We start from the raw sequence: 72,089 nt of genomic DNA on the forward strand, positions 1-72,089 counted from the left end.
ACAGAATCTCCACAGTGTGTTCTTTAGCAGCATTAAGTAAGTGTGCTACTACAAGGGCCTCACGGCAGCAGGTGTGTCACATCAGGACCAACACAAACGCACGATGCACTCTGTTGGGCCTTCTTTTTTTTTTTGCCAGTGCAATGGCCCCTGTCGTGTGGTGTGGCTGATGGGAGTGAAGCAGCCCAGCTGGTGCCTGCGAGAAGCTTGCCATCTTGCATGGCGAGCGAACAGGAACATTGGTGATGGCAGAAGGCGAGGAATGGGAGGAACCCCTTCACCCTCTTGACCGCCGTGTCGGTGCGGAAAACCCCTGAGACCTTTGAGCTCTCAGGTGGCCAAGTGCTAGCACGCAGTAGTCCGGCTTCCAAGCTGCGGAAAGCACATGCGTCCATTCACAATGCTCCCGTTGGACAGGTTGCTCACCTTACTCCCCTTGCTCCCATCGGAGGGAGGGAGCTCATCACCTGACCGCTGCTGCTGTTGCTGTTCCTCACGCAGAGGAGAATTATGTCCACAATGCGACGGTACCATGAACACTGACACGGGCGGATCACCAGCAGCCAAGCCCAAGGCTAGATCGGCCGCGTCCATGTCGGGATCATCATCGTCTTCTATCTCGTCAGAGAAACATCGCTGCAGGTGGTCTTCATCCATGTCGTTGAGTGACGACACGTCTGGCATAAAGCCACGAGGCCGCTGCTCCGAAGCGGTGCTCGGAGCGTTGCAGAGCGGAGTCTCTGCTGTCAAGTTCTCCTCCTCTTCTTCCTCGTCGAAGTCGCCAGCTGTGGCACCAGCACCATTCTTGTCTGTAGGCACCGAGGAGCGCCTCTCCTGGTGCTTGAGGTGGCAGGTGTGGTAGAAGGAGACCTCCTTAAAGTGAGGTCCCACGTCATTCAAGAGCATCTCGATGACTTGCGTGAAATTCGGTCTTGATCGTGGGATGCGCTCCCAGCACAGCTTCATGATCTGGTACCTGTGAAATCGCAAGAATAGAACTTTTACAGATTTGGACTTGGTCAAGAAAAACATTAGAGTTTAATTTCTGCCTTCTTTTTTCAGAACATATTAAGAATGTCTCAAGCAATAAAGTATTTCTTGAATGTTTTCTTAATAATTAAATCGTGTCAGACATTTCAATTTGTTTTCACAGTCTTGCCATGATTCAGGTGAGGTTTTACTAAGAAATATCTGTACCTTCAATTCGAAATAGTAAAAAGAATAAGACTATTTCACAAGAGCACCTGACACACTGCAAACCATATTCAGTGTTTCATAACAGAACAACAAAAAATGACACAAGAAAATGAAGGTTGAACAAGATATGACAAATCCTTTCTATGTGATCTCTTTTAATTTGTGTGAGTGAACAAACAACCATTATGACAAAGGAAGCTAAGACTATGAAGGAATCCTACTTACAATTTCTCAGGGCAGTTTTCTGGCTTCTCCATGATACCGCCACTGATGACATACTTTAGGACCTGCTCATTAGACAAACCTTGGTAAGGCTGGGAGGCCAGTGTTGCCATCTCCCACAACACTACTCCATATGACCTGCAAGCAGAGCAAAATTCCAGTGATGTCAAAGATGGTCTTCGAGGGTAAGATATCCGAAGCCTCTCAAGCATGGAATTTTTGCTTTAAAAAAAATTAAAGTATGCGCGTCATTTCCAATGGATTGTATACTTAACAAGATATGTGAACTGCACAAAGGGAAAATGGATACTATAGCTAAAAATAACATTACACAGAAAAAAAAATAAGCGTTCCATAAAAAGTGACACATTCAATATAAGGAGATTAGGCAGAAAGATAAGAAAGCTGAATGGACACATCTGTACCAAAGTGCAGTGTTCCTTTATTAATTAACATGGGTAAATTAATTATGTTAATGAACACCTGGCTAATAAAGGTTCGCCACCACCACTGCACTCCTGGCATTTTGAATGAACAGTATTTAGCTCAAGTGCAGAACCTAAGCTGCGAGTATTAGTAATAGCATATTGTTGCAAATACAGGTGCATAGACATTCTGAATGTAGTGATTATCACTCTTTATTCAAAGGGACACCGAAGTAAAATAATAAATCAGTTTAGATTGATAAAGTATACTCTAATAAGTCTAATTTTGCTGCTTTTACCATCGTAAGTTTGTAAGCAGAGAAGAAAATCAAAGAGAAAATTTTATTTTTAAATTTAACGCCGAAATCTCGGTGCGGGATGTGATGGATTTCAAGTGTTTTTTTTTTTCCTGTGTGCATTTTGGCCCCATTGATTTAACAAGCATTCCTGATGCTTGGTATGTCAAGTCCCTGGCTGCCTCGAAAGTCAACAAAGTTATTTTTCATTGATTAGGAACAACGTAGACCCCAGTAGGCACCGTCAAAATCTATGACATTTGAGCAAATTCGAAGTGAAGTCCCCACCTGAATTTTTCTTTCATGCGTTTTATTATTTTTCTAAATGTCGTCTTGCAACAAATGTGGTACTTTTCATATTGTGAAAGGGTAATTTACAAATGCGAGAAAAATAATTTTTCTCGTTAGTGTCCTTTTTAGGATCTAAACATAAGAACACAAATTAAGCTAATTTAACAAGCTGGACACTGTGAACATCAAAGCACTTATACCAGCCTGGCCTACAATGGTTCATTTTTGTATTTTAATAGGCCCTCCGGGAGTGGATTATGACAGATTGATTGCAAAGTTGTCAAAGTCCTAGAACGTATTTACAAGGCACTTGATATTAGATTCCAAGACGGAAAACGAAGTAATATGTTGTTTTGAGCGAGGTTTAGTAATGAATTGTAATTAGCATGTAATAAAAGATTTATTTATGATAGACTCTGAGCAAACAGAAATCTGTTAAACAGACCTGCTGCTTGACTGGAACATCTGCCTCCAGCACGATTGGTTTCATACTTGAATTGGAACCACCCCTTTTCATATCTCAGTAAATAAAACTATATTGTCATTTTCCTCGTCCCTTCAGGTTCCATTTAACGAGTCTACTGTATTTTCAGTCAATAATGCTTCATTTGTAAATAAAAAAATAAAGCTGTAGTATCAAAATACATATACAATTTGTTTTTGATTATATTAACTTAGACCCAAGAGAAATAATATGTTAGACGTTGGTCTTGTAACGCTGCATGCCAACCAAACCATCGAAAATCATGAGTGCCTTCATCAAAGCCTGTGGCAGCAGCCACGCACAGCACATTGAGGTTAAAGGAGGACACAATGGTTATGAAGGTTCACTTCATCTTGTGCGCAATGCATCTCGCTATGTAATGGCCACTAGTCCCAAGAACTGTCGAAAAACATGTTGCATCCAAACATGTCCGCCTCAAAGGGACGGTAAACAAGCCACTGACCACACATCCGAGTGGCTGGTGAAAATTCCATCCTTGAGCGATTCAGGGGCCATCCAGCGTACGGGGAGCAGGCCCTTGCCCCCTTTTCTGTAGTAGTCTGTTTCGTAAATGTCTCGTGTCATGCCGAAGTCACCAATCTTGACCGTCAGGTCTTCCGCCACCATGCAGTTACGAGCGGCCAGATCCCGGTGCACAAACTTGTTCGCTGTCAGGTACGCCATTCCATCTGCTATCTCGGCTGCCATCTGTAGGATCTGCTTGAGCGTGGGAGGAGCGCCTCGTGGTCGAGTGGCCTCATCGTTAGGCTGGTGTGTGAAACAGAAAAAAAAGCGTGCAAATATGTGATTACGTAATGAAAGAACAATATACAATGCACTACAGTGCAATACAGATTTATTTCCAGAAATACGAGAGCTTGGTGGTGCAGTGAAACCTCAATGATACGAATTCGAAGGGAGTACACAAAATATTCGTATCATCTCAAATTCGTATGAACCAAAAACAAGTTAAAACTGATAATGAAGATTAACAAGAACCTCATTGGCAATTACTTCTTGCTGAAGAAGTCGATAATGTTTCTTTTAACTTTCCTGCCTTCACCGTCTGCTCTATTAGGTGCCACGGTTTCCTCACTCATGCTGCTGGCACGAGGCGTTTACACTTGACACCGAAGGAAGCGAATGTGGCCAAACTCATTGGAAATGCACACACTTCGCCGCGCTTAAGTGGCCTAAGAACAAGCCGCAAAGACGACGCGGAAAAAAATCAATCCTGAAGAATTCACACTGGGGAGTTCAAGCGAAAACGCCAGAGCGACCGGAAAACCAGGTCCACGTCCGTCGAGAACGTTCACATTCGTTCTGCCCTGCGTACATGACACCGCCGCTGCTGACATAGCTGCTTGAGAATTCATTCCATTTTGCCCGTTTCCTCAGCATTAAAGTTCGCACCAAGTTCTAATTATAGGTACGTGCAAAGCAGAGAAAAGAAGCAGTTTGCACCTTTACAAATGTTGCCTTGGAAGATACGCCAGCAGAAACGACACGAGTGGACACAGTGGTGGCGACAGATTCAGCCGGCAGTGTAACGAGACATGTTTGGACGTGCCGATTCCCTGCTGCTTCATTTCTACTTCCAGTGTTCTCAGCGATTGTAATTCAAAGCAGGCTCTTTATTAACGCGTCCTCATCAAGGCCGTGAGCTTTGACGTGCTGCATGAACAGTTTGTGATAGCGCTTGCGCGATTGCCGGCACGTTGAGTTTGCGGCTGGTTGTTTACATCTCGTGGTTTGAGAGCTAGAGCAGCTGGTGTATCTAAAGCCAAAAGCGATCTGCTATAGCGGGAAAATTGGTCTCAAACCCACTTTTCGGCTTCAGCTTCACGGCGTGCCAGCCACTAAAGCGAGAAAAGTTCCGTCTAATTTTGCCGTATTCACTCTCTTTGAGGACGACAGTAAACACGCCTTCCTCCCACGAACAAGCAGCGTTGCGCCGCTTGCGTGCAGCGGTCAATCAAATATTCATATCATCTGTGGTGAGTATAGCACCGAATCATGGCGTACTTTATATAATGTAGTCTATCCAAAACAACCTTAGAATTTGTATCATAGCGAAATTGGCATAAACTGTAATCGTATCATCAAGATTATGCTGTACTATTGGCTAAAAGCTGTTGTAAAAACACCTTGACTGGCTGATTATTTATTACAAGGCACACGATGGTTACATGAAAGATATAGTAACATTGTTAGACACTCAAAATAAAGCAATAATTGACACAAATGCAAAAAACAAAATGAAAATAACATAAAGACCAATAAAAAGCATATTTGATACATAAAAAAGAAATATATGTAGTGAATATGTTTTCTGTCTCTATATGATGTCAGCCTTGTTTAGTACTTTCGTGTAAATATTTCATTTTGAGTGTCTAACAATACGATTCGCATCCTCCTCATCTGTACTTATCTTCAACAAGAGTACATATTCCCCATCTGTACAGTTTATCAGTAACCAGTATATTCTTTGTTCTTACAGCTCGAGCTTGTAGAGGAAAAGTGTAGTTTTTCATGGCACAAGTAAATCTATCTTGTATTGGTTACTTATTGCCTGCAATAAGTAACCAATACCAATGTTAACAACGTTACCAATAAGTAGCCGATACCAATGCAATAAGTAACCAATGTTGCAACCAAATAATAATGCGATTCTAGAGCAAAAAATACTAGACTTCATTGGAAACACTTGAGGCGGTGCTCAGGGCTGCATTCAAGAGTGAGCCAATAACAAAAAAAAAGAAAATCTCACAAAATGAAGCTTAATGGAATAACTCATAGTACAGCAAAACATTTTAATGCTCAAGGCTGGCTCATCCTAAGAGAAGCTTGCAATACATATAGCATATATTTTTGCGAAGCTGAGCGCAGAGCTAAAGCAATGTCAGAAGAGGCTAGAATGAAGAAATAAAGTAAGCCGCTTTTACAATTTTATGGTATCCAAAAAAAAAAGATGGTGTTGATGTAAAATGAATACCAGGCGAGAAAAAAAATTTCGACCTGTTGTAGGTCATTCCATTTTTTGCAAATCTGACAATCCGATGTAGGGGGGTAGACTTAAAATCAAAACCAAATCGTGTACCGCTAGTAACCGCAAAAGAAATGAGAAATCAGGGGCGCTACGTTGCGGTTACAACTTTGCACCTACGTTTCCATGGTTACGGTAAAAGCGTAGCATATTAATTTACCGTATCGCATACATTTTGACATCAATAAAGGTGATGCTGACTCTGAAAGAAGTTGCCCATTGTACTTGGAGCATTAAGGCTTCTACTGTCGCTTCCAGAAGTGTACTGAACAACGCCACAAGGCGATATGATCGCAGCTCACCAAATGGCGGGTATTTATAGTCGACGGAAGAGCCAGGAAACAGCTTCTCTTTGTAATAGCACTTTTTAAGCAGCCACGTTGCAGCGTGTTTCTGTCACTTTCGCTGCTATGTTTTGCTGAATCGTTGCGCCTGTCGGTGCTCTTCAATGGCAGCGTTCGAACGGCCTGCTTGACCACAGCAGCTATGACGGCAGCAGTACCAGTGAGAACGACTCCAGCAACGATGAGTAGTCTTTGTGAATAAATTTTCGTTTTGTGAACTGCGCTAACATTTTTTTCTCCTTTTGGGGGACACCCGATTTTGGGTCTGTCGACCTACATTCGAATCGACTTGCAATCGTGTAAATACGGTATGTGCACTTCTTGTTACGCTAACCTAACATGGAGCCAACCTAACAGCACTTGCGAATGTTGGTCTGAGCAGGTTGCTACGGCTGGTTCGTTTCAAGTCATCAACCGAAGGCACAGACACTACTCACATCATTGTCCGGCCTGTGTGAGCGTAGGTAAGTCTTCAGGTCACCGTTCAGCATGAGTTCCATTAGGACAAACACAAGCTGGTCCTTGGACACCACACCTAGCAGTTTGACGACATGCTGACAACTGAAGGCCCTGCAAATGGGCACAGACAAAAAACTTGTACACATTGACGATACTGCCATATATACAGAGGCGTTTTAAGAAAAAAGCAGTTGAGCAGGCAACTGTTTACCACTATAGGCACTTGATAAAGATGCAGTTCTCATGACTTGAAACAGAACAATATAAGGCTAAGTAATTAGCGTGTTTGCATTTAAACCATCTTCATTTCATCTGGCATCTGCGCAATTTTAACTCAAACACTTACAACAGGTCCAGAGTTACCTTCAGTGGACACATTCTTGACGACATGACGAAGTTATACCAGACAATGGCACTAAATGTTTTGACATCTCATTTCAGTTCGTGACCAGTATACACACCGCATGCACAGTCAGTCAATGTTTCTGATAGAGCTGTGCCAACAGGAAAGCTTTTGGTGCGAAGCCGTGTGCAGAGAACATGCAAGTTACATGCTTTAGCCACTCGATTAGAGCATTGAAAAATCCACACAGTTAGCAGTCATGCGCGCACATGTTGATGTAAAAGCAACAGCGGGTGGCACAAGCACAGTTGTACTTACTTCATGACGGATGCCTCTTGGAGGAATTCTATTCGTTGACGCATTGAGGCACTTTCATTGACCGTCTGAAAATGAGGAAATGGGAGTGCAATGAGCACAAACAAAAGTGCATTTTTACAGGTGCTTACTAGACACTTTCGCTTTTTCAAACAACGGAAAATCTCGTCCAGAGCCGTGGGTCTCGTGATAGACTGCTACAATCTACAACTCGTTACAACAGATCTGTACCTGTGTACAATGGACTTCAGGATAAACTGGACCTATATTGGACCCTGGATTTGACTACCTGTTTTAACAATGAAACAAACATTGCTTTTCACGAACCACGTTACTATGATCACAGTGGACAAAAACAGCGACATGTATTTTCAAACTTGGTGCATACAACATACTATTGTCGTGACAACACGAGCTGACAGCATATTTGACCAAGCTGCCAGCTTCAAGCCTGCCAAGTTTAAATGTGCTACTGTAAACATTGCTGGCCTCTAGCCACAGTAATGTTCCGTGCTACGCCGATGAATTTCCATTCAGGTCATGAAAATTCTCTATTTTGGGGATTTTTCCCTGCAACAATTGACGAAATTCCCAGACTATTTCTCTGCACAACAGTACTAATTTCCGCCTCCATCCACAAACACACATACTGTAATTACACGTGCCTGACATACTGACGACTTTTAAAATCACGAGTTCATGACTAGTCCCTCCTTTGCCGCATAACGAAAGCATGACTTTATTATAAATTTATATACTGTTAATACACTGCTCATTGTGGGCTTCAAGTCTAAGAGCAATATTGTAAATATCAAAAACAAGTCTCAAGGGCTATGCTTGCGTGGTGCATGCACCAGAGCCGATTACTGCAGATGAAACTGCACATTGACCGCTAATTATGGGTCGTTATATGAGAATTTAAACACTCTTAAAATTTCCTGCAATATCACAAAAATTCCCTTTATCCCTTTGGCTCAAAATGACAGGAGCAAATTGCCCAAAAAAGGGCTAATTTCCTGCACAAAACGTCACTGTCTAGCCAAGTCAGTCTCAGTTGACATTATGAATCTTGTGGCATGTTGGCAGTATTAGCTGACGTGCTTTCATGATAGCCAGCTGGAGCCAATTCTTGAGCAGATCCCTCGCAAAGATACTTTCACTTTTGTGAGACTCCCTGAATAAAACGCCAGACATGTCAATAGACCACAGAAGTCTCACACTGTGCCAACTATGCCCATACAATGAACCAGACATGTTATCACTTGTAATATAATATGATGTGGAATGCCTGAACACAAGCCACAAACCGGTGGTTGTGTTCTTTCCCTTTCTTAATCCTTCTGCCACCTTGCAGGTTACCGCAGAACTCATTTTCAGTACCCTTTGATTCTACATTTGCATATTGAAAGTGGTGTCTCAAGAAGATTTAAATGCAACAGTATTTCAGCAATTAGCGACTTCAAATAAAGTAGATTCATTATTTTCAGATAACAGCAATAATTGTCCGGATTTTACATTTCAAAGCTACGATGATTATGGGGGATGATGCAAAGGAGGGCTCCGGAAATTTTCACCATACGGTGTTTTTTAATGTGCCCCAAAATATAAAAAAACGAGCCACTAGCATTCTGCTTTTATCAAAATGTTGCCACCATAACCCTGATTCGAACCTGTGTCTTTCGGATAAGTCTTCAAGTGACATGACCACTAAACCACTGTGGTAGGTGTCAGTTGGAATATCTCGGTCCGTTGTTACGAGAGCAGATTGTATCAGGTAACACATTCTTGATAGATCTCTCTTGGGAGAAGCTGATTGGCTAAATCAAAGCTCAGAATGTTCTGGTTATGCCAATCAGCATCCCCCAAAAGTGTAGGTGTCATGAAAACTGATCAATTAAAACACGACCCCAGGATATAAACACACCATCATCTGGTAACATGCAACTAAGTACTTATTTTGACACAATGACAACACATCTCAAGGGCTTTTCAAATTTCTTTGAAAGACCCCAGACGGCATTCACACAGTGTTGCAAAAACCTTGTTTTAAAGCCTGAGAATTTCTGCGTATGGAGTTACAAAGAATTCTGAACTTATATGAATGGTTATAAACAGATGTTACAAAGAAGTTGTAAAAAAATGCCTATTACATTCCTTTCAGCAGGCAGTAAACATTTACCTCATTGATTCTTGAAGTCACTTTCACACTGCCCCCCAGTTTTATAGCTGAACTTGGACACGATGCTGTAAACTTGTAGAACAGTACATTCATTCATTCATCATTACTTAGAAAGCTTTCAGGAAACATCGTGTGAATATAATTGACGAATTTTGAAACACAGCAATGATGCACCTAAATTTACATGATGTTAATTTAGCAAATAATTGGAAACAAAAAGTGCTCACAATATATGAAGCATGACTGGAATACTAACAAGTGAAATAAATACCTACTGTGCAACGAAAATTTTACAGTTAGACCTGCATTTCAACTTATATCATCGATATTACATTGCAGTAGAAGCGAAGTTTTGTTGCAGTGAAATCACAGCATTATACTGAGGTTAAAGAATATACTGAGGTGTTCATAAACATGAAGTTATAAAGAGCTAAAAACTTCGTTATCTAACTGTTTCTAAAAAAAGGTAATAAAAGACAAGGAGATGTAAAAACCAAAACAATGCAAACATTCCAACATTAAAAAAGAAAATATACTTTTTAGATTACATATTGCTGAACCCTGCTACAACGAAACTGATGGGGCACGGAAAAAATTTCGCTGAAGAGAAAATTTTGTTGTAGCAAAATCGAACAAATATAGCTGATCTAAACTAGCAAAACAAAGGAACATTATTCCCAAAATTAAAAAAATGTTTGCTGCTTCCTGTTCTTTCCCAGCAGCATCACAACGTCATTCTCACCCATGCATAGTGAGGCCATGGTGAAAAGCACACTGAAACAACCCCTAAAACCGCCTTCATTAACGAACCAAAGTTGCATTAACACATTAAAATCAGCACCTGTCCGCCGTCAAAAGTATCCGACAACGCCGAGATGGAGGCAGGGTATCGTGCAGCGGCGACTTTCGCATTATTCTATGCCATTCTTATCATCCATCACTCGCGGCTAGCTGATTTTGTTGGTAATGCAGACGAACAACCACTCTGATTAATTACCACACTGGCCAAGCGCGAACATAATGATAAGCATCGGAATCGGAAAAAGCATCATTCAGCAGTTGCACCCAGCAGCTGCGTGAAAGAAACCATTAACCGAGTGACTGAGCTTCAGCTGCAGATCGTCTGCGGCTCAAAAGCAAGCCAGTGGCAAAAGCAGGGCCAGCGCAGTCTCATTGCCATCCCTATCGAGCAATGGCAGTGCCCACGCTTGCTGAACAGCGGCGGTTTTTTGTGGTGCCAACGTGTGTTTTAGACTTCGTTGACGCATTTTCAGGCTCTGAAAATGCGTCAGGCTGTTGTCGTGCCCAAGATGGTCGGCTCCATCGTCGGCGTCTCGAACGGCAAGGCTTTCAACCAGGTCGAAATCAAGCCTGAAATTATTGGCCACTACCTCGGAGAGTTCAGCATCATCTACAAGCCTGTGAAGCATGGTAGGGCCAGTATTGGTGCTACACATTCTTCTCGCTTCATCCCTCTGAAGTAGACTAATAAACTTGAAGTAGACTAAAATGCATCGAAATGTTAAATATTGAGTTTACTGCATAGCAATAAGTATCTGAGCCTAGAATTGCATCGTAAAGTTTTGTTAAAGCGGGACTCAAAAAAAAAAGTGTTCGCTGTGGTGAAAATATTTATGCATTGACTCCTATGGACTGCTGATGGGGAATCGTAAATTTTTCATTGTAGCGGAAATTTCGTTGAAACGGCGTTCGTTGTAGCGGAGTTTGACTGTGTTGCGCCTATAACCAGCAGTGTGGTTAGCAAGTACTACTTAAAAAGAGGCCATGGCGCTGTCGCCAACCAAATTGGGGTTTTCAGCGAAACACAGAAGTACAGTCGCCGACCGTTTATTTGAACGCCGAAAATTAGGGCATGCCCGTTTATTCGGACATCTTCATGGCACCCCCACTCTCCCCATTGATCCTAATGTAAACTCACGACCAAAAATTTGGACGCCCCATTGTGCGCCATTCGACTATTCGGACTGTGTTTGACTGACCGGATGTGTCTCCGTACGCCATTAAACACTGACAGCGACGTTAACAATACGTTTTCCAGGTTGCCAGCACTGATATGCTGCACTAGCTATGGATGGATGTCGGGCCAGTGTCAAAATGCACACAAATCGCCAGTTCCGATCTCGAAGGCTATGTGTGGCGACGCTTTTTATTTTTTAGCCAGTCGAGCGGCCAAGCGAAGCCACCTACAGAGTCAGTTCGCTGTGGCGTTTGGCGTGTGTCAGCAGTGCCAGCTGCTTCTGTGGCTAGGCCTGGTTCGTCTTGTTCTCTTTGTTCTCGCTCTCTTGCGTGTTCCGTGGCGTGCTGAAATGGCTCCGACGCCACCCGTTGCCCCGCCCTCGGGAGTGAATAAGCGCGGCCAACGTAGGAGCTACAAAGACGCTCACGATGACGAAGAAAGCGGAGATAGTTCGCCAGGTAGAAGGCGGCCGACCTCAGTCTGAAGTTGCTTGAGAATTTTCTAATTTCCAAGCAAACCGTCTTGAAAGCGTGCGTGTGTGCAGACATGACAGTTTTTTCGAACGATAGGGCCTATAAAAGTGCTTTTTTTAGTGAATCTGTTTTTTCGGACTCCCGATTATTCGGATTTTTTGGCGGTTCCCGTTGAGTCCGAATAAACCGTCGACGACTGTAATTGTTCTGTTATGCACACGCATCTACAAAAATTGACAGATCTGTGACAGGGTTGTACGCTGTGAGCACACACTACTAAAATTGTTAAATTATTCAAATGCCAAGATAGCAAAAAATCGTAAAAAAAAATTGGCTTTGACCTCATGTACTCGAACAGCAAGACACGTGGAGGCACTCAAGTAAGATGGGACGCTCACCTTTATTGCACACCTCGTTTCAGGTTTTTCCGGCTTCAAATTGTAGATGAGCCCCTCGTAGACCATGCCAAAAGAGCCCTGGCCCAATGCCTTCACCACTTGAATGGACTTGCGGGGCACTTCCCATTCATCGGGTTCATACACTGCAATAAAGAAGATTGGTCTAAGGCTCGACAGTGACTGTGTCAACAGACACAATCTGGTCATACTTTTATGCACCATTTCATAAAGCATCTTTAGTTCTTTAACAGCAGAAAAAATACTAATGAGCATGTTTGTAATGCAGTTGTCTTGATTCCAAGTGATACTGCTTGTTTGTACACGTTGTGTATTGAATGAATTTTGTATTTTCAAGTTTTGCATTTTTTGTAACAGTAGATTTTTTTTGCCTGTTATTTTAAAGGTTTTGATATCTGGCACCTTTTTATGCATTTTATCTTATCTTAAGCTACACATCAAGGTAACACAAGCAAGAACACTGCCAAATAATAGATTAATATTAAACCCCAATCTTCATTGAACAGCTACAAGAAATGTCATTAGTGAAACAGTAAACAGTAACAGTGACATACCAATGTGCTAAAGGTAGGCTTGTGCGAATATTTGAATGCTTCAAATATCCGAGCGAATAGTACAATATTTGAATTTGCTTCGATTTGAATTTGAATCACTGAAAAGTTTGAAGCATTCGAAATGCACCAATTGTATATTAGTCCACGTGTAACTCCTGTAAAGGTGGTTTCACTTCAGTAAGGGAGTGCTAAGCCACAAAAACACCTGAGTATTGAAATTTCGCACTGTCCCGAAACCCCACTTCGAGGTTAGATGAACATGTCGCCCTCACGTGAATTCATTATTTTTTACTTCAAAAGCTTGTTATACCAGCTTATATGCTCTAAATATATTAAATATTCAAAAGTAACATATTTTACAACTTAACAGTTGCATTCTATCATAAGTCAAATTCTTCTACTCCTCAAAGTTGTTTCCACTTCCTTTAAACAAAAAAAAAGGCATTTGCACAGGCCTTGTTTCAATTTTAAGATTATGCATAATGTACAGGTTAGTTAGGTCATTACAAATATGCCCATTTTCTTTTACAACATGTGATATATATTATTTAAATTCGATATGAAATTATTCGACCACAATCACTATTTGCTTCAAATTTGCTTCATTCACTATTCTTTTGCTTAAAATTCACTATTTGCAAAAGCCTCATTAAACATTCTATTAACAAAACTCAGCTGCTTTTCTTTCCTACAAATTCAATTTTCTTTCCTACTAATTGAATTAAATGTCTTAATATGTGCTGGGGCTGCGCACTACTGATGCTTGCACACTGCTCACTTGTTGCCACAAATGGCTTGCTTTTTGTGTGTTCTGTGACTCGCGTCAATCTCAATGTAAAATTTTTTGCTTAAGTTCAAGCAATATGAACTGCAGCTGTTTGCAAAAAAATATTAATAAAAAAGTTATGAAGTGTCTTGCGCAGCACTTGGGCAACACTGGAAGCATTGCCAAGTATTTTGAAAATTTGTTTTAGTACTCACCTGAACTGACATATTCTGGATTAGTTGAAGAGTAAAGAAGCCCATTGGGAACCTCCGGGTTTCGTCTGCATGATTTTTTTTAGTTATTTTACGGTGTTAATAATAAAACATAACAAAAGATGCACAACCAAACAACAACATCAAATAGTTTGTAAGAACTACAAATACAACAAGCAGAAGTACACATGCAATCACCAGTGCACATATGTACTGCTCTCGATTCTGAAGCGTATGGTAATGCAATACAGTCGAACTCCGCTAGAACGAAACTGACAAGGCGCGAAAAAAATTTTGTTGTAGTGAAATCGGAAAAAATATCACTGATCTGAGCTAGCAAAACAAAGGAACATTTATTCTCTAAATTCAAAAAATGTCCGCTGCTTCCTATTCTTTCCCAGCCGCGTCACGACGTGATTCTCACCCGTGCATAGCGAGGCCATGGTGAAAAGCACGCTGAAACAACCCCTAAAACCGCTTTCGTGAATGAACCAAACAGTTACATTAACACGCTAACACCAGCTGTACATCGTCAAAAGTATCCGACAACGCCAAAATGGAGGCAGGGTATCGTGTAGCGTCGACTTTTGCATTATTTTATGCTATTCTTATCATCCCTCACTCGCGGCTAGCTGATTTTGTTGATAATGCGAACGAACAGCAGCTCTGGTTAGTTACTACACTGGCCAAGCACGAACATCTGAATCGGAAAAGGCATCGTGCCGTGGTTGCACCCAGCAGCTGGGAGAAGGAAACCATGAACTGAGCGACTGAGCTTCAGCTTCGGATCATCTACGGCTCAAAAGCAAGCCAGTGGCAAAACAAAAGCAGGGCAGTCGCATTGTCATCACATTGAGCAATGACGGCGCCCATGCTGGCTGAACAGCGGCATTTCTGATGGTGCTAGCGCGTGTTTTAGACATCATTGATGCATTTTCAGGCTCTGAAAATGCATCAAAATGGTAAAGATTGGGTTTACTGCATAGCAATAAGTATACGAGCCTGAAATTTTGTTGAAGCGGGACGACCGAAGAAAAAGTGTTCGTTGTGGCGACGATTATTATGCATTGATTCCTATGAACTGCTGACGGGGAATCATAAATTTTTCGTTGTAGCGAAAATTTCGTTAAAGCGGCGTTCAACTGTAACCAATTCCATTCTCCCAGAAAAAAGTGTTGGACCTGGGTACATTTAATCTTTCAGTTCGTATAGCCCTCAGAAAGATGAAGACAGCATGAAGAAGTGAAAAGGACATGCACTTGTTCTACACGTCAAGCACTTGGGCTTCTGCGAAACACTGTTATCAAGGAAATGAGGTCCAAATCTACTGGAGCGTAAAATGCTCAGAACACGAGTGCAACAAATTGATAGTAAAGCTCGGCTAAGTCTGTTTCTAACTGTAGAAAACTTGGTTGGAATTTCACCGTAACGCAAAAATAATAGGTTCTCAAAATGTTTCAAGTCAAGCAAACTGCAGCTTGCTTTATTCTCCTGTAACCTCCCACAAACTCCCTCGCATAGTGAATACTTTGTGCAGATGGCCCCTGAAATGTTAAACACTCGAAACCAGATATATTGATTCTGAAGGAGCTCACAGAACATTCTATATACAAGTAATTCAATTTATAAAATATTTTATATATCAAAATATAGTCAGGAGATTATACAATGCTTAATATGCACAATTTTGCGCTTGTGAGAATATTGGAGGACCTTGAATATTTGAGCAAATGCATTATTACAGTACACAAATATTTTTCAGTTCGAACTTATATTATTGGAAATTTCAAATTGTTTGATAGTGAACGATTAAGGATACATTACTCAACATGTAACCCTCTGTAAAGGTGGTTTCATTGCAGTAGCGGGGTATTATGTGGTGAATACAACTACCCAGAAAAAAATCCATACTGCCGCAAAGCCCCACTTCAATGTTGCATGACCATATCATCCTCACATTGATTCGTAATCTTTTCAGTTTAAATGCCTGTTATACTGGGTACAGTCGAGCCCGCTTATAACGAACCTGAGCGTGACGCAGCATCTGTTCGCTGTATCCCGAAGTTTGTAGTAAATAAAACACAGCTTTAAAAAAAGTTGCGAGTGAAAACGCAAACTTTTTTTGCCCCAAAATGTCCGTGATGCACGTGTTTCGAAGAGCAGAAGCAATAAGGGCGGTCTCGAGTTCATTTAAAACGGCAGGGTGCTCGTTTGCAGAGGCACGTAAAAAAACTTAGAAAGAGTGCTTGCGCGCAGCGGTGTTCGAAGAATCGGCAGCCGTGGTGAAAAATCATTTTGTTGCGCCGACGGGTTGGCGTGGCCTCACGAACTTCGATATTTCGTGATTCGTTCTGCGCAAACTAACAGCCAATTTCGCGCTTCCGCACGCACGCGGAAGGCATGCTGAGTCGAAGGCGAAGTGAGCGAGAACAAGTCCTAAGCACGAAACAAATCACAAATTGTCAGAGTTGGTTGGGTAGCGTACGCGCGTGCACTAGATGCCGAATATCGGATATAGTCGGTGGCGGACGATGTCGGTAATGGTCTGGTCACTCCAGGCCGGCGACGCCAACGACAGTACCAGTGATAAAAAACAGCGTAGATGGCCGACCGGTCTTCGAAAGACCGGTGGCAATGTGAAAACACGGGCCTCGTCTGGCGATGCGGGGTGCTCAGAGAAGCAGGGAGGACAAAGGACAGAGGGGTGCCTAACAAAAAGCAGTCGGGGCATGGAGGAAGAAAACAGCTTTCCTTCCTCCATGGGTTGGGGAGAGCGGCAACTAGAGGGTCGTGGAGGCAGGGTCGGCGTTTAATAATAGGAATGTATGGCCACTTCACCGATGCCTGATCGGTGGTGTCGAAATTGGTTTCCCGGGAAGTCGGCAGACCGCTGACTCCATTCACTGTAACCGATCAGCGGCACTCGGAGACGTTCGTTGTAAGTGCGATTTTGTGCCATTGAACCAATGTATATTTTGACGGTCACGCGGATATTGTTCGTTTTAAGCAAAAGTTCCTTTTAAGTGGGGCCGTTATATGTGGGCTCGTCTGTATATAATCAGTGTAGAGTAAATATTAAATTTGACATGTTTTACAAGATATCTCTTGCATTCCTGCAAAAGTCAAATCTTGCTACTATTCAAAGTTGCTTCCACTTCCTTTGAACTTAGAAGAATGAAATTCGCACATGCCTCGTTTCACTTTAAAAAAAGAAATGCTGTGCAAGTTAGCTGGGTCGTCACTACCCTCATTTTTATTTATATTAGTGATATACACTATCCATATTCATTTAAAAATTATTCGACCAAATCGCTATTGACATTGAATTCGCTTCAACCTGAAATTTACCATTTGCACAGTTATATGTTGGCTCGATACATACATGCAGGTTCAATGGTATGCAAGATGCATCGATGCTATAGTGGCATTTTGACAGCCGAAAATGTCGCCACTTCTGGAGAACGAAGCTGAACTTGACAAGGTAGAGGCGGCGAACAAAAACTCTGCCAAGAGGGGATCAGTAGTGCAAAGAGACACTCACTTCTTCTTCTGGTAGATGAAGCACATGGCTGCATCAGCTGCGGCCACGATGGCCACGACCACCAGGCAGATGGCAATTATGGCTCCTTGGGAAATCACTTCTACCAGGAAGCACACGAGAGAGGAAGAAGAAACAAAACGGAAAAAGCAGAAAGAACAGGACAATGTTCAGATTCAAGTTTGAGCAGCAAATGTACAAGGAAAAGGACGCTTGTAGAAACAAGAAAGACAAGCGAATGACTTGCACACTGGTTAAACCACAGATACGGCTCATTCTTGGCCACATCAAGCTTTTACTACATTACAATGCCACGCTCTTTCTGTTTTTCGCTCTTTCTGCATTTTCGCTCTTTCTGTATTCGGTTCATGTCCACAATGACTCTCAGCGACTGTCAGCAGAAACCGCGACTCAGTGTTCTAGAAGATTCTCCATTGTTGCAGATCGTTCTGTCAAGATTGCGCGCACAACGCAAAGGTTACAGATTCTTCTGGAAGTTACGTGGCCACTGGCGATAAAGCTAGAATATTCAACGGCACATGTATAAAAGCCGATGCACATCACCACTTGTCACTTGATTGACAGCCAACACTCTGTTCGCCGCTATCGATGCCAGTGTGTATCGCTATAACCCGACTTTCAGTTTGCAGGCCACAAGTTCGGCCAAACAAACAGTTTCATTTTGGACGAGCCATCTCTGCCTTCGTCAGCACTACAACCCCGTGACGATATTGTACTGTGCAACATAAGAAGCCATGTGAACAGGGCTGGTACAGGTCTGCAAAGCGAAAACTTAAGGATATTCAAGGACTTTCCAGGATTGGTCACAGGCTTTTCAAGGACTAAAAGGGCCTAGCAATGTTGAAATTTTGTTACTCTAGAACTTCCATAAATGACTAATTTTTATTGCACTTATATACGAGCATATCACAGTTATAAAAAACTTGTCTAGTCTGCACCTAAGCTAACTTTAGCATCACTTGCTTCACCGCTTTTGCAATAGGGAAGGAGTCAGCACCCAAAAAGTGTTACGATTTTCTCTCTTCGTTTGTTCGTGGTTTGAAGCAGTGAAACTTTATTCCCCATGGAGTTTCGGAAAATGAAACCATATTCACTCACGCAAAATTACTGTTTCTGATATAGCAAATTTGTTAGGTTGATGCCAATCTACTTCATTAAGGAGGCTGCAATGTCGATTGAAAGTGCTCAGAAAATTCCAAGGATATTCGAGGACAGAAAAATATTCCAGGGCTTTCAAGGGCCTTAAAAACCCTTGAAAAGGAATTTTTCAAATTCAAGGGTTTTCAAGGACCTGTACGCATCCTGGTCAAGATAGAAAGAGTTCATTTCTTCTCTGCCCCTTGCACAAAGCAGAAAAATGTATAGCAGTGCACAGAAGAGTGCTTGCTGAGAGAGAGTGTGTCAAGCTTGCATTACGTTCTGTGTTCTGGCTGTTGACAATATGAATAAAGGCCCCATCTTTCCGACCTCAAGTAAAAATTTTCTAAGACACTAGTTCCATCTGCGAGCAGCTGATCACAATACAATCTAAAGCAGTCTTTATGGACAGGCCCACCAAACGTGTAATGGCAGCATTCTATCAGCAGACACTAGCCCTATCATCACAGCAGAAGCCGGCCTACATGTACACTTCAGACATCTGATCATTGTTACGTCACCTACTCATACACATAACCTTTCTGGCTAGTGACACTAAGTGACATTAGTGACACTTTTTGGCTAGTGACACCAAGGCATGTCACTGTTTAGAATTTTCCTTTCACTACCACTAATAAGATAATCTTATACCAGACAGTCATTTTGCAAGTACAGTTGACTCTCAGTACAGTAAAAGCTCGTTAATTTGGATTTAACGCGACCGAAAAAACTGTCCACATTAACCGAATGCCGAATTAACGAATGAACAGGAAAAACAACATTTAAAATCAAGCTGCAGAAGCATATCTTTATTTGTTGAAGTATTTTCTAATTGTCGTCTGCATTTTTGCGCAGATTCCGGCTGACATCACAATTTTTCTTAACTGTTCCAAATGGCCAACAGCAAGCAAGCTGTCGGGATTGTTCAGACAAGCGTCCTCTAATATTAACAGCGCCTCCGAGACTTCCCGTGAGGTGCGATGAGGTCGCGGCTGTATCTCCTCGCATGATTCTTCGTCGGAATCATGGTGTTCATGGGCGCCCGTGACATCATTAATAATCTCTTGATCGGTCAGGAGACCACTCGTGGCGACACCATGATCAATCGCGATGTAGTCCTGAAAGGTCACATCTGTGGGAAGGACAGCATCGAAAGTTGGGCAGTCATCGTCGGTGGACTCGGCTGACACCTCCTCAATGCCACCGTCAGCTACTGCTGCATGCTCGGGCCTCACAAAACCGCTGTGCCGAAAACAGTTGGCGATGACTTGCGGTGGAGTGTTTTTCCACACGTGGGCGATGATGTGCACTGCGCCGAGTAAGTCCACTTGATACAACTTTCCAGCTTCTGAGCATAGGATCATTCGCTCTAGCAGGTGCTTGCGGTACTTCGACTTCACATAGTGAATCATACCCTGGTCCATCGGCTGAAGAGCAGACGTAGTTTTGGGCGGCAAAAAAAAACTACTTTGATGCTCTTCAGTTCGACTGTACAGTTATGGGCACTGCAGTTGTCAACAACAATAATTATCTTGCGGTCCTTCGACGTGGAGTGCCGGTCCAACTGCTGCAGCCAGCCGCGAAAAATGTCCGATGTCATTCATGCCTTCCTGTTCGCTGTGTACTCGACAGGAAGGCTTTTGACATTCTTAAAACAACGTGGCTTAAGGGGGGACGCGGCCTTTGAAAACCGAAAAATCGCGAAAAAGTCGATTTTTGGCAAACCACATATTCGGGCAGTATGTGTCATAAACTACCTTTTCTGTAAATATCAACGTCTAATTCGTCGCGAAACCATTTGAAATAAAGTTTAGAACATGCCGCGGCGGCCGTCGAGCGGCGCGCGAGCGTTCAAAATACCCCAACTTGGCGTGATTGCAGTTTCTCGACCGCTCGACGGAGCGCCGCCATTTTGGTGTTGTTTTGTTTGTGAATTCTACCTCTTTCTTTCCCCGCCACCTGCGTCGCCAGCGGCAGCGCAGGAGAGGAGCAAGCCGCTCATGACTGGAGGGCTCGCGAGAGCTTTCAAGTTTCCCGCGGCTAAGGCGCGCAGCTGGGATTGGGCGAAGCGCGCGCTCCCCAAAGACGCGGGGGAGCCCGCGACTGCCATTGGCTGCTGCGCGCGATGACGTAGCGCTCTTGCGCATAATGCGGCCGATGCGGCCGCTCGTCTGCTGCTCCTCCGTCCGGCGTCTTTGTGTTCCGCTCGCTTCCGTGTATCGTTGCAGCCGTTCGCATACTCTCCACGTTTCAACTGTCTTCGAAACGATTTTCAACCGTCTTTACGAGACGATTTTCAACCGTCTATACGAGACCGTTGTTGTGTTCGCTCACGATGCGCCCAACGAGAAAGAAGACGCTACAATCATTCTGTGCAAGGAAGCGAGCTATGAAGCTTGTCCGCGCCGCGAGGCTCTCTGCTCGCACGTGCGCCGACGGTGATCGCGCCGACGGTGCCTGTGGGGCAGCTTCTGCTTCATCTACGCAAGAGAGTGGTCGCATCGACGCGCCTAGCAACGAACGGGACTCCTGCTCCGCCGGTGCAAGAATTTGTCGTTACAAGTGCGCCTGGTGTCTCGTGCTCATCGACAGTGGCTTCCGCATCTTCTCTTTCATCGGCCTCGAGTGCGATCGCGTCGTCAACTGTGCATTTGCGAACAAGTTTCCTGACGTGCGAGGAGAAAGAGGCGGCGGATCAACAACGCGCTGCTGTGCAAAGAGAACTTGGCGCTATGCCAGCGACGGAGCGGGAATTTCAGGCAATGAAGCGCGATCATGAAGCTGCCACCGCTACAAGTGAAGGCGAAAAATTTTTCCTTGTGCAAATGGATGCCCTAGACGACCTGCTATCTCGGACCCCGTGCCACCGGTGCACCGCGATTGGGATGAAGGTACGAGAAGGCACCCAACTTGGACTTGCTGCAAAGCTTGAGCTAGTATGCTTGCATTGTGGAGTAGTTTCAAGCTCATGGAGTTCATCTCGTCAGGATGACACAAAGGCCTTTGATGTGAATGTAAGAGCCATTATGGCAACAAAACAAATAGGCAAGGGACAAACAGCTCTCAACGACTTTTGGGCAGCGATGAACGTGTCCCATCGTGGCCTCCATCACAAGACCTTCCAGAAGCACCTGAAGAAATTCAGGGAACCGCAGACACAATGCATAGAAAATTTCTATGCAGAATCTGCTTCTGCTGTAAAATCCACTTACAAAGAAATGGATCAATATTTCACCAGGGATATAACAGTTTGTTATGATGGAACATGGCACAAGCGTGGGCACACATCCCATATTGGAGTCGGGGCAATTATCGAATACCATACGGGCCTTATCTTGGACGCCGTTGTTCTGTCTAATCAGTGCCTTGGTTGCCAAGTAGGGCCAAAGCCTGGAGACGCAGACTATGCATGCTGGCTGGAGAATCATGTGTGCCAGAAAAACACCGACTCTAAATCAGGGAGAATGGAGGTTGAGGCAGCTATCATCCTCTTTTCACGCTCACTGTCGAAGCACAACCTCCGTTACACAACGCTCGTGTCTGATGGAGATAGTGCCACCTTCTCTGTCCTTGTACAAGAAAATGTTTATGGACTGGTCCCCATTTCAAAAGAGGAATGCCTGAACCACGTTCAGAAGAGGATGGGGACTGCACTTCGCAACCTTGTGCAGAAAAGTGACAAGGCTTTGGGAGGGAAGGGCAGGCTGACAAAGGCCCTCATCGACAAGTTGACAGTTTATTATGGCTGGGCCCTACGGAACAATTCCGATGATGTGGCTGCAATGCGGCGGGCAGTGATGGCATCGTACCACCATGTGACGTCGACGGATGAGGAGCCGCACCACGACTTGTGCCCAGAGGGTGCAGACTCCTCGTGTCGTCACAATGCCAGCAAGATTACCGGTGTTCCACCTCCGAAGCATTCGTACAAGCTGCCACGCTATGTTGCAGATGCACTTCTACCCATTTATGAGAGGCTCTCACAGGCTTCTCTTCTGCAACGCTGCCTGGGAGCAAAGACGCAGAATGCATCAGAGTCCTTTCACTCAGTGCTGTAGTCCCTCATGCCCAAAGAGCAGCATGCGTCACTGATTGCTGTGGAGACCGCACTGCATGATGCAGTGCTAAGATACAATGCTGGCTGCTACAGGGCCACCCAAGAGCTAGCTTCATCAGTGGGGCTAACACCTGGCCACCTGGCCATTCAACGGGCAGCCGAGAAAGATTCTCTGCGCTTGAAAAAGGCTAAGAAGCGATCCCTAGAGAAGATGGAAAGGCGGCAAAAAAAGAGAGTGCCAAAGGACACCTCCAGTTACGCTGCAGGTTCATTTTAGAACTGCCTATGTGCTCAAAAATTTCAAACGTCGTTTTCTCAAAATGACTTTTTTGGCTAGTGAGGCTGCTTATTCCAGCCATATCTCTGGAACCACTCATTGGATTTCCATAAGTCTTTTTTTATTATGTACATGAATAAATTTCTGAGAAGTTGATTTTTTCAATATATTGTGTGTGTGTTATTTACTATATTTAATCAAAATTTGATTGATAATATCCTAATCACGAACACAAAGTTTGATGGTCTGCTAAAACTTTTCAGCAAGGAAATTCAAAAAAAGGGCTCTGTTACCCCCTGGAGTATCAATCTGGGAATCATCATAGTTAATTTCACAGTTCCAGGACCTTTTGAAAGTTCTCCAGGCCTGGAATAAGAGAACCATGTGCACTACCCTGATATTCTGCTTTAACTTGAAAACCAGTGAACATAACTTGATGAAATTTTGTAGTTCTTCTAATGCTTTTGCTATAAGTCTATCCTGAAAATTTCATTAAGATATCTCAATAAACAAAAAAGTTGGTATCCGATGGTAGCATCCCCCCTTAAGCGCCTTCCCGACGACAAGTAGTGGCAAGCGCTCCGTGCCAGTCATATTGGCGGCAAGAGGCACAGTTATCCTTTGCTTGCACTTCTTGCCACCAATGCACGCATCCCCTTTGAAAGTCACTGTCTTGTCGGGCAGAGCTCTGAAAACTAGAGCAGTTTCATCTGCATTGAACACGTCACGTGGTTCATATGCGGCGACGTGCTCCAGCAGCTTCACATTTCTCCACTCGGTGGTCACGCTTTCGTCAACACTGGCCTTTTCGCCGCACACACTCCTGAAGACAAGTTCGTGTCTCTCTCGAAACATCGCAAACTACCCTTCTCACACTTTTAACGATTCAGTGTTCATCATTGCAGCGTACTTCTCACCTTGCGCCATGATGAGAGGTCCGCTCAAAGGCAGATGCGCGTTGCGACAGTCAGTAATCCACCGGAGCAAAGCTTCTTCGAGCTGGGGATGAGCTGCGGTTCGCAACCGCTTTCTAGAGGCGTGAAACTTCTCGCTTTCGAAGGCTTGTCGAATCTGTTGTTCATTTTTCACGTACGTTCCCAACGTGCTCCGCTTCACGTTGTACTTGGTCATAACCTGCTGTCGCGATTCGCCGTTCTTCAGTGCTTCCAAAATTTCCACTTTAGTCGCCAAGTTCTTCGCGTCGTAGTTCTGCCGCTTTTTCGGCGTTGCCATCACTGTAGCGCACGATGGTGGTGGCATGCAAGTACGGTCACAAAGGAAGAAAAAGAGAACTCCGCAAGAAGAGATGGTTCTGACACAACAACACAAGGGAAAATTTCGTCGGAGGCGCTGAGTGGAGAAGAAAGAAGACGCCGACGTTCGGTGACGCTGCGATCGCCCCCACTAGTTGATGATGATGGCGATGCCATTCAGGTTTCGGTTTCACTCCAGTGGTGCCAGCGCTGCTTTATCACACTTTTGTGTAGCAGCAGCCGTCAGCATTTGTCCGAGTTAAGCGGTGCGGAGCCGAATTCCGACGAAATAACAATGGTTTGGTCCCATAGATTACCATGCACTTTGGCCGAGACAAATAGAGCCGTCCGAATTATCCGAATTAACGGATGTCGAATTAACGAGCTTTTACTGTAAATGAAAATCAGTTAAATGGAATGACCGCTTAAATGGAACAATTGTTTCTGACATGACTGGGCTTAGTACTTGTATTCAGCACACCTGTTCATCTTTCGATAAAGACTCCCGTTAAATGAAACATGTTTCCCTGGTCCTTTCAGGCTCCACTTCACAAGGGTCTACTGCACTTTTCTTTTTCTTTCTTTTCCAATTCACCATCACATCTATCCACATCTATTTTTACCTTCTCAGAATTTTGATACTGGTTATATTACATTACTTCGCTTTCCTTTATATTTATAAATCCACAATGATCATGCAGTTTCCATTTCTTGCCATTATGTCGTAACGCTCACCATATCTTCAATTCCTTCACCAATCCCCATATCTTCAAGTGTGATAACCAAGTTTAGTGCCCATCAGTAAAGTAGCCCAATGAAATTGTGGTGAAAAGCTATAGCTCACCCGTGCGTTCAGCAATGACAAAGTAAACTGGACGGGTCCAGTTTCCTGGTCCAGCCAGCGATGAAGCCATCACACGGAAGGAGTAGTTACCCGGTGCGAGACCATGAATCACACGCCCGCCATGTCTAAAGAATTCGCTGTGGAAGACGCAGAACTGGAACGGCTTGAACTGGAAAAGAAGAGGAAAGAAACATCCACTTTGTTCATCAGCCTTGTAAATAACAGATCTTGAGTAATTCCTAAGATAACTATTCTCAATGTCCATATTTCACAGAGAAAATATTCTAATTTCAAATACGAGTATTTACTGAAAGTAATTACGAACATATCTTGTTCCATTAGCTCCAAAGCAGCGTAGTCAACTGGACAGGTTGGGTCATAATTTCAGGTTCACAGCACAGATGAAAACGGGGTCTATGTCATGACTACTGTTGTCCCTGCTTTCACCTGCACAGCAAGCCTAAGGTACCGATTGGCTCAAGTGAAGCTGCATGTTAATGCAGAAGAGAGTGTCAAGATTCTCTAGTGCTACACAGAAGTCCAGCACTGGAAGCCTTCCTTGTTTTGCTTCAAAAAGCAATTTGCGTATACTTACTAGATGGCTTACATTTTTGCCTGAAAAATATAAATGAGGATGACGCGAACATTAATTATGACATCAGGGAAGCCACAGGAACTGTCAGCAGCATGAGAAAATAGCATCTAGTCTTTATTTATTTTTTTGTTCTTTTTTGTACTTCGATAGTAACAACACAGATTCCCAATGTGCATCAGCATCAATGTTGTTGACATGGAAATTCCATTAGCATTCTAATGCCATCATCCTACTTACGCACTTGCAATAGGACTTGAAGAATTGTCAGTATTCATATGCCCACAATGAATTCATCTTGTGAAGTGATGAAGCTGAGTACATTGCACTGTCGTACCGCACTCGACTGGCTCTGTTTCATACAGGGCCACGTCTACGCGGACCCTTCATCATTATGAGCCAGTAATCTTTAGTAATGAGCCAGTAGACGCATAACACGTCATGGTGTGCGAACTCGTAGAGTCAAAACGACTGACTATACGGACTTTTTGGTTTTTGTAAGGCATACATGTGTTGCCTCTTCAATAAACTTCCAGTAGCAAGTGTGCACTTGTGCTGCCTTCCTCTTCTCCAAGACTTGTAATGTACTGCGTCCCACTTCTTGCATTCACAATCAACCTTTTACCAACTAGACCAAATGACTTTTTTGCTACATAATCTTAATTTCCTAGAAATCAACTCTGCTCAATGAATTGCTTCTTTTTTTTTCTTTGTCACTATAGTTATTCTAAACTCCCAAAAATTGCACCCTACCTTGTATCAAGCTTTTTTTTTTCTTCAACTAGTTGGCATTCTATGATTTTGAGTAATGTGGCGAGAGGTGAAAGTTCCACTTAATGAGGAAAGAAAATAATAAAAGAAAAGAGGGGCAACAGCTTTGCTGAAGTGATAATGTCAAACCCAACTGCACTCTTCAGGACGCACGTGTGCAAGGCGTCCTTTTAATGCACAGAAAAAAATGAGATAACATCAACACATTATTGAGAGCTGTTTTCCGAGAAATATATATTTTTTTTGCCTCTTCATTTCCTTTGAAGGTTCCTTTGAAAGAAATGAAACGTGCCGAACCTTTTCTTGGTTGACCATTTTGTACTCGACTTGGTAAGACACAATAAAGCCATTGGGGTCTGGCGGTGGTGCCCACTTTACAAAGAGGCCGCCGACGCTTCCATCAGAAGTGGTAGTATTTTCGTGCTAGACCACCACTGAAGAGCTGTCGATATCGTCTGCATCAGCTGTACCACGCAAAAAAGAAAACAATATTCAAGTTCAACTTTTTCCTAAACTTATACCACCCAAATCCACCAACTTATCGTGGCAATGAAGTGCTACACAAAAATCTTTCAGCGGTATCACTGCATTTGAAGCAAGAGGTGCAAGCGAATAAATGGACACAATTGACAACATACCACTTTTTCACAAAGACGCCCCATAAGCTGCTATGCTATGAAATGCTAGAGGCAATGTGCAGATGAACGGTAAACCACGTTTCAACAACAATTTATCAGGTAGCTCAGTCAAAAAGGGTGTGCTATTCGTAAACACATGCACAACAATGATAAATTTTCATTTATATATCCTATACAGAGACAACGTACATCTGACAATGTTTCCCTTCTGCCACGAGGCACTGTACTATTGTTGGCTGCAATGTGGAGTTACGATCATTTATGCAGTGGCCAATTTTTGAGAAGCGATTAATGATCAATGTTTATCAATCCTGTTTCATTGATCTTTTCTCCAAAACGCGAAAAATACGATGACTCTTACGGAGGGGAAGTGTGCGGATCCGTGTGAGGGACTCAACGCTGCAACACATTGGCTCGTTCTCAAACTTTGAATCAGTCTCACAATTGTAGAGAGGCTGCTTGAGCCGGTTCAGCAACTTCTTGTGACAAGCAAGGACCTGTACAAAAACAGAAATGGCACTGAAATGCCAGACAACACTAGTAGCCGGGAATGACCTCCTTAAGCTATGGTCAGTGGCCACCAATGTAATATAGTTGAGAACATGTAAAAACGACTATACAGTGCAAGGTTGTGGCTAAACTGGAAACTCTGGATTAAGTTATACAGCTTGAGTTTTTTTTGATGTGTACCTTAATTAAGGAGGGACATGGGTATGGGAGGCCGAAAATTTTCCGAAAAACCGATTTTCTGAAGTATTTTTTTTTCATAATCATTAAGGTCTAAGGAAGCTGTTCCTAAAATATTATAGCCCTGTAATGCGTATTTGTCGAGTTATTGGGTCGCAAAGTCAGTTTGATGACTATTTTCGCTTCCGAAACCACCTCAAAAGCGGTCGTATTCAACGGCGCAGCGCGCGAGAACCGCACCAAGTAGCCCGGCCATTTTGGTCTCATTTTAAAGACGCATTCTTCTATTATCTGTTCCTAGCAGAAGAACGTTTTTTTGTCTAGCAACAACGCAGCTATCGCGCATAAAGAAAAACTGAATACTCGCACATCATTGGCGCGTTTTTGTCACGTGGGGCAGTTCCCGGTTTCCTATTGGACGCGAAGGGATTCGTCTGCTAGACAGTGGCGTGCGTGCAAGCCGCCATTTTGCGTAGAGGCCTAACAATGGCTGTGCATTCGGTGCAATGGCAGGCGGTCATCGGAAGTTCCGGAGTGCTCATGCGTTCGGAAAAAGGCGAAAACGGCGTCCGAGAGTCCGCACCTTATCACCAGCGAGACCTTCTGCCGCCGAGAACTCGGAAGAAGCAGGCTGTTCCAGCGCTATAATTGCCGCGGCACCCGCAATCGCGGACGCGATAGCCGCGTCCCAAGATCACACGAGAGCTGTGCGCGTTGACACTCCCCTGGTTTCCGACGCTGAAAAAGTGGCCATCGAGTGTCGTGCGAGCGATGTTCTGCAAGATCTTTCATCGAAGTCTGCCACAAAACGCAAGCGGTCTTTTTTTCGAGACTCGGATGGAGCCGCAACGCCTGGTACGCCGTTCACCGTCGTCAGCTTAGAGTTGGTCAACGAACTTCCTCAGTGTATGAAGTGAGGTGTGTGTGGCGGGCCTGGCAGAATCTCCAAGGAAGACCGCAAATATGGCATAGCCGCGAAACTTGTTCTCACATGTGACGAGTGCGGTAAACTGAGGACCATATGGAGCTCGCCGAGAGCAAGGGGGGACGCAGCGCACGGCCCCTTCGAAATTAACGTGCTCGCGGTTCACGCGGCAATGAGCACAGGAAACGGGCAAACTGCGCTCAATGATGTTTTTTCCGCCCTAAATATTTCACGGAGAGGCCTGCACACCAAGACATACCAGGATTATGTGAAATTGAAAGTCAACCCTGCCGCGCAGAAGGCTGCCGCACGCGTTATTGATGACTGCGCGAGCACTGTGAAAACGGTGTATTTCGAACTCAACTATGGAAATCCTGGAAATATCGCCGTTTCCTTTAATGGGACTTGGCTGACCAAGGGCCACTCATCCCATATTTGTGTAGGAACCGTGATTGAACTAATCACGGGTTATGTTCTCGACTTCGTCGTCCTATCGGACTTTTGTTTGGGCTGCCAGCTAGGGCCGAAGGAGGACAACCCAAGGTATGCCGAGTGGCTAGCTGGTCGCACTTGCCAAAAGAATACCTCCAGTAAGCCAGAACAAATGGAGGTGGAAGCAGCACAAATTTTATTTGGCCGCTCATTGGAGAGACATTGGCTCCGCTACACAACCATGTTGTGTGATGGAGACAGCCGGGCCTTCAACAGTCTGCAGGAGGCACAGGTATATGGCTTCGTGCCAATAGAAAAAGAGGACTGTGCCAACCATGTGCATAAGCGCATGGGCACAGCACTTCAAAACCTCTTGCAAAAACAAAGAGCCGAAGGAAAGCCAAGCCTTGGCGGCAAGGGCAAACTGACAGGCGAGCTGGTCACAAAGCTCACGTCATATTATGGATGGGCTTTACAAAGCAACCAAGGAAGCATTGAGGCCATGAATAATGCTGTCTGGGCAACCTTTTATCACGTAGCATCTACTGATGCAAGCCCTCAGCCCTCTCACTGCCCAACTGGTGAAAAGTCATGGTGCAAGTACAACAAGGCTGTTGCCAAGCAGGAGACTCCTCCGAATCATCGCTACAACCTGCCGGAGTATGTGGTTGATGCCTTGCGGCCTATTTACACGCGCCTCTCTGACAAGAAATTGCTGGAGCGTTGTCAGCGAGGCAAAACACAGAACCCAAACGAGAGCCTGAACTCCGTCATCTGGTGGCTCGTGTCCAAAAACAAACACGCGTCACTTTTCACCGTTGAAGGTGCTGTGGCCGAAGCTGTCGCAAGGTTCAACGCTGGCAAAGGGAGAGCAAATGCCGCCATATTGAAGGAGCTGCATCTGCAGCAGAGTGTTGTGGCCGCTGAAAGATGCTCAGAAAGGGACAGTCGCCGACTAGTGGCATCGGAGAAGAAGCATGAGCATGCTGAAAACTTCAAGCATGCCATGAAAAGAAAGCGCACCAAGGAGAATGATGATGACTACATTCCTGGTGGCTTCTAACATAGTTAATACCACGATTCACACCTTTTCTTGTTAAATATAAGTGCTCAGCATGTTCCTAAACTTCTTTTCTCGTTTTCTCGAAACAACATTTTTCATCACACCCTGAGCCATTGCCCACAGTATCTTTTGATGTAGCAGTCGGATTTTGATAATTCTTGCAGCATTTGAAAGCTTATACATGGATTAGTGCAAGAAAACGAAAAAAATGTAATATTTTTATTTAGAGTAGTGATTTAATTAGCAACAAACTTAAGCAACAGTTTTAGATTTCTATTGAGTATACTTGTTAAGGCCATAACTCTGGTACTAATGAAGCTAAAAATAAAATTATGGTTTTATTGCACTCCCTGGCCTTCATGAAATGCTGTCATATCAAATTTGTAGCAATATTTTATGAGGAATATGTCAAAAGGCTGGGCAGAATGCAAGTTTATGTAACAGTCAATATTTAAAAATCTAAAAGTGATAGCAAAAAACTAATTGCATATTTGTTTTCAGCTGTGAAACATATATATCGTATTAAAATTTCAGCTGGAAATACTGAAAATTAAAGAACATTTTTCAGACCAGTGTCTCCCCTTAAGCACACACGCTTCTTTGCATTCTATACCCACCGAGATGCCACTATAGTGGTGGGGAAACGAATCCACGACCCATAAACCATGAACAATAAGATCAATTCATGAACGATAAAATGAATCCTATGAACGATAAGATGAAACCATGACAAAATCTATGAACAATGACTGATGTTCAATACAGCTGTTCTGCCTCGAAACAACTTTTGGACAAGCTTAATGCCTTAATTTCTCCCCCTCTCTAGAAACATGTTATTGAGAGCATTATTGAGGTGTTGTGTTACTGAGGGTGACATTGACATGTGCACCCACCTTTGGAATCGATCAGCAAATATCAGGAATTGCAATCGCAAGCTCCTCTGTTTGCTTTCATTTGGTTATGGTAGTGTCATTTCTACTTTTCGTTCTGCAGCTTTTTTTCGTGTGCTTAACTAAACACTGCATGCCCCACATGAGCAACAAAGTGATGACATCGATTGTGCTTTCTTCATACCATCTTTCACTAACATGAGGCAGTGGAGAGGACTGTGCAAGTGGACATTCCCTCATGCTACATGCTGACGTTCAAATAACACCTTTGAATGTATCTTTCTGGTACATAATATCTTCGTTCAATAAACCAAGTTTCAGTCCGTGCTCGTTTGTCTCCTCCTTTGCGATCCATTAGTTTATGCTCACAATATTCCACTATGAATATTTATTTATTTTATTTATTTATGAATACTGCAACCCTAACATAGGGTTTTGGGCGGGTGGATATACATTTGATAAGTTTACAAATCGGCAAACAAATAAATATAAAACAGGTAAGGCATTTGCACACTTTTAGAACGAAAAAAAAAAGAACAGTGGTTTGTAATAAACCGGCATAAGAACATATCGAGAAATGAGCGCTAAATTCAAGATGATCACAACTGGAGAATGGTTACAGTGATTGAAATAAACAACAGGAGCACATGTCATATAAATTAGACACTCGCTGCTAGAGCTGCGCAGCAAAAAGGTTCAAGGATGACTGGGAAACAACTTCGTTACCAAGGTTACTCTATTTGGTAATTGTCCTAGGGAAGAACGAATACTTGAATGTGTTATTACGGGTGGAAAATGGGGTTATTGTAAAGGCATGCCTCTGCCGTGTGGTATATCCTGTGGACAAACGAAGTATATGTGATAAGTCTAACTTAAAATAACCTTTAACTAAATGAAAGAAAAATTTCAATCTCAATACTTTATTTCTTTGTGTAGGTGTTGGGAGGTTAGCTTTTGCTAATAAACATGTTATTGAAGTACGACCAAAACTGTTATAAATAAACCTAACAGCTCTCTTTTGAATTTTTTCCATTTCGCTGATATTCTTTCTGGTGTAAGGGTACCAAATTATGAATGCATAATCTAAAGTAGGTTGAACAATTGCATTAAATGCAACAAGGCGAACGGCGGGAGTAGAGTGCTTAAGACCTCGTCTAAGATAAAATAATTTGTAATTGCACGAGCTCATTACAGTGTTAATATGTCTAGTCCGGTTAAGGTCATTCGAAATCCAAAGACCAAGGTACTTGTAGTGTTGTACCTCCTGCAAAAAAACATTATTGGTCGAATAATGCAAAATGAAGAGTGTTACGTTTGTGAGAAATTTTCATGAAAACGGTCTTTTTAAAATTAACTGACATCTGCCATTTATCGCACCAACGAATGACCTTTTGAAATGCATCGTTTAAGTGAATTTGATCAGCATGGTTTTCTATTTCCGAGTACAGGATGCAATCATCCACATATAACTTAACTTTTACAGGTATATCATGTGATATATCATTTATAAACAATAAAAACAGGAGGGGTCCGAGCACAGAGCCTTGGGGAACACCCGAGTCAACCGGTACTGTACGAGAACAATGGTCATTGAAAGAGACGTACTGTTTTCGATTAGAAAGATAACCGGAAATCCAATTTAGAAGCTGAGTATTCTTAAGAATTAAACCCAATTTGAAGAGTAATTTATTGGGGGACCAATTAGCCCACCTATACGCCAATTAGCCCGCCTATACCCTTCTATACCGTAACCGTTTAACTTTCACTGGATCGCACTCACCCGTATTGAGTAATCCGTGAAGTGGTGCAGCCCTTCTTGCAGCATCTGTGTCTGATTAGACACCCAGGCACAAAAGTGGTGCTCCGATGAGGATGCATTGCCGTTAGACGAGTCGCATGCGTCGAAGACGTCCAGCATCTCTTTGACAGAGGAGCCTCCGTTTTGTAAGCCAGCTGCAGCAGCAGGTGAGCTCAAAGGTGTCGGAGGGAGCGCCGACGAGGGCAGAGACAGCGGCGATGGGGAAGTGGTGATTTCCGCAGTACTTGCACTCTCTCCCTCCAGGCCGTTGCCAAGCCCTGCCTCACTCCCTCCTTGCAGGTACGAGCGCTTATGCCTTTCTGTTGCAGCAATCGGGTCTGGTCTGAAGCAAGAGAAAGGAAAAACTGAGGGCTCCTTTATGTGTTACAAGGGCCCCTTACCAGGCACGACAGCGAATTTTGCTAAAACACCTTCAGTTTCAAGGTGCAGCTAAAATATTGCTGAATTCTTCAAGTGCATAAATTATCACACTGCGATTGTTGTAATGGTGAAATGCATCTAATGCGATTCTCCCAAATTTAGAAGAGTGCATACCTTCTCAGAAAGACAACGTTATGTATGGCGTCCTCAAAGCTTGCCCGATCCTCAACTTCTTCTTCATTGACCTCACGGTCCTGAGGGAACAGGCAAGGTGGGCAGGTGTCATTCGATGGTGGCTTGGCAGGTGAACTGTCAGGGGACTTGACTATTGGTTTTTCGGCAGGCTCTGACGGTGCTGGGGCTAGTGGATCTTTGCCGTCTGACTTGCCCCGAATTCCGAGTGCCGCTGCGCTCAACAGAAAACACGCAAACTAAATTAGATGTTGCACATACTGCCCTGAAACAAAGCTAGAGCTACCACAATGGCGGATTCTTTCTGGCCATCTAAAATCCTTCTATGAACACAAAGTGCTGTGCATTAAGCCTCACTGGAACGACTGGCATAGCCAAGAAACTAACTCGTGTTCTCCACAACACCAAGGAGTCACTGTGGCAAGTAAAAGACAGATACAGTGTCACTCAATCATCTCGTGTGATGCTAGTGACGATCGAGCTCCTACTAAATGAATCACAGCTAAAATTTAGCCCAGTGGACAATGAGACACTTGTATTAACCTTTACTTACTTCTAAGAGCTGATGATGTAGCCTTACTTTAAAGGTTTTTGAGGCAAGTAGTGCACTTAGCAGCCACAAGGGCGTTGTCTTTTGATGTCCGAGAAAGCCACTATAAAATAATTCGAACCAAGTCGTGCCAGACACGAATCAAGAGTTGGCTGTGGCAGTCAAACGCAGGAGAGCTTTCATTAGAGTGCTGTGTTTTACAGCCCTCTTACTGCCTGCTGAATGGTATGTGTGATATACGCGTAAAATACTTAACGTCAAGTTCCAAGCAAGCGCCCCTACCGAAGAAAGTGCCTTTCCCCCCCCTTTTTTTTTCCTGGAGACTTGAAGTACCGTATTTACTCGCATAATAGGCGCACCCCTAGTTTGGTCGCGGAAATTTCGATTTTTTTTAATTCCGCGAAAATAGGCGCACCCCGAACTTGGCCGTGATCAGAAACGATTCTACCCCCCAGCGGTACAGTTAGAACGCGGTCCCCGTACCCTGAAGAAAAAAGAAGGCAAATCGACGAGCAAATAAAAAAAATCGAAGTGCAAGGACCTAACCAACGTGTTTGTCGAAATAAAACTTGAAAAAAAAAGCGTTCATGAGCGAAAAAAAAAACGGCTGTTCCATCAATTACTGATACCCCCCAAATCGCTGCGCTTTTTGGAGGTCACAAGTACAACGCCGGGGGCTCAATCGCCATCACCACCATCAGAGAAAAAGAAAGAAACGCCATTTTGCAAGCGGTGTGCGTATGTTGTGGTCATGTATTGAACTTTGGTTCCACCATGGAGAAGTACGCGAGCTACACGGCTGGGTTTAAACTGAAGGCAGTGCAGTACGCGCTGTAGCACGGCAACCGGGCTGCAAGCAGGCATTTCGGCGTTGGAGAAACCAGTATTCGGTACTGGAGGGACCAAGAAGAAAAACTTAAGGCGACGAAGAAGACACGACGAGCTTTCCGCGGTGCCAACACCGGCAGGTATCTGAACGTCGAAGAGCAACTGACCCGGCATATACGGGAGCTAAGACAAGACGGCTGTGCTGTGTCGTTGGATATTGTGCAGACTGAGGCGCACAGAATTGCCCGAGCGCAGGGCATCGAAGCAAAAGAGTGCAAAGCCAGCTCCGGATGGACAACTCGTTTCATGCGGCGCCATGGCCTCGCAGTGCGAAGGCGGACCACCTTGTGCCAGCGCTTGCCCGCAGCATATGAGGACAAAGTGGTGGACTTCCACAGTTTTGTTATAAAACTCCGACAGCAGAAAGACTTCATTTTGTCTCAGATCGGCAACGCTGATCCGAACCCCTTTGCTTTGATATGCCGTGGAACACGACAGTGGAGGAGAAAGGTGCACGGAGCGTCATCGTCAGAACGTCTGGCGCTGATAAACAACGATGCACCGTAATGCTGGCGGTGACAGCGGATGGGCGTAAGCTACCGCCTTACGTTATTTCTAAACGTAAGACGCTCCCAAAGGCAAAATTCCCTCAAGGCATCTACGTCAGAGTCCAGGAAAAAGGCTGGATGAGCGCAGAACTCATGGTGGATTGGGTGAAAACAGTCTGGGGTCGGCGGCCGGGTGGTCTGTTGTTGCCGTCCATGCTTGTCCTGGACAGTTTTCGTGGGCACCTAGTAGACCGCGTACGAGATGAGCTAAAGGAGCTGCGCACAGATCTGGCAGTGATTCCGGGCGGCCTCACATCGATACTGCAGCCTTTGAACGTGTCCTTGAATAAACCTTTCAAGGACAATGTTCGAAGGCTGTACACCACCTGGATGGCTGGAGGACAACATCAGCTGACTACAGGTGGTAAGATTAAGAGGCCACCTGTGGAAATGCTGTGCGCTTGGATCGTGGAAGCGTGGCAGGCGATCTCCGACGAAGTCGTCAGGAAAAGCTTCAAGAAGATGGGTATCTCGAACGCACTGGATGCGAGTGAGGATGACATGTTGTGGGGTGCGGATGATTCGGACACCGAAAACGAATCCCCGCTCGGCGAGGATGAATGTGTGATCTCCGACTCAGACTCCGAATAGAGAAAAGGAGGTACAGCTACGGCTTTTGTGTAAATAAATTTTACGTGTGTGTGTGCAGTTGACGGCTCTCGCTTGTTCATTAAAAGGTACGCAGGTATGTTTGTTTTATGCTGAAATAATTGGTAAACGATAAAGTCGCTTTTTACTTGACAAGTGTGCAGATTTAAAGCGCGAGAACCGAGTTGAAAAAATTTTCGAAAATTTTACCCCGCGTAATTGGCGCACCCCTAATTTCGAGCCGCATTTTCTGAAAAAAAAAAGTGTGCCTATTATGCGAGTAAATACGGTATGAATCAATGAACCACTCAAACATTTTTTTTATCCTGTTCTCAGCTACACAATGTTGCAGCTGCACTTTTCCTAGTAATCCAACTTTTGGGAATCATTGAGTATGTGCACGATTTTTTAGTACGTTTATAGTGTGCTGCCTTGGAGCTGCATTCTCAGTTGTCCCGAACTGTCTAACACTTGAGAAACCTTACTCCTCACTTGCTGTAACGCACGAAATTTCACTCGAGAAATCCCTCTGGTTCCGTAGAACGGTAAGTGCACGCATGTTCAACAAAACATTTCCTTAGAAGAACGGGTGCCCATTCTTATTGGAGGGTCTTCTGCCACCATGCTGAATTTTTTTTCTGCAACCGAACAAGGGCCCTCTCTCCAAATCTCGTCCAATTATATTTCACCAAAGGAGGGGAACACTCCCTCGGCACGTTTTGGTAAAATCGACTATTGAACCTTATTAATAGTTCCAAAACTGCTCTTTTTAAACAAACTCAGAAGCACGTCTGAACAGTGATATGATGTCAGTGAATTTGCAATAATTCCTAGCCATCTGTCCAAAAGCAACCTTTTTATTTTTTCAACCTTCAGCATTTTTATCTACATGTGCCTCCCTCTTCAGAGTCTTGCCAACAGCTATTTGAAATAATCCTTGCATGTACTACATCTAACGCATTCTGAAACAATGGATGAAGTAGTAGATTGTGAGCTTCAGTTTCAAATGCGTTCGCCTTCGCCGGTCTTAATTATATGTATTTCATAAAAGCATGACATGCCTTGATGATTGATATGTAGTGTTTAACGCCCCAAAATCACCATATAATTATGAGAGACGCCGTAGTGAAGGGCTCCGGAAATTTTGACCACCCGGGGCTCTTTAACGCATGTCATTTCTAAATATGTTTCTGCAAAGAAAAAGTGATCAGGATAACTGTACTTGTTAAGGTAAGCACTACCCAGTGAGAAGCGATAATTACATTCGCTGTATGAATTGCTCGTTACTAACAAACATCTCATCTTACCTACAGCAAAAGGGGAAGCTGGTCTAGTTGGTTTGTATTCATATTGGAACAGCACAGAGACGAATCACGAAGGAAGACTGAACAACACGCCCCGCCGCGGCAGTCTAGTGGCTAAGGTACTCGGCTGCTGACCCGCAGGACGCGGGTTCGAATACCGGCTGCGGCGGCTGCATTTCCGATGGAGGCGGAAATGTTGTAGGCCTGCGTGCTCAGATTTGGGTGCACGTTAAACAACCCCAGGTGGTCGAAATTTCCAAAGCCCTCCACTACGGTGTCTCTCATAATCATATGGTCGTTTTGGGACGTTAAACCCTACATATCAGTCAATCAAACTGAACAACACGAGTGACTTGTCTCGTCGCTGCCGAATCTCATCTTACGTATCTGTACTACATGTCCCAAGGCTGGATTTTTCCCCCCTTGTTATGAAAGTGCTATCCAGGACCAGTAAGCGCAACACCGATTGTCTCGTTGTCATGCTCACAGTATCAGGACTGGTTGCTAACTATAAGCCCGAAACTACAAAAATAAACGATCTAATCTCAGTGATAATTTGTAATTATGGATCCTGACGGCAACAAAAAAAAACCAACAACAAAAAGTTTTAATGCCATGTGTAGCGCACGTTTTTCACTACCAAATATTGATGACGCTCTTAGGAAAACAAAGCTGTCACTGACAAAACAGTGTGATTTACTACTTCCAGTTAGCATTACTTCATGATGATATTTTTTACATATTCACTCTTTAGTGAATACTTTCAATTTCAATTTCAAACACCATCTCTGGCGTTATCACCATAACGAAAATGTATATAGCTGCGCTCGAGATTAAACAACACGGCTAACTGAAAGCTCACTAATATAATTTTAGGAGCTGTCAGTAGCATCTAGTGAGCAAATATTTGCATTAAACAAGCATGCGCAACGTTGAACGCATTAGCGAACGTGCACCTCACTCTGTACAACTTCACATATCCAAAGCAATTTTTCGTATTGAACAGGAGGATGATAGCCTGCTTTATTGCATGTTTCGCTATTTCGAACGGTTGCTATGGTGTAGAGAATGATCCCATATAGACAACAATACACAGAGATCGCATACAGGCACACTCACACTAGCACATGCACACACAAAGTAGTAACACATGATGTTTCTGTTTGGTGTGTAGTCCTGAATGACACGAACTGCGCATTCGCATCGCGTCGCGCAGCTGCTACTCTACCACGGGCTAAGTAGATGCCACAGTTCCAAGCTGGGACCACGTTGCAGATGCAGGGCTGTTTTCAGAACGTGTGGTTCTGCACCACGACGAAAACAACCACATACGGCCTGTTATAGGTCTTTCCTAGTATTACAGGTCGTGCGAATTGGAGAGTCCCACTGTTCCAGTTTTAGACAAACACAGCAAGGTGCGAATTAGTTGAAGTATAGATGTCGTAGGTTTCACAAGAAAGCATGAAGATCAAATAAATCGCACTCAGCGATATATTCTAACAAAAATAATGACAATATATTCGTAATAGCAACATACACGTAATAATAAGGTATCTTAACACTTTTATGCCTCCCAAATAAAAAGGCCAGACTACAATTACACGTTATAAGCATAATTCCATTCCAGTACTACCGCAAGCGACGTATTTTATTTTGAGGTAGAGTGTATCACCTGTGACTAGCATAAATAAGAAGTGTATGACGGCAAACAAGGGTTCAGGTTATGAGTGAGAAGCAGTCTTTGAGCGTACGTGACATAGCATTTATCTTAACGTAGGTCACAGTGTGTTACAGTAAAAACTGAGAGCCGCACCCATCGAAAATACATACGTGGCTGGATGGCCCTCAAAAAAGAGCGAATTTTGCACTCATGTTACTTTTAGCGCTAAAAAGAACGATTCGCGTGACTTCCCGTAAAGACGGTCAACAAATGACAAAAAGAAAGACAAAAGACAACATGACGGTGGTGTCGTAGCGTTAACATCGCGCCGTGGCTGGCACCGCGTGAAAAGAAGAAAATAAAGAGGCAGCTCGCAGACCGTCCTGACAAAATACCTGCCGGAGTGTTTGACAACGACAGCGTCCCACGAAGCGAGAATCGCGAAGGGGACGAATAAATGAGAGTAATCAAACGGGAGTGTATTGCGCGTGTTTGCGACGCGTTGTTTGCTGGCACAGCCATCCCCCCTCAGCCCTTCGGCGCTTCTGTGTGCGCGCCCGCCTGCCTTGTGTTCGTATGTGTGCGTGGGTGTCCGTGGCCACGCCCAACCTTGGCCCTGTCAAGCTTATCTCAACCGGAACTCGCATGAACATGGAACACATACACGGAAGAAAGATAGAGAATGAAAGAAAGAAGTCGCGCTAGGGAAAAGATAGTAATAAGTTGATAATGTCACAGAGCTTGTAAACAGATACGAGAAGGGCAACAGGGTGTTTGAAGGAAGGGGAAAAAAACGAAGGTGCACGGCACTCGTGAAAGCTAAGGAAAAAGTGCCGTGTAGTATGCTCACGCTCGTTAGTTCCTGCCACATTAAATTAGATAGATAGATAGATAGATAGATAGATAGATAGATAGATAGATAGATAGATAGATAGATAGATAGATAGATAGATAGATAGATAGATAGATAGATAGATAGATAGATAGATAGATAGATAGATAGATAGATAGATAGATAGATAGATAGATAGATAGATAGATAGATTTACAAAAGCAGATGGATATTTAGATATATCGAACAGTTACAGAAAGGGATACAAGTAGGCGGACTGATAAACCAAACAATGACCTGTATTGCATATGCCTTAGGGATGATGATGACGAGGAGGGTAAAACAAGCCCAGTCTGGAGATTTATAAGGGCGAAAGTGACAGCAAACCATTCTAACCAACTTTGAGCTGTTTAGTGCGGACAAAGGTAGAAAGAGAGAGAAAGGTAAATAATGATTTGGTAAATTGTAGGAGGACATATATTTGAATAAATATCCTGACGCAACCGGCAGTAAACAAAGCACTGCGGTGTATATGAAAGAAATGTCGAACAGAAAACACACACACACACACACACACACACACACACACACACACACACACACACACACACACACACACACACACACACGTATCGTTTCTAACCTTAAAAGCACGCAAACCCACTTAATGAAACTGACTACGCTACGGTCTCATCTCTCGCTTTTTTTTCTTCTTCGCATCTTCTCCACCACAGCACTTTTCAGACGTTATTCGAGAGGCACCCTTTGCTGGCCTCCTTCTCTTCTCCTCCCCTCTCCTATTGCTGCGATTGCTATCCATTCTTCTCCACGCCCTGACGTCGACACCCCATTCACCCCAGTATAAAGAAGCCAGCTTCTCTCATTTGCGTGAGCATCCGCTTCCATTTCCTTTTCATCCCCTTGTCTCGTGTTGGTTTCAGCAAACTTTCTTTTGCGCCCCTGTTTCAACCTACAGGAGACACAGTTTTTTGCCCGGAGAGATCACCATTCCAACGCAAATGAGTTGTGGAGCCGCAGAGGTTGTGATTAAAGACGCCTCCACCCTTCCCAAATTTCCTCTCCAACTTTTTTTGTTGCTCTTTTCATTTTCGCAATCAATGTCCTTATCCCCCACCCCCCCCCCTTTCAGTCTATCTCGTGTTTATTTTGCGGTTGGTTGATGTCCTTTTTTTTCGCTTATTTTGTCACGCGGTCCTTATTCTCGCCGTACGTGTACGGCCATTTTTCTTGTTTGTCCTGTATTGCGTGAAACCCTTTTTGGTTAATTTGACCCAGATATCGTAGCAGCTCACGATATATCTTTTTTTTTTAACTTTTACGTTTACTCGTCTCTTGAAGACTGTTTCGTGGAAAGGCTTGAGAAGAAGAGACGTGACGAGAAAGAAGAAACAGTTGCTTAAGATGCTGCCAGCGGCTTTGGAGTGCTTGCTTGGTAAACGCCCCGATGATCGTGGTCTGTTAGGGCGCAATAGTAGATATGTAGCGGGGGAAACATTGTTGGTAAAAAAGATGACGAAAACTGCAGACCAACAGTGCACGAAACGCGTCCCATAGCTTTCAGTTGGCGTCTCAGTTATCTATTAATAAGAAAAAGCAAATTACTTGTAAGCTTTAATAAACGGAACGTTCAGTGTTATTAGAGATATCTCGACCCGTATTTGGGGCGAAGCTCTTTATAGTGGCACCTGTTTGTCCCTCGTAGCTGTTGTAGTAGTGTGTAACGAGTATAACATTTTGACCTCCAAGGTGGTGCCGGTGAGAGATTTCTTCTGTGCGTTGTTGAACAATAAAAGACGGTGCTCAATGTACATGTCAATGGCTGCTAAGGGGGAATAAAAAACAGGAGCATTCGGTTTTTAGTTAACGCGCACGCTGCGATCTCCATTAGCAGCCATTGGAATGTACATTGAGCACTATCTGACAAGAAAGGGTTGCTACGTTATACTCGCTGGGTGTAACCTCCTCAGTTTTAGAAAGATTCAGCGAGCGTTGAGCCGCAGTGCCATAAATACAATGAACTAGTATATACCACGAATGAACACGAGGTGGTTAAAGGTGGGAAGTAGATACGAAGCGCAAGTCGTAAGAAAGTAAAAGCCAAATTCTCCTGCCTCTCATTTCCTATTAGCAGCCATTGGCATGTACATTGAGCACTATCTGACAGGAAAAGGTTGCTACGTTATACTCGCTGGGCGTAACCTCCTCAGTTTTAGAAAGGCATAGCGAGTGTTAGGCCGCAGTGCCATGAATACAGTGAACTAGTATATACCACGAACTCGAGGTGGTTGAATGTGGGAAGTAGACCCGAAGCCCAAGCCGTAAGATAATGTGCGTGTGCGACCTCTCGTTTAGTCCTTGGAATGTCCACTGGATGGCGGTGCTTCTATATGGAGAATATATCATGAAAAGATGCGAGATGATGGTACTTGGAGTGTTGAATATATGGACGAACGGACACCACACAGACAGATGCATGAATGGACGCATGAACGGACGCATGGGCGGATGCATGGACGAACGCAGGGACGGACGCCCGAACAGACGTATGGACGGTCACACAGACGGACGCATTGACGGACGGAAGCAACAACGAATGGACGGACGAATGCTTCGCCCCACTCTCCATCATTCACTCCGTGGATATGCTGCCATTTTTTCTAATTATTAACTGCGAACGTTGAAGATAAGGTCTTGTCAGGAGCGTTATCAAGTTATTGGCGAAGTTGAGAAAGGATATCTTCTACGTTAACACCTAAGTAAGACGGCCCCTCCTCCACAAGGTAAAGTCAGTGCGCATGCTCGAGTATCGCCACACTCCATACGAGACGAAAGCTAATTATTTAGTTTTACCCATTGTGCTTCAATTCTCTTTTCTGTCCCTGTTTTGTACGCAGCGTTCACCCGAGAGAGCAGATCTCGCGCTAATTTGCAGGCCCAGACAGCTGGGCGGGAAAGAAAAGTGTACCTCTAAGAAAAAAAAAGAAGAAAAACGAAGAAGAGGGTAAACGGGTGGAAGAGAAGCGTATAGGCAGCCTACAGCGCCTGACAAATGACTGGACCATCTCCTACAGGGGGCGCTGATTCTATTTCCTTAACGGAACGCCGCAAAAAGAATACGAAGAAAAACTTAGCTTGCTAATTCAATTCCATGACCGCATACCTTTTTTTTTCTCCCAAATACGCTTTTTTCGGGCCTTATTCTTTTCTTTAATCCTTGGCCTTGCCTTACCGGTGTCTTGATTCCTCAAGCAGGAATGGGCCACCTTGCTTGCAGCTGCTATACTTCTTCCACCGGGTTTGTCCTGCGCCGAGCACACCTTTCACTTGTTTCGGAAACAGGTGCGAACGAACAGGAGTTGGCAGACAGGCACCGGCGGCACAGTTGCACAGCGAGAGACAAATAATGATACAAAATGGCGTCACGCCTCGGCTTGTGAAAGAGGGCGTAGGCGAAGGTTGGGAAGGAGGATCGTGGGGTGCTGCCCTTTCAGGAAACGGGAAGAAAGAACGGTATTTAAAGACGTTAATACAGCTTGGGCATCTCACAATCATTTATCCTTTTAGAAGACTGGTGCGGCGACAAGCAGTTGAAATGGTTTGATCAGGTGACTCAAACCGAGAGACGCAGTATACGATATAAGAGAGGGCTCCAGATAATTTCGACCACCTGGAGTGTTTTAACGGGCACTGCACGGGAAAGGTGCGGTACGTGCACGGTCCTTGAGCATTGTATGTAAAGTTGTTTGTGGCCTCGTTGCGGCTGATATTGAATCCACGTTCTTCGGCTCAGCAGCCAAGGACCGTAATCGCTGTACCGCAGCACCACCACGGCGGGCTGCACTTGATTGGTTGATTGATTTGTTGGGTTTAACGTCCCGAAATCATTATTAGAGACGCCGTATATAGTGGAGGGCTAAGGAGATTTCGACCACCTGGGGTTGTTTAACGTGCACCCAAATCAGAGCACACGGGCTTACAACATTTCGGCCTCCATCGGAAATGCAGTCGCCGCCTCCGGGATTTGATCCCGCGACCTGCGGGTCAGCAGCCGAGTACCTTAGCCACTATACCACCACGGTGGGGCAACTGCATTTGAATTGTCTGTGTGGTACTGCGGTGACTGCTGCAGACTCGCACCTTTCCCACTGCTCACCTCGCTCACTTCGTGTACCTCTCTTTCAGCCCGGTCCCTTCCTCTAAATATTGCTGCACAGTGAAAGCAAATCTTAATAATGTTATGTTTTGGTGCCCTAAGCACCCTCCTTCTTTCGCTTCTCTGAAAGTATTATCATAAGGCACTGTGCAGTGGAGGTCTCCGGAAACTTCTTCAGCCTGGTGTTCTTTAATGTGCACTGAGATTGCATAGAGTACACAGACCAATCAGCATCTGTCAAATTGCGATCGCCATGGGTGGAGTCAAAACCACGGCCTTCGGGCCAGCAGCCGAGAGCCGCAACTATACTTAATGTATACTACCGTGGCGGACACACTCAACAGTTCTATAGTACGAACGTCGGTTGTACCACTGCGCCGAGAAGGAACGTGCTTGTTTTTTTACTTCAATATAAGAAAAAAAATTTCAGGCACTAAATTACCTTCTACTACCGCAATGACAGAAGCCAATACCCTTTACCGCAAACAAAGCTCGAATGCGCGCCAGAGGTAGCGTTTTGCATGCTACAAACTAGATCGTACCCATCACGGGGCCGACTGAGCCGTTGCAACTCGGACATAAGTTCACAATGCCCAGACCGCTCAGAAGTGTACTGTTCACTCGTACGCATGCTCTGGCGATGTACCGCGTTACCTCCAGGACCTCTCACCAGTGAGTCCGAATGGGGGAGCCCCAATTTCCGAAAGCAACGAAAAGCAGCCCAGAGGGCCCAAGAACTGGCGGAACGTCACCACGTTCCCGCCCGGACTCGGGCGTCGCCTACAGTAGCGGCTGCTGGGATGTCCCTCGTGGACACCCAGGTGGCTTAAATAAAGTTCTTGACTGACTGCAAATGTGAAGCTTCTGTACGCGTAATGTAACAGAAATCAGAACAACGTCGTGAACCAGGCTGCCCGAACTTGACGAATAAAAAAAAAGGCAGAATGCTAAAAAAGAAGAAAAAAAAAGCGCGCTAATGCATTTATTGGACATGTATGAAACTGATGAAAGAGATGGTAAATTGACAAAGATAGTGAAAGACAGAAAGGGCAAAAAAAACACCACAAATCAGCTTCTAAAGTGGGCTGAATGTTTACAGTTACCCTTTCATTCGCTTGGGCATAGCATACTACAGAGATGCTGCGGAAGTGAGGGAGCGCTCAGGATGTCTTTAATTTTCTCTTCTTCACGATACTAAAACAAAGAGCGAATGACAAGCAGGGAAACGGGAGGTGGAGAGGGTCATGGTTCCGGAGAACCCCGGGTTCTGTTGTTCTCCTAATTATGTGCCGGGGGCGTTTTCGTGACAAGCTGAAGCGTGGATGCCTCTCCCGCGGCCACCTGCCTCCTTCCCGCCTTCCCTTATTATTTTTTTTTGCTATATAAGAATAATCTCTCCCCTTTTCCTCAGTGACCCACGGAGCACTTCAACGCTTTTATTGTCAGCCCTGAATAAAGTAACGGAGTAATTGTTTATCTGATGATTGCATTTTTTTCTCCCCTGTACCTAAACAACATTCTGTTAAAATCAATAAAGAAAATAGCGCCACAATAAGACAGGACACATCCATATATGCGTAGTGACAGGAGCGAAGAAAGCCGATATAGCCTTTTTGAGGCACTGAAAAAGGGGATGGGGAAAGGAAGGGAGAGAGAGGTCGGAGGGTTACGGGAGCCCCGGAGGCGGAAAATGATTGTTAATTGCCTCCGGTTACAAGAAAGAAACGATACTTTTTTTTTTCTTTAAACAGACATTGAAAAGGTGTCCCGCGAGAGGCGTTGTATAATTAAGCGGGAGAAACAAGCCGCATCGACGCCCCACTCTCTTCGTCGTCGTCGCGTGAAAAACAAACACGTGCCACGTCTTATAAAACATGCCAGCGGCTATGCGCGCCCCCACTCCCTTCCTTTGAGCGAGTTATAAAGAGAACGAAACAAGAGGGCCTTCATTGCGCCAGACGCGTGTACGGTAAATCGCGACCCGCAATTGACGCTCGCACGAGGAAAGGCGAGGGCAGCTTTCGTTTTCGCAAAATTAACTTGAGGAGGAACCACTTTGTTTGTCGCATCCATCCACTCCGTTTCTTTTTTTTATTTGCACAATTAACAGTCGCAGTTGTGCGCTCTTGTTCCGCGAAAACGGATAGGTGGTAACTCGATAAATGCGCTACGAGCGTGTATATATATATATATATATATATATATATATATATATATATATATATATATATATATATATATATATATATATATATATATATATTTATATATATATATATGTATATATATATATATATATATATGAGATATAACAGACAGTAATGCCAAGGAATGTACAGGGGAAGTCATTAGAACCAATGGAATGCAAATAAGAAGAAAGAAGAAAGAAAAGTGGATGAAAAAATTACCAACTGTGAGCAGGAATCGAACCTACGACCTTCGAAATACGCGTTCGATGCTCTAACCACTGAGCTATCACAGCGGCCCTTCCTCCATCCACTTTTTTGGGTTTATTTGTGAATTTTAGAAGTAGGAGCGACAGTCAGCGCCATCTATAAGCCAAACAACGAGTGTGAAAACACTCTTATGCGCATGTTTGGCGTCACGTAGCACGTGAACTTATGAGCGGGCAGCTGATTAATTGTCCCTCTTATACAACCTAAACACACCAAGTCTGCCAGTACGAGACCCTCGTTCAATGAAATAAGGGAAAGAAGTGTATACCCAAGGGCTCGTTCCTCCGTGTTTTAACACAATATTAATGAGATTTAACAGACAGTAATGCCAAGGAATGTACAGGGGAAGTCATTAGAACCAATGGAATGCAAATAAGAAGAAAGAAGAAAGAAAAGTGGATGAAAAAATTACCAACTGTGAGCAGGAATCGAACCTACGACCTTCGAATTACGCGTTCGATGCTCTAACCACTGAGCTATCACAGTGGCCCTTCCTCCATCCACTTTTTTGGGTTTATTTGTGAATTTTAGAAGTAGGAGCGACAGTCAGCGCCATCTATCTATATATATATATATATATATATATATATATATATATATATATATATATATATATATATATATATATATATATATATATATATATATATATATATATATAGCGCGCCACGAAATAGCAGCACACAGATATCTTCTGTACGTGTATACACTGACGTCATGCACCGTCGTGTAGTGCTTGTAGTGTACAGAAATTAAACGCAAACGGCACTGACACACGAGTAAATCGCAGACGGAGACAAGCGAAAAAGTACAATGTTTCGAGTTGCGCCACTGGGAGCTGCACGTTTTGATGTACGGAACTTGTACACAAGATACTGGTGTCACTAGAGACAGAAAAGTACACGACGAAACAAGAAACTGTAGCTGAGGACACAACAGAAATGAAAAAAAAAATATGTGCATAATGATGCTGAACAATAAGGCAGTCGATGTGTGGGCTAATGTAAAGGTTCTTCGCATTGTTAAGTGGCTAGTGGTGTATTTAGTTCTGATATCTTTGTTGGTGAAAAAAAGAAGGAAACGAAAATGTGCTTGAACAGGGCCAAAGTACAATCCTGCTTCGAGTGGTGTGCCGTAAGCCTGCAGCCTTGTATTGCCTCTGTGAGAGCTCACGCCGGTTGCTATAGGTTGTTGCATTGCGTTTTTACCCGGGATGCGATCTCTTTCTTAGCAACTCAACACTTCCTCAGTTAAGCTATCATGGCTGTTATAGTAACAAATAAAGCTATAAGAAAAGAAGGAGAAGAATAAACGGGAAACAAAGAACACAGGAGGTTAACAAGACACATGCAGGGTTGGCTTCTGTACACTGGCGGATTGAGAAAGGGGAGTATAAAAAAGAGAGAAAAATAAAAAGAAGGAAACCATCTGTAAGTGCGCCGACGCGCATGTTGTTGTGGCACTATACAATAGTACACGCGCTGCACCACGCTTCCCACCGGCGGCTGCTGAAATGAGGCACCTTCTACATCTTCTAACCACTACCACCACCACCACTATACAATAGACAAGACTTTTTTTGTGTGCAACACACACACACGGACTACAAAGAAATAGACACTATGGGCGTGTGTTCGTGTTCGCGTGTGTGTTGCGCAAAAAAGTCGCGAATCAGTAGCATCTCGCCCCCTTGTCAGTATTGCCACTGTAAAATAGTCAAAGGTGTTCAGATAGCCCCGCGGTTAACCTCAAAAAACAGCGATTCAAGTGCTTTGTGCACCGACGAGCGATGGGGATGGTGCTCCGTAAGCACCCGCGCGGAGAGTGGCTGATCGCCCCGCCGCGGTGGTCTAGTGGCTAAAGTACTCGGCTGCTGACCTGTAGGTTGCGGGATCGAACTCCGGCTGTGGCGGCTGCATTTTTAATGGAGGCGAAAATGCTGTAAGCCCGTGTGCTCCGATTTGGGTGCGCGTTAAAGAGTCCCAGGTGGTCGAAATTTCCGGAGTCCTCCACTACGGCGTCTCCCATAATCATAATGTTACGGGGTAACTTATTTAATAAATTAAATATGATGCACCGTGCTCAGCGAACAAGATGGCGACAGTTCAACAACCAGGCACCAACGTCGTCTTTCTCTTTCTTGCAGCAAGGCTGTGCCGGCTGTTATGTATCATAACCCCCGGCGGTAGAAGCACCGTCTCGGAGCTTGAGCAACTCGGATGCGGTAGGAGGGTGATAAGGCTTGAGTCGAGCTATGTGCACGATGTCATTCGAAGGTGACGATGATGATGTTGAATCGGCTGGAACGATCTCGTATGTAACGTCAGTCACCTGGCGAACGACGCGGTATGGTCCAGTGTAGCGTGACAGCAGTTTTTCAGAAAGCCCTACACGCCGAGTGGGGGACCAGAGGAGGACAAGGGAACCCGGTGAAAAGTGCACGTTTCGATGATGGGAATCGTAGAGCTGCCTTTGGTGCTCCTGTGAGGCCTGCAGGTGGCTGCGGGCGAGTTTGCTTGCGTGGTCGGCTCGCGCGATGGCTTCGCCAGCATACTCAGTGACCGAGGGCAGCAAGGTGTCAAATGGTAGGGCGGATTCTCGGCCGTATAGAAGATAGAATGGTGAATAGCCGGCAGTGTCGTGACGTGACGAATTATATGCGAACGTCACAAATGGCAAATGTACGTCCAGGTTCTGGTGATCGGCTGCTACGTATTCAGAAAGCATGTCGGTTATGGTGCGGTTGAGGCGCTCCGTAAGACCGTTCGTTTGCGGATGCTACGAAGTGGCAAACTTGTGCTTGGCAGAGCAAGAGTGCAGGACTTCATCAACGATAGCTGACAGGAAGGTCCGGCCCTGGTCAGTGAGAAATCGGCGTGGAGCTCCATGTACTAAAATAACATCATATACCAGAAAGTCCGCCACATCGGTTGCGCAACTCGTCGCAAGTGCTCGCGTGATAGCGTACCGTGTCGCATAGTCAGTGGCGACAGCGATTTATTTGTTGCCTGAGCTGGAGATCGGGAATAGGCCAAGCAGGTCGAGGCCAACTCGAGAAAAAGGTTCAATGGGAATGTCGATCGACTGAAGGAATCCAGCTGGTAGGGAAGATGGCTTTTTGCGGCGCCTGCAGGGCTCACAAGCGGCGACGTAGCGTCGAACAGAGCGGGCAAGACCAGGCCAAAAGAAACGACGACGTACACGGTCGTATGTGCGAGAGACGCCCAAGCGGCCCGCCAAAGGAGCGTCATGAAGTTGGTTGAGAACAGTCGCATGTAGATGTGCTGATATGATGGTGAGCAAGTCATGGCCATATGAATCGATGTTACGGCGATACAGGATCCCGTCTTTTACCAGAAACATTTGTAGAGATGCGTCGCGAGGCATTGAATCAAGCTTGTCAATGATGGTTCGCAGGGAAGCATCCCGGCGTTGTTCGTGGCCTGAGTAGCTGAGTCACAGACAGGTCTGGAAAGGTGTCAGGATGGGCAGCCCCTTCCACAGGGTAGCGTGATAAACAATCCGCATCTTGATGTGACCGCCCTGTTTTGTACGATACGGTGAACGTGTATTCTTGTAATCGTAGGGACCAACGAGCGAGGCGTCCTGTGGGATCCTTGAGTGAGGCCAGCCAGCAGAGCGCGTGGTGGTCGGTGACTACCCGGAATGGATGCCCGTATAAGTATGGGCGAAACTTGGCGACTGCCCACACAAGAGCGAGACACTTACGCTCCGTGATTGAACACTTACGCTCCGTGGTAGAGAGCAGTCGGCTTGCATATGCTATAACACGGTCATGTACGCGTTGGTGTTGCAATAGCATTACCCCGATGCCGTGCCCACTAGCGTCAGTGCGAACCTCGGTTGGAACTGATGGATTGAAATGAGCTAAAATTGGCGGTGTTGTAAGGAGCTTCGTGAGCTGGGAAAAAGATGAGGCTTGATCAGCGCCCCATAAAAACGGGGTGTCCTTCTTCAGGAGGTTCGTGAGTGGGCTGCAATGATGGCGAAGTCCTTAACAAACCGTCGAAAGTATGAGCACAAGCCCATAAAACTGCGAACGTCCTTTGTTGACTTCGGAACAGGAAAGTCCGTGACGGCGCGAATTTTCTCGGGATCCGGACGGACTCCTGCGGCATCAACGATGTGGCCAAGTACGGTTATTTGACGACGAGAAAAGTGGCATATCGACGAGTTCAGTTGAAGTCCGGCTCGACGAAAAACTTCAAGAATCGTCGATAAACGCTTGAGATGGGAGTCGAATGTGGGCGAGAAAACGATAACGTCGTCTAAATAACATAAGCAGGTTGACCATTTAAACCCTTGGAGCAATGAGTCCATCATTTTTTCGAATGTGGCCGGCGCATTACAGAGACCAAAGGGCATAACCTTGAAGTGATAAAGACCGTCAGGAGTGACAAATGCGGTCTTCTCATGGTCCATCTCCTCCATAGCGATTTGCCAACAGCCAGATCGAAGGTCGATAGTGGAAAAATACGTAGCACCATAAAGGCAGTCTAAGGCATTGTCGATTCTAGGCAACGGGTAAACATCTTTCTTCGTAATTTTGTTGAGATGCCGATAATCTACACAAAAGCGCCATGTTCCATCTTTCTTTCTGATCAGGACGACAGGAGAAGCCCAGGGGCTACAAGAGGGCTCGATTATGTCTTTTGCAAGCACCTTTTCGACTTCCTGTTGTATGACTGTACGCTTAAACGAGGAAACACGGTATGGACGTCGATGAATGGGACTCGCGTTACCAGTATTGATGGATGAGTAACAACACTCGTTCGCCTTAAAGCCGTGCTGGCGAAGTCGAAAATGTCACTATAGGACTCCAGGACGTGACGAAGGGCTTCCACTTGATCAGGAGCGAGGTCTGATGGTACCATGTGGTCCACGTCGACGCCCGATGAACGTGATAGATTAACGATGAACGATGAACGTGATAGATCAGAAAGTAGAGGCATTTCAAGGTCAAGACAGCCGGATGAACAATCTATAAAGGCCGAGTGAGCGGTTAGAAAATCCATGCCGAGAATTACTTCATGACGGCAATTTTCTATAACGGTGAAAAGAACAGCAGTGTTTCTATCGGCGACAGTCACACGGGCAGAGCACATGCCAATAATGGCGGCAGTTCCCCCGTCGGCGACTCGAACGGCTTGGTTCCAGGCAGGTGTGATAACTTTCTTTAGGCGGCGACGAAGAGCAGCACTCATTATGGACACATGTGCGCCGGTATCGATCAACACGCGCACAGGTACATTGTCTAAAGTAACGTTCAACAGATTCCGGGTGGTCGGAAAGTTACACGAGTATTTCTTGCAGAGGTCGTCGTCAATGCAGCTTCACCTCCAGAAGCTGCACTGCCTAGTTTTCCGGTCGGGGGCGCTGCGAATAGGTCGGAGAGGTCGGACGGCGTTGTGGGGGCGAACGAGATTGACGGCGAGCAGGGGATGGGGAGCGGGCATAGCGAGGTCTCGTCAGAGGTGCGGCAGAATCAGTGGATGCGGTCGGCATAGGGGAATCAAAATCAAATGTTGAGGACGACTGGTGGACAGAAGTGGCCTGGGTAGGAGGCCCATAGTGTGCCGGCGGAGCCCAGTGATTGTGGCAGTGGCGAGCAATATGACCGACACGTCGGCAGTTGAAGCATATAGGCTTGTCGTCCAGTGTACGCCATTCGGACAAATTGCGCTGTCGAGAGTAGTTAGAAGCAAAGCGAGGAGCGGAGTGACGACGATAAAAAGGCTCGGCAGGGTAGACTGGTTGAATAGGGTGTAGGCCGACGTTCGATAATTCTTGACGAACGACGGCTTGTATCAGTGAGATAGTGGTCCGTGAAGGATCAGGCGTTGGAAATTGAGTAGCTACTGGTTGGGCTGCCTCGACCTCGCGACGAATGATGCGGGTGAGGTTGTCACATCGGGGAACTGGGCGGACGGCGTCATCACAAGAAGAAGTAGCAGCTGTGTTCGGCAGACGCGTGATGCCGTGGGTGACGCGGCGGGCTTTAGCCTGTTCTAGACGGCGGCATTCTGTCAGGATCATGTCGATGCTCGTGACATTATTAAAAACCAGCAGGTTGAAGGCATCATCAGCAATCGCTTTGAGGACGTGATTAACTTTTTCTTCTTCTGACATGCGCTGGTCCACCTTGCAACAAAGCGCCAAGACGTCAAGAATGTATGAGACGTACGATTCAGTAGACGTCTGGGCGCGAGTGGCGAGAGTCTTCTTGGCAGTGAGCTGACGACCAGACGAATCGCCGAAAAGATCACGGATCTTCGATTTGAAAAGATCCCAGCTTGTGATTTCGGCTTCGTTGGTTTCGAACCATGTCCGCGGCGTGCCGTCGAGGTAGAGCACAACATTGGCGAGCATGAGCGTGGGATCCCAGCGGTGGTTAGCACTGACCCGCTCGTATTGGGGCAGCCAGGAGTCAACGTCGATGGTGCCGTCAGCGGAGAAAGTTCTAGGTTCCCGCAGGGGTGGCAGGGTGACGTAGGTTGTCGACTCGGATCGAGAGACCGGTGGTGATGAGGCACTGGCAGTTGAAGTAGCCGAAGAGTCCCCGGTGTTGCGACCGCTGCGCGTCTCCATCGAGGTACGGGAGTCATCCACCTCCACCAATATTGTTACGGGTGACTTATTTAATAAATAAATACGATGCACCGTGCTCGGCGAACAAGATGGTGACAGTTCAACAACCAGCCACCAACGTCGTCTTTCTCTTTCCTGCAGCAAGGCTGTGCCGGCTGTTGTGTATCAATATGGTGGTTTTGGGGACGTTAAACCCCTCCTATCGATCTATTAGAGCAGCCGATCGTCTAATCACCGCAAAGCGTAAAAAAGGGTTCGTCTCTCTGGGACAAATCGAGGGCAGTGGCTTAGCAAATGATCGACGTCTCCTTCAGTGCCGCAGATGTCGCATTCTGCACTGTCAGTCACACCACTTAACGTTGTGTATGTACCAGCGGGGCTCCGTAGTTGAAGATAAATAAGAATAAAAGAAGGACAGGGAGTTTACCAGGACTGAGTCCGGTAGGGTCCACGGCACTGAGGCGGTGAAGAACGGCGGAAACTGCACAATACTGCGGTACCCTTACCGACATAACCACATTACCATGATTTAAACCGTGCCGTACGTTTCATTTTTGTAGACAATTCCTATAACTCTAGTTCATCAAAACTCAAACCCCACGCAACCCTTCTCAGCCTTATATCTCACCATCGAGTCACCCACCTTTCTCTCTTTCACAAGTTCTTTTACAAATCACCCCAAGCCACCGTCACTGTTCCCGCACATCGCCACTCAAGCCGGACCAACGACTACAAGACCGTATACCCCCCTCAAGCTCACACTGTCTCCCATGCATCCTCCTTCTTCAACTTGGCATCAAGGGACTGGAATGGCCTTCCGACAAAAGCAGTGCTTCAAACTTACCCAACTATGTTCAAACGTATCATAGAAGAACTGATATTGTAGATATGCCCACCCTCATGTAAAATGGCCCTTTTTAGGGGTCTTTGAGGTATAATAAATAAGTAGGTAAATAAATAAATAAATAAATGTATTACGAACTTTATCCATCATTCCCGATGTGTCCGAACGATCGCACTGTCAGTATTCTCTGGTATCGCTGATAAGAACTCCCCGCGTAGGAGCTAAAGGATATAGCTGTGGCAAGACGGCGAGTCGTATCTGGTCAACAAATATGCAGAATCCGCCGGATGATATGCTCGTCTCGTGCAAGCGCTCGCGCATGTCTGGCGACGGCGGTGACATGAAAACACCGGGTCGGCTCATTTTCGCGTGACCCCGCAGAGGACCCGGCAGCGGGCAGCCAAGCCACACTGGACGCGCTCGTATCCAGCTGGGCACCACGCCGGCCAGCAAGCCAGCAGCGCTCACGTTTTTCGGAGGTCGTTATCGCGGTCGCATTCACGCGTGAAACGGGCCTCGACGCTGCGCTGAATCTCCCCTTTTGCTTAACGACCACTGGGTGGAGCTGCTCGACGTTCCATGCGGTTGAAAAACAAAAAAAAACAAAAGAGGAAGAAACTGTTAGTTCGCACGGTACCGGAAACAGCACTTGTCGACAGCAAGCCTGTGGCTGGCTTCGACTGATGTCTGTGGACCTTGCCATTCGCGCTTGACAAATCGTTCCACCACGCTCCGCTCACGTGTGTCACCTCGTGGGACGCATTACAAAACGACGACGGGACAATTGGTAGAAAACATATATTTTTTTAATCTTTTACATTCTTTACTTATGTACGTACAAGACTCACCTGTGACACCTTCCGTACGACGCTGCCTGTTCGCTATGCGAGGTTGCAACGTCTCTAGAAGATAGCTGTAGATGTTTAAAAAAAAGATGATAATTTGTCTTAGGCAGGAGGTTGACATTTCGATATATGGTCCTATATTTGTCAAAGACACCTTGCGATTCTTCACGTATTAGTTTAAAAGGTTCAGTCGCTGAAAATCTTGTGTGGGGGCTAGTTGGTGACATACTGAAGGTAAAGGCTCCGCTGAAAAGTTGAAGACGCGGTCAGGATCGAACGCGTTACTTTAGGGTCAGCAGCCGAGAATCAAGTCCACCTTGGCGGACAGGGCACTTTTGACAAAAATGCATCCGCATACAAAGACATCGACCATCCTATCTGAACAACATTTTACTTATTTATACGAACTTTACGGCAGACTACGCCTACATCCGTCGGCACCCATCTCTTCCTTAAAAGTGGTTAGCGTTCTTCGATTTTTTTTTTTTTTTGAAGAAGACGAAGTGATTCGTTTACGGAACACATCTTGCTCGTCTTTGTGCTTTTCTGGTTTTTTCGCCGCAGTTGTGGGGTCTATCGCCCCATATATCGTGGTGATGGATGTTCAACCTCACGGGGCACCGTCCGAGTCCGGTTTGACCGCTGGGACTGCTTCGAGGAAGCGAGGAAACGCGTCCAGTGAGAGTGAAGACACTGAGCCATACTCCGCATCAAGCGACGAGTCCTCGGACGACGGCTTCCAACCCGTCCTGTACCGCAAGGCTAAACGACGGATCGTCAATGCATCTTCGGCATCAAGCACGACTACCGTGAAAACTGCCCCTCAGCGATGGCTTCACTCTATCCTGTTTGTGCCACTGAAGGCTACCGACAGTCTACGCGGGCTGAACAGGCAAGCGCTCTCTGTGTATCTCGAGAATATTACGCCAAATCAGATCAAAGAAATACGTCTAAACGCAAGAAAGAACATCTTGGCAATCGATGTGCTGAACCCACGTGCGCTAAACGCGCTTCAGAAAGTAACGCAACTGGGTAACATCAATGTCAAGTCTATAATACCAGCTGATAGCACCACGTCAACAGGAGTAATTTATGACATCGCCACTGAAATTCCAGAATCGGATCTTTCAGTGCTAATAAAACCGGCAAATGAAGATAACGTCATTGTGAATGTCAGTCGCCTTGGTAACACACATTGTGTGAGAATTACGTTCAAAGGGGACTGTCTCCCCTCCCATGTGAAGGTTGGCCACTTTCGTCACCAGGTCCGACCATTTATTCCAAAACCTATGCGATGTCACATCTTGCTCGTCTTTGTGCTTTTCTGGTTTTTTCGCCGCAGTTGTGGGGTCTATCGCCCCATATATCGTGGTGATGGATGTTCAACCTCACGGGGCACCGTCCGAGTCCGGTTTGACCGCTGGGACTGCTTCGAGGAAGCGAGGAAACGCGTCCAGTGAGAGTGAAGACACTGAGCCATACTCCGCATCAAGCGACGAGTCCTCGGACGACGGCTTCCAACCCGTCCTGTACCGCAAGGCTAAACGACGGATCGTCAATGCATCTTCGGCATCAAGCACGACTACCGTGAAAACTGCCCCTCAGCGATGGCCTCACTCTATCCTGTTTGTGCCACTGAAGGCTACCGACAGTCTACGCGGGCTGAACAGGCAAGCGCTCTCTGTGTATCTCGAGAATATCACGCCAAATCAGATCAAAGAAATACGTCTAAACGCAAGAAAGAACATCTTGGCAATCGATGTGCTGAACCCACGTGCGCTAAACGCGCTTCAGAAAGTAACGCAACTGGGTAACATCAATGTCAAGTCTATAATACCAGCTGATAGCACCACGTCAACAGGAGTAATTTATGACATCGCCACTGAAATTCCAGAATCGGATCTTTCAGTGCTAATAAAACCGGCAAATGAAGATAACGTCATTGTGAATGTCAGTCGCCTTGGTAACACACATTGTGTGAGAATTACGTTCAAAGGGGACTGTCTCCCCTCCCATGTGAAGGTTGGCCACTTTCGTCACCAGGTCCGACCATTTATTCCAAAACCTATGCGATGTCATAAGTGCCAGAAGATCGGCCATGTGCAGGGAGCGTGCAGGAACTCCGAAGTGTGCCCCCGATGCTCAGAACCACATACCGAGGACAAATGCAGCGCAACCATACTAAAGTGCCCTAATTGTCAAGGTGCCCACAGTGCATCTTCCAAAGACTGTCCACGCATAAAGAAGGAGTTTACTATTCTTAGACAAATGGTGCGAGACAGCTCTACCCACAAAGAGGCCGCGGAAAAAGTCCGGCGAAGACGACGACGTCACCGTCGAAGATCTTCGCGAAGAACGCAGTCAACTACAAGAAGTAAGCCAACGCATCTGGGAACGGCGCCCACTGCAGGGTACACCGCGGCGAACGCAGACGATAGAAAACAGAAAACAAGTAGATCTCTCTCTACTGAAGATTGGCCGCCACTTACGCGCACGCAACTTGTGGAAGAACCACATCAGAAGCCGCATTCATCAGAGCAAGCTGCGACAACAGAGGAGCAGCGGAACTTGGATAAGCAAGTGATTGCTCTTCTACGACCCATAATTAATGCCATTCGCACTGTGTTAAACAACATGCGCACAACGTCAGCCAAAAGTGCACTTCAAGTACTGGACGCTCTGAGTCCAGTACTGGCGGCTCTTGAGTAGATAATGGCCCACCAGCCACTGTCTTTCAGGGAAGAGGTCAAAAAAGCAACAATTTTTCAGTGGAATGCACGGGGACTGAAATCACGCATTGCAGATTTCCGTCGGTTCATTTTCACTAATATGTTTCCCATCATCGTCATCTGCGAGCCAAATTTATCGAGCGCTATTAGACTCTCCGGATACGAATCCTTTATGTCGGCTTGTTATAGTGGAAACAGCAAGGTCCTGCTGTTTATTCGACGTGACCTGACCTACATTATTCGGCCTGTACCACCTGACAACGATAACCAATATATATGCTTAACAGTGAAGAAAAGGGGTCTTACTGTCACTGTTGTCGGTGCATACCTGTCGCCATCAAGTAGATTTGACCACAGAAGACTAGGACACGTCCTATCATCCACTCCTGGCCCATGGGTGATCATCGGAGACTTCAACGCCCACCATACGCTATGGGGGAGCCCGAAGATCAGCGCAAAGGGTAGAAGTCTGATAACGTTTGCTTCAGACAACGAGCTGTGCTTGTTAAATGATGGCAGCCCAACATTTTTACGTGGCCCTGGATACAGCAGTTGCCTTGACTTGACTTTTGTTTCTCGAGGTCTTGTCAGATGTGCCGGATGGTTTGCGGACATAGAAACACATGGGAGCTACCACATTCCCACATATGTCAAGATCAGAGGACTATCACCTTGCAAGGTACGCGAAACTATCCAAAGAGTAGACTGGACCAAGTTTGAATCTCTCATGGAAGAACGCTGTCAAGAGAACACCTCATTTGACTTAGAAGAGGTGATCAAGTCCACAGTGCAAGACACAGTGTGCACCCTCACATGCTCTTCGAGAGTAACCGAATTTGATGTGGAATTAGAACGACTTCGGGCTCTCCGACGGCGTGCGGAACGAAGGTACCGACGCACGAAAGCAATCGACGATTTACGAATCGCTAGACGTCTTCAGAAGAAGATACAACGCCGCATAGACAAGCTAGAGTCACAACGTTGGGCAGCCTTCTGCGCTTCGTTAGATCCTCGCAAGCCTTTATCACACTTGTGGAGGACAATAAGAGGGCTCCGGACATCTCCCATTCAGCGGTCTCCATTCAAGGCTCTAGCCCTCTCTCAACAGAGATCGGAGGTCGACGTGGCAGAAGAGTTCTGTGCCAACTTATCTGGTCAACTCGCAGATCCCAACATCTCCACGCTCTCACGCGGTGGCACAACATCACACGATCACCCCATGGACCAATTTTTTTCTATTCATGAGCTTCAAGCAGCACTGGCTTTGTGTAGACGGACATCAGCACCCGGGCCTGATGGAATATCATACAGAGCACTGTGTCACCTTGGTGAGTGTGCGAGGAGTGCCCTCCTCGAGATATACAACGACTCGTGGCGAGAGGGCACCCTCCCAGTTAACTGGAAGACCAGCCGTTTGGTTTTATTACTGAAGCCTGGCAAGTCACCATTGGTGCTCACATCATACCGCCCGATTGCACTGGCTAGTTGCTTGGGCAAAGTGATGGAGAGGATGGTACTTGGACGGCTAGAATGGTTCCTGGAGCATCACAACATCTACCCGGACGCTATGACGGGATTTCGCCGTGGCCGGTCATCAATTGATAGCGTCATAGACCTGGTCACCTACGTGCAGCACGAAAAAGGCCGTAAGCGTCTCTGCGCTTCTTTATTTCTTGATGTTAAAGGGGCGTACGATAACGTCACACATGAAGCTGTCCTCACCGCTCTCAAGGAGGTAGGAGTGGGTGGTCGGATGTTTCAGTGGATACGCAGCTATCTCTCTGAGCGATCCTTTTTCGTGAGAACCGAGGATGGTGACACTTCGCTACACTACAGCCACCGTGGTGTTCCCCAGGGTGGCATACTTAGCCCTGTACTATTCAACCTGACGCTAATAGCTCTAAATGAGCATCTGCCAAGTACTGTCAGATTGTCAATGTACGCGGACGACATCTGCGTTTGGACGTCTGCAGTAACACGTCTACAGCTGCGAGCGCGAATTCAGAGAGCTGCCACTCAAGTTGCTATTTACCTCCGTCAACGAGGTCTGGAAATTTCCTCTGAGAAATGTGCACTAGTGGCGTTTACGCGCAAACCAATGCATAACTACAGCGTTCTGATAAACAACGAAAGAATACGTCACCTCAGATCATACAAGTTCCTAGGTGTTATAATTGACAGAGACCTCTCATGGAGCTCACATGTATCATACATGAAAAGGCGATTGACAGGCATCTGTCATTTGTTCAAGTTCTTCGCTGGAAAGAACTGGGGAATGTCCACAACTGCTATGTTGCGACTATACAGGTTTCTTTTCCTTGGATTCCTTCGGTACAGCCTACCTGTGTTAACCAACGCAAGTAAAACAAGCATACGAATGCTTCAAAGTGTCCAGACTCAAGCACTCCGGATATGTTTAGGCTTGCCCCAAAGTGCATCAACAGCGGCGACTATCGCCATCACAAGGGAACCCCTCATCAAGACCCACATTAATGTGGAAGTGCTGAGGACACATATACGACACCTTGCTCGAACCCCTCGACATCACCTAGCCTCTCTACCAGTGGTCCGACCATGCACATCTTACTGCAAAACAGTGACCGCACATGGTGAGTCGATCCCAACTTCGTTCTCTCCTGCCGCTAGACCTGTGACTCCGCCATGGTGCCTCGCTCAACCAATAATTAATATTAACATACCTGGCGTCGAGAAAAAGGCCAATTTGTCGTCACCGGCTCTTAAACAGCTCACACTACTTCTCTTGTATGAGAAATATCAAGACTCCACACATATCTACACTGACGGATCGGTTCAGCCGGACAGCTCTACAGGAGCAGTAGTGATACCAAGGTTGGCCACGACAATTAAATTCAAGACATCTCACGCAACAACATCAACGGCAGCAGAATTGGCAGCACTTCGTGCCGCGTTGCAATTTGTAGTTGATCAGCCTACGCGCAAGTGGACTATTTTCTGCGACTCGAAGGCGGCACTGCAGTCTCTACTATCAGCCTTACGCCGTGGACCACACGAGCAGCTGGTACTAGAGATAGCAGAGATTATACACCACCTGACTGAGAAAGGGCACCAAATTACATTTCAGTGGTTGCCCAGTCACTGCGGAATCATCGGCAATGAACGGGCCGATCAAGCTGCCCGCTCAGCCCACACAGAAAATCATAAACTGCGACTACCACTTTCTAGGACGGATGCTGCACGAGAGCTCCGCAGACTTGCTCGCCGGCAAACCACATCGCAATGGAATCAGCCGCACTTCAAGCATGCCCGACTGTACTCACTTGACCCTACGCTAAGTCTTCAAGTCCCGTCGAGGCTTCGCCGAGCAGACCAGACCCTGTTATGTAGGCTGTGGTTGGGCGTTGCATTTACCAACGCCTACGCTTTCCGCATTGGGATGGCCGACACCGCAGCCTGTGGCCACTGTGGCAAGGAGGAAACCATTCAACATGTTCTTTGTGAGTGCCTAGCGTATAGTAGGTGGCGACTATGCCTTCGCAGGGAACTCAACAAATTAGATGATCAGCCTCTGTCGGAGCAGGAAATTCTGCAGTATCGTCAGGATGCGACTTCACAGAAGAGGGCCCTTAAAGCGCTTATGAACTTTTTGCGATTGACCGGCCTTGCTGAACGGTTGTAGCTGGGACGCCCTTCCAGTGTGTGTTTTCGTGTTTTTTTATGAGTGCGCGTGCGTTTTTTTTCCCCTCTCTCTAACCCCTCTTTCTTGCCCCTACTTCCCCACCCCCAGCGCTGGGTAGCAAACCAGATGCCAATATCTGGTTAACCTCCCGGCCTTTCCTTTCTCACTCACTCACTCACTCGATTTTTTTTAAATAATAAACTGTCTCTTGATTATAACGTCGGTTTAACTTTCATGCTTCTCCACCAACCAAAACTACAGGCCATTTTACGGATTGGTCCTGGTGCCGCGGTAGTGGGCTGTTTGAATTCACTGTTCATATTTAAATGAACAGTGCTATGCGAGACGCATGCACGTGGAAACGGTTTGGTTGACGCATTCGACGTTTTGTGATGTAATCAATTCACGTCTTCATATTGAACAAAATAAGAAGAAAAATATTCGTTTAAACAGCCCGAGGTTGCGATGCCCACGTGTCTTACGTAAAACCTGTTTTGAACCGAAACTTAGCTTTTTTCCTGTTGCGGCGTGTCGGGGCACAAATTTGGACACGTTGATGAGAGGCTATTTTCAAATGTGAAGTTTCCATCCATCCATCCATCCATCCATCCATCCATTCGTCCATCCATCCATCCGTCCGTCCGTACATCCGTCCGTCCGTCCGTCCGTCCATCCATCCGTCCATCCATCCATCCATCCATCCATCCATCCATCCATTCATCCATTCATCCATCCATCCATCCATCCATCCATCCATCCATCCACGCATTTTCAATAATCCTTTCGCGATCGCGTTTTGGAGCTTGCGTCGCAAAAAAATTTAGTGCAGGCATCAGCAGTGTTGTCGGTGAGGGGAAAATGGCTAAGATTCTGCTAAGATCCGGGAACAGATCACAGTATCTATAAATAAAACATTGAAGTGACAGAAAGATTGAAAATCGTGATTAGAACCGGAATTGAACCCAAGCACTCTGCGTGAAAGTCAAGCATTCTACCGCAGAGCTATTCCAGTGCTTGGAACTGCTGTCGACAAAGACCCTATAATGGCGTCATACTGGGGCGACGTTATCTGTGATCGAGTTTGCCATCGGCATGTATAACAATGTAATGAACATCACATATTAACTCTTACGACTTATCAAGCCCGCCGCTGCTCAACCTGTAGGAGTAAGGTGAAAACCGCTTCTTATAATACGCCTATCATGGCACAACAACGTGCAGTTCGATTGCGTAAAACTGATATATATATATATATATATATATATATATATATATATATATATATATATATATATATATATATATATATATATATATATATATATATATTCTCTAACGCGAGAACCGACGTTGCGCCGTACCATAGGGTACCCATTCGGTGTCATTGTGGTCGATGTGCCTGGTTAGCGCACGATCAATTCCATTACCATAAGGTCTCCAATCCTCCCCCCCCCCCCTCTTTCGAACTGTTGCTTCCTCAAACAATTACTTCACGCAAAATACGCGCTTTTCTCATGGAGTCGGGACTTCCTGCTAGTGCGCCCCCCCCCCCCTCCATCCTACCTCGAACTAAATATTTCTTGCCACAGGTCTGGCCACGATGTACCCAAAGACAATAAAAACCCACAAAAAAGCTTGTCCAACTCTCACTGCTTGAATTACAGCAAAAAAAGAATAAAAATGCCGTACAAGCCATTACTCGCCTACTGATTCGCATGACATCGACCCTCAAAATGAGTAGGATCTACTGAATTTTTTTTCGAGATAAGGTGTAAGACAATGAAACACATGTTTTCTTAACTTCGAGAACTCGATTCACGAACCACACATTTTCTCTGCGCTTGGGCTTCCTGTAGCGACGGAGAGGAAGAGACACTGAGATCACGCCCTACGTATAATTATTGCCACCTTCACGATACGTGTGAGAATAACCTCAGTAATGCCGCAGGCACTTTCATTGACTTTGACAAATAGATACAACTGCTCCTATAGTACTTGAACGCACTTCCTGCTCATCGTACTAAGAAAAAAAAAGAAAGAACTTGCGTTTAATCGGGTATATTTATACCTTACTTCCTGCAGCACGGTCAAAAGGAAATGAGAAAATTTCACGCTGAGATCACGGAAGAAGATAAGCAGATTCACATTTACACTTAATTATATTCTCATTCTCAAATTTTGAGGGAACAAACCCGGGTTAGGGATATCATAGTTGAAATCAAGAAGAAGAAATGGACATGGGCCGGGCGCATAGCGCATAGGAATTACAACCGTTGGTCTTCAAAAGTACCTGACTGGATTCCTAAAGAAGGCAACCGGGTAAAGGGGAGACAGAAAGTTAGGTGGGCAGATGGGATTAGAAAATTCGCAGGTACAAAGTGGCAGCAGCAGGCACAAGGCCGAGTTGACTGGCGGAACATGGAAGAGGCAGTGGGTGTAGTCAGGCTGATGGTGATGATAAAATTCTCATTCACGCTATACCCGGAAATAACATGAAAAAAAAAACAAACAGCGTGGGAATCAGCACAATAAAGCTGGTTTCCTCTACAGATACAATTTGGAGATACATGCAAGTAAACGCACTTGGCCACAATGAAGGACGCTTCAGGTCCATCCTATATGTACAGTCATGCTCTGGTACCATCGAAAGATTCGCTACTGTATGCAATTTCGCGTGGTAGTGATTTTTAAAGTAAAGAAAAAAACGAAAAGAACAACCTACATTAGAAGTAACACTGATGACCTGGACTGCGAGAACTAAAAATAAATTATAGTAAAACAACGAGGAAAGACAACAAAAAACGAATCGAGAGCTAGCACGCGAATGCGGCTCCGGCTTGCTTGCTGCAGCAGCTCCGGAAATGACGACCTGTCGGCCGCTGCCTTCGAAGAGGCAAATTAATAGCGCCTCTCTCAAGCGGCAGCAGCCGAGATAAGGTTATCGCGAAAGCGCCTCTTAGCGGGAATGACGCGCATTTGTGCGCGGTGCGGCGTAACATGTATACGCACACAGAAGCCTGTATTGCTCCGCGCCGTCACAGTAAACCGTAATTTGTTTACTGCCCCCTCATGCGTCAGTTTTCTGCACGCTCACTTTGCTGCATGGCGATGACTTGATACTTTTATTTTACCCGTATAGTTTGTCACCGAGAGGGGCCTTGAAAGAGGTGGAAGGAAAGGGGACACTGTAATTTTTTGTCGTAGGCGTTCACAATGGCCGCATGAAGCGCGCGCTGAAAAGCTTCCAGTACCTGCTGCGAGTACCGGGCAATGTGGGACAGCCATGTCTGTACGCTGCGTATGTATGTGCTTGGTGGCGCCGGCAGCTTCCGCAGCGCCATAGCGGTAATGGGCGTTATCGCGATGTGAACATTCTCGATGAGGAGGCACGTGCGACCTTGGCATTTTAAGCGCGGCCGCGGCAATATGCCGAGCGCAATTTACAGATGAGAGCATCGCCGACTCGTACATGGCGTAGTTTGTTACGGGCTCACACCGTCTCCAGCAAAATAGTGCCCATGTTTACACAGCGAGTGGTCGCAGGGGACGTGATGTTACTTAGCGGTCGGTTGAATTTCTGCGGACTACGTTTTTTATTTATTTGAATGCGCTTAGTTTAAACACGCATAGTGTTTAATTAGCTGCCACATGGGCAACTGTAACGGTCTGTCAAGACGCGAGTGATGTTAGTGCACCGCGCACCAGCATTAAGTGAAATGTTTCGACGACTGAATGTTGAACCTTGCACCTCAAGCACCCGGAGACCCGATGTTCTAAGCTCTACACCGCATACGCACGTCTCGTCAGACGGAATAGAAACACTTTTACGGATGTTCCCCGCTTGAGCGATGCCTTGCTTCGCGAGTTTCATATAATGCCGATTGCTTCTCCAAGATTTTCCTTTTTGCAGGAGAGTGCGTAGAGACGCTTGGTGCGTTTTCGCAGCGCTGATGTAGTGTACGTTCAGTCGTCGTTCAACCGAGGGTGGGTGCAGGTTAAGAAACAATCAGTGGCGACGCTACACGCACCAAAAGTAGCAAGCATCGACATGAATGCCGCTGCAGATTTTGTTGTGTTAGCAATCATATTATCCCCCACACGCGTTTTTCCCGTCAATGTGATGCTCCGTATAAAGGCATAATAAAAACACATCACCCCACAAGTAATGTGTTCCATGTCAGAGTGAAATCGCATGCAAGGTCTCGCGACGATCTCTGTTCAAGCGAAAGACACGTGCCAGCCGTATTTCGGCGCACGACAGGTGCATCAAGATAGAAGCTGGTGGAGGAGGAGGGGTATTGCGTGCCTCCAGTAGGATTGACCGATTTAGGCGTGGCAGCCTATACGGTCTCGCATCTTACACTGTGCGCGGGACGTGGAGGCATTCAGCCGACGGCTCATAACTTCGTGCGTGTTGAGCGAGTCTCACAGCTAAGTTTGTGTTGAAGGCATAGACAGCAAGAGGGTTACTTAAGTCGCTGCATGCAGCGGCCGCGTTTCTTAAGCGAGTTTCTAGTCTTACTTCCTGATACGTTCCAACTTGTGGCTTCCGCATTCACCGCATAGGTCTTGCTTCAAAGCTGAATTCAGGAAATGTGCCTTTTTTTAAACATTGAATCTGCTTAGCAAATCGTTCTTTGTCCCACGAATCGAAAAAAAAAACTATCATCATGATAAGCGGGTATGTGCCACAAAAATGGGGCAAATCTCACTACTGACCACTGGTCCACTAAAGATGAACAAGCCCCGCCGCGGTGGTCTAGTGGCTAAGGTACTCGGCTGCTGACCCGCTGGTCGCGGGTTCAAATCCCGGCTGCGGCGGCTGCATTTCCGATGGAGGCGGAAATGTTGTAGGCCCGTGTGCTCAGATTTGGGCGCACGTTAAAGAACCCCAGGTGGTCGAAATTTCCGGAGCCCTCCACTACGGCGTCTCTCATAATCATATAGTGGTTTTGGGACGTTAAACCCCACATATCAATCAATCAATCAATCACTAAAGATGAACAAGGCAACAGTCAGTCAAACAACAAATGGCTGCGAAGCGATGGCAGCAAGCCGAAAACCCTGAGTACGCACAACGAGGAATAGATAGCAGGAAATGGAATGGTGGCTGTGAAAAAAGCCCTAAGCGATGGAAGGCGACGTGCCCATAGATTCACGAGAGGCACGAGCGCTTGGTTTCATCAAGACTCCGAAGTCAGTCTGACATCCGTGTCGTGCCTGTGACTATCTGTGCTTTAACTCGAACCTCTCTACGCTTAGAAGATAGAAACAACCCAGAATGACGTAGCTAAGCCCAGAAACTACTTGGAAGCAGCCATATTAGTCTTCGCATTTGTCCAGTTTCGTCGCTTCAAGCCATGTGCGTCTTAATACAAGCTTCGCCAGTTTTTTTCTACCAAACCCTGCCACTATAGCCTTTGACATTGTTCTCCATTCTTTTTGTTGTCTTCTCAATATTGCAGCTCTCCTTGAGATTAATGCACGTTCAACTCATGCTCGCCTCAAGATTTAAAAGCGCGGAGCTACGTCTCGTTTCGTGCATTACTGCTTGAACAATGTTTGACGAGAAAGTTTGGATGTACGGCTCTGCCGGTTCAGTCGTTGCAGCCGTTAATGTTTTTACAGAAGACTTAGCACCACATTGGTCCACGTCGAGGGTCGAAGGTTGGTAGGGCCATATCTTTCAAAACGACATGGTAAGAGGGGCTTGAAAAGAGAATCCACTGTGCTGCTTTTCTTGAGTTGTGTGCACCTAAGTAGCAGTTCACTATTTTTGTATATAGATTGAGCCTACATGACCTGTCATGCAGAACTGTTTCAGTTTAGTGGCGCCACTATTCTTATAAAGGTGCTTTGGCCAACTGAGCACATAAAGAACACTGGGTTACAATTATTATAGAGATAAATAAACTCGTCATTCATTGCTCCGGCGCCGACTGATGTTACAGTTTTTAAGATGAAGAGAGCATAAGCATCGCTAATAAAGCGCATTGCTTCACTGCATCGACAATAAGGTCATCCCTAATAACAGTAAGTTTGTAACTAAGAGAGTCCGTATTATACCAGTCAGTGAATTAGGTTACGAATGGCTTTGGAGAGAGGATAGCGTGAATTGCAGAAACGAATGTTTCGATGGGGTAATAAAATTTGTACGCTCGTAGCCCGGAGCAATCTCACAACAATATCGTCTCTGCTCGCAGAGATAACAAGCTCTGTTAAAAAAAAATCTCACAAGGTCCACCATGCGTTCACTCAACAAGACTCCAAAGCAAAAGCCATCGCCTTTTTCTTCTCAGTCGATATATTGATACTATTCCTAAAGCGCACCATTCCTAAAGTTTGCTGCAGCTAACGTCATTTTGCACTGTATTCAAGATATCAGGAACATCAACTGGTTTTGCAGAGCATCTGTGATACGATTACCTTGGACCAAGCTACGGTGCCATGTGATGACGCCATCGTGTGACCTGACGCCGCAGTAACGTCATGATAACTTCACAAACTTTTGTGATCTAGTGACGTCATATGATGACTTCATCACGTCACGATAATATTTTGCGTAGGTCGTTCCCGCCAACGGTCAGATTTCATGTGCGGCGAGGTATATAACGTTTTTTGCTTTAATACTTCCGTTCATTTCTGATATACATTATTTCTTCTACAAAATGTATACTCTGTTTTTATATATATTAACGGCTTACCGAGTAGTATTTCATCACACGTGAGAATTTCTTACAGAATACTGGATTCTTTACCATCCTATTAAAACTGATGACGATGACCAAGTCCCCCAGAAAGACTTTGACTTTTGTATCTTTAGTGAAACACTTGGCTAATGAAGCTTAACGTTGCTAAATGTAAAATTATTAGTTTTAGCCGCAATCGTACTACATTTTCCTTTTCTTGCCATATAAAAAACACAAAATTCTTGCATGACACACAATATAATTATCTTGGTATTTATCTAACTTCTACCCTTTCGTGTTCAACTCGTATTGAATACATTTGGACCAATCCTTCAAGAATATTGTGCCACATACGTCGCAAGCTTCATCAGTATACTAACGATATTCGTAAACGAGCTTATCTAACATTTGTACAACCTCAGCTTGAGTACGTGGCATCCATTTGGTATCCGTATCAAAAATATCTAATGGAAAAAAACTCGAATCTGTACAAAATAGGCTGCTCGTTTATTTCAAGTTGTTACGACTATAACAAGATCATTACGCAAATTTAACTAGACTTATCTCTTCATCCTTTGCAAATTAAACTCGACTTTTCTCTTCATCCTTTGCATGATCGTCGGGATATAGCCCGGATATCATTGTTTCATAAATACGTCTTTAACCCACAGTCGTCCCCTTCTCTAATTTCCCAGTGTACGGTAGCCAACCAGGTGTATTTCTGATTAATCTCCCTGCCTTCTTCCTTTGTCAGCTTCCTTCCGTACTTCGTTCCTTATATAATGAATTGAAAAAGGGAAGCTCTATTGCACACGCAACTCGTACATACACAAACAAAACTTCAAAAACGAGTAAAAACAGAGCATACATCTTACAAATGAGCACTAAAATTCAATTTATCTGTGTATCTAAATGTTGCAAATTAAAGAAAACTCAAAGTGGAACGAGTTATTCACACTTCAGACAATGCCACGCATGCATGCGTACTAGAGTGGGCATATGGCTAGTACAGAAGAACTGAAAACTCCACCTGTCCTTTCCTTCCTTTGAAGAAACGTGTGTTCCAACGACGAAAGAAAGTCTCTTCACCGTGTTATTTCATGCGCATTCGCGGAAAAACTAATTCATTTAACTATTCCGGTCTTTCAAAAGACATTCACCTTTGCAACGACTTTCCTAACACGATTGCTTCCGAGAATAACCAAGAAAACTTTAAACGTCTACTGAACACGCATTTGTTAAAATAATATTTCATACCACAACTACTTTCTTATTTTTTTCTTAGCCTTTATTGTCATTTGTGTGCAGTTTTACGTTACACATTTTGTCTTTTTGGTTTTAGCCACCTTAGGTCGAGTTCGTTCTGTAGTTAGATTGTTCGTATTGCAATATGCCAAATTTTAATTGTATTTTTTTCGCCTCTCTTTGTTTTATAGCAGATAATGCAATTATATCATATATTGTGTTCGTGCTTGTGTTACAGCAACAGTTTTTATGTTCTCACATATATTTTTATCTTTTGGTACACTAGACACGTTTTAATATTTTTTTTTTTGTATTACCAACCACCCTTATTAAATGCATCTCCGGGCGTGTAAGGTGCTTTTAAACAAACAAACAAGCAAATAAACATTAATGTGCCTTGGTAGCGGAGAGATAAACGCATGAACTTCAGCCAGAAAAGCCTGTCAATGACCGTCTAAAATACCGTCTCTGTAGTTAGTCATCAGGCTCTCTGCAAGCACACGCTATGGCTTACAAGAAAAAAAAACTTAATTGAGAAAACTGCAGCGGTTTCAGGGATCAAAGCCCACGTGCTCGTCAGTGCGTACTTGCGCCACTTGTCGAAAAGGCGTTCTCGCCATACGAAAGTGGCTAGGCCGTTTAATCAGATTAAAATGTTGTTGGGAAGACTCTTTTTTTCATCGTTAGCATGAATATGTAGTCTTTTACGCTCATTCTCACGTACGTGATTGTACGAAGACTTTTTCGCACACCTTTTAGTTCGAATTTTTCAATTTCATTTTCCTTCCATGCGCAGGGTAGTCAATCTAGCTTAGCTCGTCCCTTCTTTTCCAGCTATGTCTATGTCTCCTCCTCTTTCTAGTTCAAACAAAAATTCAGTTCAATGCAAGTTCAGTGCAGTTCAATGCAATGCAGTTCAAGGGTCTGCCTTCCTTTGCTGGTTGACTGCCTTTTTTTGAATTGGAAAAAAAGGATAATCTATAGCCCGAACGACTGCAGGTGGAGTTACTTCTAGACAAGTATTTCTTTTCTCTTTCATTTTTTGCTTCTCTTTAAGTATTTTAGTTCTTTATTCTGTGATAATTTCATTCAGCAATTTGTTCGAGATATCTTTTTTTTTTGTTTTACTCGGAGAGACATGAAACGTTGCAGCTCCGAGACTATAATGACAGCTCCTCGTTAGGCAACGGGTTCTCTCCGGGACCACTTGATGGCAGATGAACTTGTTAATGCAGAAGAGAGAAAATAATGTAAGCGAGACACACTTCAAACGACAGCGCCAGCTAGCCACGAGAAGCTGCGCAGCTCGAATTTCACCGTCTTATTCTTCACACCGGAGATAAAGAGCAAACGAGGGGTCACCGAACGACGAAGAGACGCCGGGGGACCTCAGTCATGGAGCAATCAATCAAAGCCGTTGCGCTGGCGTATTGTACGCCAAGGATATATAAGGAGGCTATATGACGTTTACTCTATAGACGCAGACTTTCCATGAGCTGCGCTTTCTGACACGTTTTTTTTTTGCCGGATAGCGCTAATCAATTATCGAAGCTGACTGGGCGAATTCGAAGTATGACGGGAAAATACAGAGCGGCGATATTTCGTCACCGTATACGATCCCGACGTTCATTTGTTGAGCCCGCGATGCTTTCGAACAATTCTGTCGTCGCTACGCCTCTGAATATAGAGGAAGCAAAACGCTTTCAGGGAATGCGCACTCCGGTCTATTCGTTTAAAACTCAGTGGGTTGGTTGCGCTAGAAAGTATGGGAATGTATATAGTTAAACGGTTAAACCAATGCCCAAACTCGTTAGTTGCAATCGCTTAAGAAGATTGAGCGAGTGCACTGACTACACCCTTTCCTGCCCTCACTTCATTGTTCTTCCCCCAAACACGCATGCGCACACCTGTCATCTTACATAGTGCGAGGATAATCATGCACCTCTGGTTTATAAATAGGCATTTTCTTCGATTGTGTGTATTTTTATTTATTTTATTTTGAATACCCTCATAGCAATTGCATTGAAGAGGCAGATTACTTTCATTTCTAAAGCAGATTGGTTGGCGTGGACGACAACGCGAGGCTTAGAATTTCCGTGAGCTCTGTAATGGTTAATCGTATAAATGCGCCCAGCGTACCTTAAAAATTTCGTATCATAAAAAAAACATCTACAAAATAACTCGCATGCACGCATGCGCACACGCGCACACGACACAGACAATGACGAAGAACAACCACAAGAAAGAACACCGACCAAAATGAAAAAGGTTTAAAACATTAACATTATTGTTTTCAATCTTTTATTTTGGTCAATGCTATTTGTCGTCGTTTTTGTGTCGTGCTTCTTCACAAAGAGACGATGCTTCGTCAAGCCATCGATTTCATCGAAAGACGCACAACGGTGAAATAATACCGGCGCCACACGGCGCACTGCTAATCACGATCGAGCTCCATTAGGATGAAATTCTTGTACAGTGATTGGCTCCCTTCTGCACATCGCGTAAGCGAACCAACTGCTATCGGGATATCAGATTAGGATCAAGCCGGATCGCGTTCAAAAGTGACCGTCTGACCCTGGTGTAAAAAGCAACATGAGCCATTTTCAGACCTCACCTGAGGTTGCTAATTAACTGAAAATGCTTATATTGAGGGAGAAGGAAGACGAAGTGATTCTCTTGTGGAACACATCTTGTGGTTTGTGCTGTATTTTCTGAGTTCCACAGCGCAACAGCGGGGTCTCCAGCCCCCTACATCGAGGTGATGGACGTACAATCTCCGGAGATCCCGCCCAGTACAAGTCCATCCACGGGCATTGCTTCAAGAAAGCGTGGTAATGCATCTAGTGAGAGCGAGGACACCGAGCTGTACTCTGCATCAGACTACGAATCCTCGGAAGACGGCTTCGAACCTGTGCTCTACCGCAAGGCCAAACGAAGAATCATGAACACGTCATCGGCATCAAGTACAGCCACT

The 72,089-nt window shown here is 45.2% G+C and overlaps 1 protein-coding gene, 1 non-coding gene and 1 pseudogene across 2 annotated transcripts; 1 reads left to right on the forward strand and 2 right to left on the reverse strand.

The window, feature by feature from the left end:
- Positions 1 to 345: 345 nt before the first annotated feature.
- LOC142817939 (insulin-like growth factor 1 receptor) lies at positions 346 to 33,704 on the reverse strand (annotated as a pseudogene).
- Positions 21,224 to 22,785, forward strand: LOC142817937 (uncharacterized). The gene has a single exon (XM_075895950.1). It carries the CDS (start codon positions 21,429 to 21,431, stop codon positions 22,752 to 22,754), a length of 1,326 nt encoding a protein of 441 aa, XP_075752065.1. The 5' UTR covers positions 21,224 to 21,428; the 3' UTR covers positions 22,755 to 22,785.
- Positions 33,705 to 46,909: 13,205 nt separating the features above from the next.
- Positions 46,910 to 46,982, reverse strand: TRNAT-CGU (transfer RNA threonine (anticodon CGU)). The gene has a single exon. It is a non-coding gene; the product is annotated as a tRNA-Thr (tRNA).
- Positions 46,983 to 72,089: the final 25,107 nt, after the last annotated feature.

The sequence above is a fragment of the Rhipicephalus microplus genome, chromosome 1 (assembly GCF_043290135.1).
Source record: "Rhipicephalus microplus isolate Deutch F79 chromosome 1, USDA_Rmic, whole genome shotgun sequence".
Taxonomy (NCBI): domain Eukaryota; kingdom Metazoa; phylum Arthropoda; class Arachnida; order Ixodida; family Ixodidae; genus Rhipicephalus; species Rhipicephalus microplus.

Coding starts and splice junctions, on each gene's coding strand:
- LOC142817937 (XM_075895950.1), top strand. CDS start 21,429: ATGCCAGCGACGGAGCGGGAATTTCAGGCAATGAAGCGCGATCATGAA.